Here is a 72,089-nt window from a genome sequence, read left to right as displayed (position 1 = left end):
TCTGTAAACTTGTTCAACTTAGGGTAATCTTGACACATTTATACTCATGCCACTCTATAACTTCGCACTTGAAGTTGAGGTTTCGACTGTAGTTTACGATGTCTAACTCTATAACTAGGACACTGGTCATATCAAGGGTTTCCTACTCAAGCTCCAACTACTAAGCTAGTTTTAACGGTTGAAAATAAACTTACAACAAGATTGTTAAGATTTCTACCCATCTCTTCTACCTCGGATTTAACTCTTAAGGTTCTCACAACGTATCAAACTGACAATAATACCTCTAAAGTGTGGAAGCGAAAACCGTGGCTACAAACTTTAGGTCATACGTACGATAAATCCTTTCATGAATATTGAGTTGTCGAGGAAACTTAGGCCGCTACTTGTCCTCATACAAGCACTCCTCTAAACTTAAAAATTATTTCAAATATTTTACTACTCCAATAAGGACCTACGCGGCTAAGATAGCACTCAACGGTTTACAGTGGTCAACTTCTCTATGAACTTATGGCTTACTCCTTACAAGGATCTCACCCGAAAACTTAAACTTACTTGAGTCATCTCCAACAAGAATTAAGGTTAATTCAAGGAATCCTAAAATAACTTTTTGGTTCGACTACTAGTTAAGGGAATTTTACCTTAATCTTAGGTTTCCTCTCATCTCAAAACAACTTCTGCCCAAGAAGGATTTGTAGTTATCTTTCTCCTAGACTAACGCCACTAATTTTCTACATGGTAGGAATAACACAATATGGTAATATGTGTTTTTAAAAAATAAAAATGATATTTTATTTATTTATTTGATAGGGAGTAAAAGAGAATTCATTTTTATAAAATAATAAAATAAATAAAATAGAGTAAATAATAGGCTCAAAGTACCCTAGCTATGAATAGAGACATATTAGGTTAGTTTTTACTTATGATATGTTTGTTGGCTCTCTCTCTCTCTTCCTCTCAAATTCATTCTCCTTACTTCCTCTTCCAAAATTCTTTGTTTTTTTCGTATACCCAATCATGTATCAATAAAAATATAATCCTAGAGTAGCTAATCGTTGGATCGTCCTGAAATTTTGACACCACCTTAAAAACTCATTTTCGCACATTCCCATCATTGGGATTTGCAAAATAATGTCTGTGATGATAGATATGCCCCTCACACTGAGATAGTAAAATTGAGGCTTTAATCATTTCTCCTTATCTCTAACGCTTGGAAACTCTTGCAAAGCAACTAGAGAAAAAGCTTGAAGAATCTTGGAAACTCTTGCAAAGCAACTGTATTGGAATTCTTCCTTTACGATCATAATCATGAGATTGTTATGTTTGACGGGTCAATTGATGCCCTGATGCGAATTGGTTGATAAAATTAAGTGTTCTTGGTGTTTTCATGTTTTTGAACCTATGCTTTTGATTCCTTTGATTTTGATATGATCATGTGAAATTGTTTGAGGGGTTTAATTGTATAAACATAAAATATTATATTATTACTATGTGATATGTATATGATGTATGAGGCATAATAACGTGTTGTCTTGGGATTATGGAAATGTGATGAACTGTGTGTAAGTGACAAATTGAGTATGTGTTAAATTGTGAGATCACACATGTATTGAGATGTTGTGTGCATTGATTTGTGAGCTATGAATTATACAATCACACAACTATAAGACCCTTTAAAGGTGATAAGTTAATGCACGGTGAGTTTTATGATGGCCTTCACTGTGGGAATCCAACGAGTCTAATCACTTTGAAGCACAACGAGTTAAAATGATTTTGATAACAATTAAGTAGTTGTGTGTATTGCATAATTCATAGGTAAAGTCTGTGTTTGTGCCATGCATATATGAATATTTTGTGATATGTATATGATTCATGAGGTGCGATAACATGTTGCTTGGGATTACAACATTGTGATTGGGATTGGATATATGTGATAAATTGAGTATGTGTTGAATTTTAAGATACATGTGTATTGAGATATTGTACGAACTAAGTTGTGAGCTATACATTGTATAATCACACAACTGTAAGACCCTTTAAGGGCGATGAGTTAATGCGCAACGAATAGTGTGATGAGATCCACTATGGGAACCCGACAAGTTTAATGTCTTTGAGGCACGACGACTTAAAGTTATTTTGAGAACACTTAAGGAGTTGTGTCTTTTGTATAGTTCATAGATAGAGTCTGCATGTTAAAATGTTTTCTAGGTTGGACCTGAATCAGGAGGGAGAGACCCTGACAGACTCTTCAAAGTATAAGTCTTGAGAGTAAATACACTCGGTTTGAATGTTTCTTCAAACTTTTGTTGATTTCATATGGTTGGAGCGTTCTTACAAAACAGAGTGAGAAAATTGTCGCAATGGACATAAACCTCACACTGTCACACACTCTTTCTTTTTGTTCAATTTCTTGTGACTTAATTAATAGATTCAATGTTATATTTTTAACCTTGTTGTGTATAGGTTAAAAAACATGATTGTAAATAAGGTATAGCTAACACATGAATTGGAATTACTCTCCTATATTTTAACATATAATTGCCGTAGTTATAGTCAAGAAGATAATATTTAGGTTGTGTTTTTAATTATTTATAATTAATCTTTAGTTGTAAAAAAAATTAAAAGTCTATTAAATATAAAAAATAACCAATGTCACTAATATTTGTATCTACAATTAGACGGGTATTGTATCAAACTTGAAAGCAGCATTCGAGAAAAAAAATCAGAGTTGTGACACTAATCTGTCTCCAAATTATAATTCACAAGGTATTTTTGGCATAACCTTCCTTCCCTTTTACCAATGATTTAGGAAAATGACTAGAAGCAACTTGAATTATTCTTTGTGTTGCTATGCTAAGTACTTCTAGATTTTCACTCCCCAATTTGGTCTCTAAGCAAATTTCTCGATAATATCTATAGATGAAATATTTGAGCAACTATTTTGGGCTATATATGGGTAGGAAAAGGAAGAGAGGGGAAGTTGGTGATGAAGATGAAGAGGAAGAGATAGTAAAGAGGAGAAAGACCTTTGGAAACGTCTCACTAATCTCGCATTCAATTCTTCACACTTCAGTAAGTTGAACAATTTTAGAAAATTTGTATCTTGGGTTCTGTTTAGTCGAGATGACTCGATTTCCCTTCTTAGTCTTGATTTCAAGCGCCATGGTTCGGTTGGGCCCAAACTCCTAAATAGGGTCATGAAATATGTTTCTATGCACAATGTTCAAAAGTTGACAATCGACACAAAGTTAAGTTTCAGAACCAAATTTGAGTTTCCCCCAACATCTTTGGCAGTTCTTAAGCTTTCCATTAACTACGATATTTAAATGAAAAAACTTCCAAAATCTCTGTAGTTGTCAGCATTAAATAGCTTGCATCTTAAGCATTTCACTTTCACACAATGAATGTGCTGAGTTGTTTTCAACTTGAAGCATGTTGAGTACTTTGGTCATTGGAAGTTGTTCTTTGCATAAGGATGCAAAACTACTCTGCATATCTAATTCCAACCTTACCAGTTTGACCATACTCAATCTCCTTGGAAGACAAGATTGTGATATTGCACTTTCTACTCCAAATCTTATTTCGCTCATGATCATAGGTTTTACTAACCGCCAACTCTCCTCCACATGCAATCTTTATTCTCTCGAAAAAGTACATCTTGAAGTGTTTGAGAACAATTACTTAGTTAATGTAAGTTGGCTGCAAGTGATATATAATGTAAAGACAATGACACTCTCTCCTAGTACCCTCGAAATTTTGCCAAGTGTAAGGTTCATGATATGTTTGTATTTTCTTTTTTAAATATATTTTTTTCTTGTAATTTTGCGTTTTTGTTTTTGCAAAAAAAAATATTTTAGTCCTTACCAAAATATGTTTGTTTTATTTTTTTTAAGTGTTTTAGATACTATTTTTTTACCATCGGTAGTGCAATCTAAAATATTTTAAGAACGAAAAACAAAACAAACATATTTTCTAAGAATTAAAATGAAAGAAAAAAATACTAAAACAAACAATGAAAAAAGCATAAAATTATAAAGATGAAAAATGTATTTAAGCCTTTTTTTTTTCAATACTCAATCTTGAATTCAAGAATATCCATTAAATTATGTCTATTCCAACTCACTCTTCTCTCAATTCCTTCTATAACTATACCACCTTGCTTTGTTGGATTGGAGTCACTGAAAAGTGAGAATGATTCTGGGCGCGAATGTATCTGATGAGGAAGTAAAGAGGACAATGCAATACTTAATTCAAAAGCCTCAACTCTTAAGGTACAAATTTTTTAAGAGTTACTCAATTTTCACTTCATTTGTGCTTCCTTGTGAGTGTAATGTTTGTACCATTCATTATGGATGTTTTCTTGTGTTCCATTGATTGAAGAAATATTCTAAATCTAAGAAATTATCACAGTAGAGAACAATCTAACTGAAACATAAAAAGTTGTTATCCTTTTGAGATTGAAGAATGATACTAAGTAAAATCTTTGTCTACAAAAAAATTGATGGTGCATTAAAAAACCAGTTCAACCAGTATGAAGAGTCTTTCCAATTATTGCTAGCCAAATGAATTTAAAAATGACCTTAAAACTAATTTTGACCAAAAGAAATGAGCAGCATGCAGCAACATAAAGTCATCAGATTTGACAGAAAAGCTGCTCCTTATATTACAACCAATAATTTTGGAAATATAAGATTAGTTCAGTGATTGGAGAAGGGTGAAAGGAGGATAGAGAAGTCTAGTTTGAATCTCCTCAATTGATATTTTTAAGAAAACTATAAAACTAATAAACTAACATTTTTCGGTAAAAATAAATAAAAAGAAACAACAACTAATAATTTTGAGATCAAGTCCTAAACATATATGTTTATTAAAATACTTAGAGAGAGAAATTTATACATTGTAATTTCAAATTTGTTCTCATATATACGTGACTTAATCTTTTTAAACATGCTTATAATTTAACTCCACTGTCACTCCATCAGCCATGTCTATAACACTAAGTCTTCAATCATCAAGTGGGGGAGGATGAGGGGAGAAAGGATAATGTATAGGGTTAGGCCCTGGTGCGGGGTAATCTTCTTCACTGATCTGCATCTTTCGGTTCCCTAAAAAAGAACACCCAAATCACTTTTATTACCTTGTGACTTATATAAGTATTAAAAAAATAACCAAAATAATTGAAGAGAAAGAATACAATGCTCTTAGTTTTCCATAAACATCTTTCCTAAAAGAAAAAATTCTACTTAAATATAATTGAAAGCAAAATATGAACACCTCTCTTAAATAGATATTTAAATTTTAATATATAGTTTTAATCTTTAGAATTCAACGAGTAATAACACAAAGATGTAGAGATTATTAACTTTAAGTTTTATGTTAAGTGTTAACCTTTACTTATTTAATCCACAAACATGACAGTTTGCAAATTATTAATGCTAACATGGTGCCCGGCAAGAACAACACAGTCCGCAAATTATTAATAACTTTTCCTTAAACATTGTGTATATTTTTAAAATAAATAAATCCTTTCAGGAAAATGTTATCAACACAAAATTTACTGTACTTTTTATTATTAACAGAAATAGTAAAAAGTAAAAAATTTCAAACAGTGAAATAGACATCATGTGATGAATCTCATGACAATTTTTATTAAGAATAAAAAATATATTTTAAATTATATTATAAGTACATTGCTAACGTTTAGAGCGATATGGAAATCTTAGTATTCAATGGCGAGAATATTTATTCAGCATTTGGAGCAAAAATTTCCTAATACACTCATGGTGGTATATTCACCATTAGGAAAAAACAAAGTGTTGATGATATATTTATAATTTATCAAAATAACTATTACTTTTTTTAAGAAAGAATAATTATTACTTAAAGTTTATGGAATATTAAAAAGTTAAGTAAAAAGGTTGGGTCTAACATTATATAGTTAGTATTTAGTTAATTTATTTAACAAGTTTTTTAATTATCTGTAAAAATTAAAGATACGTAGCATCGTATATACCAATTTGTATATTTTGTTCAATCAATTGAATGAGACTTTTTTATTATTTATTTAACAAGCCGGGGACATTAACATGTACTACAAGACATTTTGACTTAAAAATCTAAATATATTAAATGTGGAATTTAATTAAAATATAGTATATTTTTAAAAATAAATATAATAACTACTCACCTAGACGTGGTGGACGAGAAATGTGAGGATCGTATTTTGGATTGGCCCCTGGATAGTAATGTTCATCTATGTTGTGGTTGCTATTTAGGTCCCCTGTTTCAAATTAAAATCATTTCACCTAATGTTAGATTCTTAGAAAGAAAAGAAAAAAAGTCATTTTTACTTTTGTTGTGTAAATATTTAAAACAGAAAACATTTTAAAAATAAGATAGCAGGTTTATAAAATTAAAAAAAATGAAAACAAAAAATAAAAACAGAAGTAAACATACCTCTTAATTTATACTAATAAGGATTAGAAATAGTATGCCTAATCAACAAATGATTAGTATGAGTAGTAATGGGTCTATCCTAACTAATTATTCTATATGAAAAAAAAATAGTCTCGTTGAACCATCACTAATATTCTTTACCATTGTATGCATACTAAAAAAAATGCCCCACAATAGTAATAGAACATAGCAAAACGCAAAATTTGATCTTGATTCCCTTTTTCCTTTATCTCTGCAGCTGTAACATTCAATTTGAAATGTGGAAATAAATTATTACAATTATGAGAAAATTATTTCTTGTTAATCTTTAATTTAACTTGGAAGGATAACAAGCATCAGAAAACACGTTTTAAAAAGTTATGTATACTATAACGCCAATACATTTTTCATAAACAAAAGAAAAAAATAAACTAAAAACACGTTTTAAAAAGTTGTGTATACTATATTTTTTCAGTTGTTTATGTAAAGAACTAAACTCATCAAAGGTTGTTCCTTGCAGGTGACTGCAGAGGTGAGCAAAAGAAAGAGCAAGCACACCCGAGCGATGAAAGCCATCTCTCAAACTCTAGAAAGTCAAATTTTGTTGTATGACGGTAGAAGACAACAAAATTGTTCTACAATTTATAGAGTAAAAAATGAGTTATTGCATTTATTTTTTTATATTGTCATCAATGCTTCCATGAGTTTTAAGTATTTATAGCATTTATTTTTAATTTATTTTTTATACTGTCATCAATGCTTTCATTTCAAGTATTTATTGCATTTATTTTTTTATACTGTCATCAATGCTTTCATGAGTTTCATGTATTTATTGCATTTATTTTTTTTATTTATTTTTTACACTGTCATTAATGCTTTCATTTCAAGTATTTATTGCATTCATTTTTTTATACTGTCATCAATGCTTTCATGAGTTTCAAGTATTTATTAATGAAGCTTTTGTAGTCCATTTTTTGAATTCGGGATTTGTAACCCCTTTCTCCATTGATTAAATAGATTTTCTTTCGGTAGATAATGTAGTTGTTTCAGTATACCTAAAAGCTCTACATCATATTTCAGAGTTGATGTTAAAGATAATTTATAAATATCTTTGTTCCTTATTCTTTGAAGCACCTTTTAATTGTAACGAGATTCGACCAATATAAAGCGGACAATTACAATATCTCGGATGCGAATACCTATTGATATAGTGGGCTTAAAATGAGAATGAAGATTTCATATTTTCTCTTATATTCAATTAAAAAAATTAGTTCATTTAACATAATATTGTTAAATTACTCTCTACTCCTTTGAAAGGTGTAAGTATTGTAGTATGATTTTGCAGTCTCTCTCCCCCCTAAAAAATGCAAGTATAACAGTCTCTTCCTATGTAAAAATAGGCAAATTGCCCTAAAGGGGTTACTTTTTCAAACTTATTCGTAAAATGGTGATGTTTTTAAACATATTCCTGCATGGGTCTGTTTTCTACGTAAACTGCATGCAGGGAAGCAGGAAACCGCCAACCCCATTGGCGAGTTTGGGTTGGCATCGACACGTGGCACGGAATGCAGTGGTCTCGCCACTCGTATTGGCGATTTGACCATGCAGGGGAGTAGCCAGTTTGATCGGCGATTTCCACAGCTAGGGCATCAGCTTTTCCAGATTTTGGCAGCGCTTTTTTAGGGTTCAGAGGCAGCTTTTTCAGACCATGGGGATATAGCCAATGCTACTGGCGAGATGACAAAGATATAGCCAGTGCTACTGGCAAGATCACTGATATAGCTAGTGGTGCTGGCAAGATCAATATGCTTTAAATATGTGGGGACAACTCGTTTGATGTGTAATTTTCTGCCTTCTTTCTCATTCAAAACATGTTCTGAAACATGCTTTGCTTGCATTCATAAAACGTCACCATCAATTGGACCAGACTTAATTTGTATATTTGATGAACATGACGAGGAAGATGCCATTGATACTGCAAAATAAAATATAATACAAAAATTGACAATAAAATTTATACATTAAAAAAATTAAGTACACTTACAAAAAAATTAATTAAATATACGGGGCTTTTGCTCCTACGTATCCTCAATCGCGATGAGGAATTCAGACGAATGTAGTTCTTGTGAAAGCGGTGTGAGACTAAAATAGTCTCTACCGGAAGATGTTGACATCTCCAGAAAGGGTGCAGATGACCACATTGGTCTCTGCTTGTCAATTGGACTTGGGGTCTCCGAATGACAAGGTGCGGATAACCGTAAGGTGTCTCTACATGCCACCGGACTCTTGGGTCACGGTAACAAAAGGTGGGGTGGTCGACAAAAGCAGGGATTTTGCTCCTACATATCCTCAATTTGTGATGAGGAACTCAGACCTATGTAGTTCTTGACTTTGTGAGACTAAAATAGTCTTGGTGTTTTTTCACTAAAATGCGAACATGCTTTAGTAAAGAAACAAAACCTCCAACTGATCAGAGCAACATATGATTTTTTGATGAAAAACAATGTGTCTATTGGGGAAGGAGAGTATGCTGATGAAATTTTCTCATAATCATAAATGAGATTTTGGATGTTAGCGTTTCGTTTCTAAACGACCATTTAGAGGAAACACTGGGTCCAACAAAATAGAAGAAAATCACTCAAAGTGTATCAATCTCACACAGGTAAGTGTTTTATCCTAATTCTGAACCATAGATATGTCATGACTTGATTTTGCAAATCATTTCCTATCAAATCAAAGATTACATGTGTGATCATGGATCAATAGGACTTTTTCGGAGATGGTGTGTTTTTTTTTGTGGGAAATTTGGCTTTGAGTGTTTTGGCCTTTTCCTTTTCTATTTTTGTTTAGTGTGGGGCGAGAAAGTCGCTAGCGCATAGGATTTTGGTTGGCAATCAAAGGGAGGGGACCACTTTAAGTCGTGGTTTTCTTTCTTTTCTTGTTTACTTGTGACAATTCTGTATTGTTAAGATATTGTCTGGTCCAAAGACCTTTCTGTATATTTTGTTTTCTTCCGATCTTTGATCAGAAATTTTTATTTCTTTTTTTTTGCTTTCTTCCAATCTTGATTGGGAATTTTCTTCCTTTGCTTTCTTCCGATCTTTGATCGGGAACTTTCTTTTTTTTTTTTTGTTTTCTTCCGAGGGCATGGACATTCTCACCCTGGGTCAAGGTTTATGGTAAGTTGAGATTTTGGTTCAAGGCTTGTAGAACGGCTGGACATGATATATGTCAGGGTGTGGGTTTGGCCAACGGTTCAGGGATAAAGGGGATGTCCAACATTATTTTCATGACACACATGCAACAATGATGATTTGGAAATTTTATACAAAACTAGTCATGCACGCACCCATGTGGACACTCAAGCATCAAGTTTTTATGGTCACGTGACACTAGGGCTCAGGATTCATTTTCCCTATTAAGTCAACCCAGTGTTTCCAAAACATGTTTTTTTATCAATTCATGCATTCATCCGAGTCCATTTTGGGTGTTCGGGAAAATTTTCACAGCATTCACCCTTCAGGTGTATACACATTTTTTCAAAATAAAAACCTTTGTTTTGATCGGTGAATCTTTTTTCAAAGAAAAAAAAACCTTTGTTTTGATCGGTGAATCTTTTTTGATCGGTATACACACACACACACACACACACACACACACACACACACACATGTGTCCTACTATGACTTGAGAAACAAAAGGTGATCAAATAACAAGCAGAAATTTAAAGGGTACTAGGTTGCCTCCTAGTAGCGCTTCTTTAACGTCTTGAGCTGGATGCATGATGACTTGTTGGTCACGGACCTAGTACTTTTGCTTACCTTTGGCTTTGGACTTGGTCGCCTGCTGGTCGGCCACGGGTCGTAGGCCACGCTCCAGCCTTTGTAGATGAGCTGAGGGGCTCTGGAGGTGGCGGCAGTGCATCTATTGCCCACTGCCAGCCATCCCCAGGCTGCTGTGGTGTCTCGCCCTACGCCTGCCTGGGGGCCGCAGTACTTCTTGATGAAAGCCCGATTAATAGGGGGCCTGATGACCTTGTTGGGGGCGACAGGCACTCCGTAGAACTGACAGAGGCCCGTAATCAGAGCTGGAAACCCCAAGACCCTGTTGGACTTCTCCGGATCCACTGGGTGTCTTGCAGGCGCGATCCCTACAAACAGTAGATGACATCAGAAATCAGTTGAGCCATGTGCATACTTACCTATGTCACGATGGCATGACCTAGCTGGGGGGGACGGGCACCCTGTAGGACTGATGAAGGCCCGTAACCAGAGCTGGAAACCTCATGGCCCTGCTGGACTTCTCCAGGTCCACTAGGTGTCTTGTGGGCACGATCCCTGCAAATAGTGGATGGCATTAGAAATTAGTTAAGCCACGCGTATACTTACCTATGACATGACGAGACAGACCAACTGATACTTCCGCAGGGGGAGATCGGCATTGTGGTCGCTGAGCAGAATGTTGCTAAGTAGCAACGTCATCCATATCTATGTAAGAGTGGTCATGATGTTGTGCATGATCCACACTCGTCTCTTTGCAGCGGCACGGGTGAAATCTTGCCCCGATATGCATAGTAGCTGCGCGATAGCCTCCCTCTCTGGTTATGCTCGCACAGTTGGTCGCCCTCCGATATCAGGGGGTGGCCCAGGAACTGAAAAAAGCAAACTACTAGCCCCTCACCTGGGAGCGTAGGCCTCGATTAAGCATTAAGGGCAGAGGACCTTGAGTTCTCTTAAGGCGCAAATGTGGAGCCCCCTGAAGGCGAGGGCGTGCAGCCCTCTGAAGGTGAGGACGTGTAGTCCTCTAAAGGAGAGGGCGTGAAGCCCTCTAAAGGTAAGGATGTGTAGTCCTCTAAAGGCGAGGGCGTGCAGCCCTCTGATGGCGAGGACGTGTAGCCCTGTTCAGGTGAGGACGTGTAATCCTCTAAAGGTGACGACGTCTAGTCCTCTAAAGGCGAGGGCATTTAGCCCTCTGAAGGCGAGGATGTGTAGTCCTCTGAAGGCGAGGACGTGTAGCCCTCTAAAGGTGAGGGTGTGTAGCCCTCTGAAGGTGAGGGCGTGGAGCCCTCTGAAGGTGAAGGCGTGCAGCCCTCTGAAGGTGAGGACGTGTAGTTCTCTAAAGGCGAGGGTGTGAAGCCCTCTGAAGGTGAGGACGTGTAGCCCTCTGAAGGCGAGGGCGTGCAGCCCTCTGAAGGCGAGGACGTGTAGTCCTCTGAAGGTGAGGACATGTAGTCCTCTTAAGGCAAGGACGTGTAGTCCTCTTAAGGCGAGGGCGTGTAGCCCTCTGAAGGTGAGGGTACTAGTACCCAAGGGTCCACCCTTACGTGAAAGCAAGAGATTGACTCATTGAGAGGGCCGGTCATCCCAAATTCAAAAAGATTGGACATTAGATGTAGGAAATCTATGTAGTTAACATGATTTTTAGGGATCTAGATGCATGCAACCTTTGTCTTGAAATGCAGTAAATGTGGACTTCGTATGCAACAATGCAATAGAATGGAAAGTTGTACAATGTTCATGACGTTCTTTCCCTATTTTGTGATTTTGATTTGATTTGATTTTTTGGAAAACACAGATTGACTGTCCTTTTGAAAGAGGTGATAATTCATGCAACCTTATCCTATCTTTTGCAAATCTCTCCGGGAACTCCCTCAGAGTGTATGATCAGTTTGATTTAAACACTTGACCATTTTGGGGTGACAGCAATGGAGCCGTTTGACGCTTAATCAATCCATTGAAATCCTAGGGTTTGTCGCCCTCTTTTCATTTAAAAACATCGACGGGTGAGAACTTTTGATCTTCCCCTAGGTTCACTTGAGGTTTATGCATGGTGCCTTTCATTGCCCCAGTATAGGGCTTTGAGGTAACCATCGTTGTTTTGTTTCCACAACCTTGTAGCAAGGAAGAATGAAAGAAGCGGTTGATTCTTGCAAAAAGAATTTTCCAAGGATGAGAAATAGTTGAAAGTTTTTTTAGTTGACTGATTAAGTCAAATGACTCCTATTCTTGATAACTCACTTCTCTCTAAAAAAGACAAACTTTCCGGAATGATAAAATGAGGTCACATGAACATCTATATTTTACTTGAAAACTCAGTCAATCAAATGCTTTTTTTTTCTTGAACCTTTTTTTATGAACTTTTCTGCTTTACTCGTTGTTTACGACATCCTCACCAAATATGTAGCATGAGTAATTTCTGATTGAACGGTCTTGGAAGTCCAAACTCAGGAGCGCATGTCGCTTGAGCAAACAAACCAATGGCTTGCACCCACATTCCAGTGGAAGCAAAGATGTAATTACGAGAGGATGAGGGACAAAGATGTCAAATTTATCCATTTTATTTAGCATTGTAACTGTGGTTTACAATAATGGCATAAACTTGAAAATCCTGATGAGTCATTAGAGACATCTAACAACAGCTTTCAAAATTGCCCCATGTGTGGTGTCGCTTGTTAATGTTAGGATTCACAAGCGATTCTCCTCAAATTTCTGCCAGCCCGCATCAATTAGACTTTGCACCTTATGCTTCGAGGTCATACAGTACTCAATGGAATGTCCCAGAACTCCTCCATGATATGCACATGTTGCGTTCAAGTCGTATCCTTGGAAAAATGGAGGTTGAAGAAACCTAGCAAGGGTTATGGCTACCATTGCATTATCAAGTAGTTAAGGGAGTAAGTTAGCATAGGACACCAGAATTGGGGTGAATTCTACAGGCTTTTTACTGCAAAATTCCTTCCTTGGTTGGTGTTTTGGTTCGTGCTAAAGGTGGTGTTTAGCATTGGTTGTGTGGTAGGTGGGTTTTGTGGTTGATTTAGGGATGACCTTTATGGATAATTGGGTGGTGGGTAAGGAGAAGGGTTGTTATTGGCTGAGTAATGACATTGTTGGGTTGGTGGGAAACTTGGCCGTATAGGAATGACAGTCACAACATGAGTTTCTCCCTCATTCTCACCCTCTTCATTTGCCCCATTTTTTTTTTTTGCATTTACCAAAGCATGATGATCAGATTTGCCTCTTTTCAGACCCACTTTGATCATTTCGCTAGCGAAGACCAAATCCGCAAAGCTTGAAGGTGCATACCCCACCATTTTTTCATAGTAAAACACTGGTAATGTGTCTATTATTATTGTGATCATCTCTTTCTCTGTCATTGGAGGTGCCACTTGAGCTGCCAAGTCTCTCCACCTTTGGACATATTCTTTGAAAGATTCGTGCCCCTTTTTGCACATGTTCTGTAGTTGCATCCTATCTGGAGCCATATCAGAATTATACTGACACTGCCTAACAAAAGTAACCATTAGGTCCTTCCAAGAATGGACTCGGGAAGGTTCCAAGTTAGTGTACCAAGTAACAGCTACCCCAGCAAGACTTTCTTGGAAGAAATGTATCAACAATTTCCCATCTTTTGTGTATGCCCCCATCTTCTGACAATACATCTTTAGATGGTTCTTGGGGCAAGTAGTCCCCTTGTACTTGTCAAAGTCCGGCACCTTGAACTTGGGAGGGGTGATGATATTGGGTACTAGGAACAACTCTTCAAGGTTAGCAAAGGCATAATCTTCACCTCCTTCAATGGCCTTGAGCCTTTCCTCTAGATGATCCAAGTTCTCCCATTTCTTTCATAATATGAGGGATTTTACCTGCTGTGGAATGCAAGGGTTGTGGTTGGGGGAAAAATTGAGGGCCCTCCAAAGTGTTTTGCAGGAGTATACCACCAACTACTTGCCCTCTAGTGGCATATCCGAGGTAGGGCTCAAAGTCGGCTAAATTGTGGTGGGGAATTTCATGTGTCTCCCCCATGGTTTGAGAGACATGTGCATGATCAGTTTGGGGTTGTCGGCTCTCAATGAGTATGGGAGTGGAGTTATTGACATTCTCACTGGGAGTGTACGTCACATTGGGTGGTGTATAGTTGGGAGGCAAGCCATATGGTGGGAAGGCGTGCTTGTTTTGAATTTACACATAATAGGGGCCGCTCGTACTTCCCAAATCTTTTCCTACTATAGCTGAGGTTGGATGATTCAATTGGTTAAGGCCAGATGGGGGCATCGGGTTCACCTTAGCAACAGCGCTGGTAGCAGCAATTGCAACCGCATTGGCTTCCATTATCTTCTTCATGCTCATCATGGCCTCCATCATTGTGGCCATTTGCTCTTTCATGGCCTCCATGTCGGCCTTCATCTACTTTTGCACCTCCTCTACTTCACCCATTACTCTAGCTCTAGCACGGGTTTGGTAAGGGCGCCGTAAAACATGTTCTTTTCTTTTTTATAACAACGATTAAGTTCATTCATTTTTTTTCAAGGAAAGAATGCAATGATCAATGCAACCAATGGAAAGCATGGATGTATGCGAATGATGCACAGTTGAAGTATTGCGAATTTTTACGCAGGACATGGGGTTGAATCAATTTAGATTTTCAACATGGTCCATGACATCTTTGTCAAGGTGAAACTGGAAGTAACAAGGACATCAACAATCCTAAATGTGTTTGGCAGTAGACGAAGCAGCGATGTAACTTGATCCATCTTTTGCCCCAATTTTTGCAAGATGGTTACTTTCATGCTTCAACTTGACTTGATGAACCTTTTTGTAAAAGCAAGAGCTTGGTTTAACCCTATAATCCAAGGAATGGCAATTCTGATCACCAATACTTCGACAACATTTCATAGAGATGAACGACTCAGGAATACGTATGCTATGCATGGAAAATGTAATTATGAAATTGAGATGCCCGAAGAAACATCTTTTCTTAGTTAACCATGCATTAGGTACCATGTTCAATCATTTTGTTTTTAAGTGAAACGGGTTTATGATCCCCACATGGTTGGCTCATGGTACTGAACATATGAAACTAAGAATGCAACGTGAATTTTCATGCTTCCTTTTTTTGTTTTTGTTTTGCAGAGGAAAATGCAAGGATCATGCATGAGTAAACATGAAAACAAATGGTATGCAAAAAACATGTTAGATGCAGATACATGGTGATGAAGTGACTTATGCAAAATGCAATGCATGAATATGGTAAGTGACAAATGCAGGAACGATATGTCCATTACGATGCCATGGAGAGATGCTTATCGATGCATGATATGAATGCATTCACGGACACAAGAGCCCGGAAAATCCTCTCTTCTTACTTGCGCATTTGGGGGTGCAGTGCCCCATGTGTGCAGTTAAGAAGGTGATGTGGACCTTCTAGCTTCCCGTGACAAAAGATGAGACCAACATGCAATGCATTCGTGACGACATGATGCAGATGCGGAAAAGCGCAACATGGGGATGTACATAGCATGGCAATATCCACAGATAATCATACAGCAAAGGCGTACATGAAATTCAAGTTCTATGCATGACAGTGTTTAAAAGGCACGCAACGTGTTCGCTTCGTGCCCCTATTTTAGGGACCTAAACGGGAGGAACTAAAAGGCTTTTAGTGATAATTCCCAAGGTGGTCATATCTCTCTTGATGGTTTCTAGAGGTATCATCCCCTTCGAAAAAAACATATTGCGGCAGTAGGGACTACCAGCAACAATATGTTATCAAAGAGAAAAACTCTAGATAAGGATTCACTGTTATCAAGCAAGTCGGAGACCTAGCATGACCACAGATTCACCTCCACTCCTTATGTTCCCATGGACCCGGGTATAGGGCCCCTTTTCAACTCATCGTGTGTACAAATAGTGTTGGTGTTTGTGTGCATCAAATGAATAAATATCTATCTCATGCATACATTTCAAAAACACACTAAAAGCATCAAAGAGTTATATACAAGAACGTAAGAGAAATAAAAGGGAACCGACAAAAGAGAAAGTCATGATATTGCACGAGATTAGAAGGCCTAACTCTCTAAAAACAATCCCCAATGGAGTCACCAACTGTCACAACCTATCCTTCGGTGCGAGGGCGACGCGGGGCTCACGGGTGTGTCTTCCATGGGAGGAAAATGCGTGGAGTCGCCACCAACGTTTATTCGAGGAAAACGTCGGAAAAACTGGAAAGGTGTGGTCTACGAACTTTAAGTATGAAAGGTTCGGGAGTTGTTTTTACGAACGGGGAAGGTATTAGCACCCCACGCGTCCGTCACAAGGGACGACAGCCTTCAACCAAGTGTGCAATATCATGTCTTCGATTTGTTTTATTTTTCCTTTTTTACGTTTTTATGTCTTTTTATGCCTTTTGTATTTTTTTATCTTTTTGTGGTCGACAAGGGTGTTTCCCTCGCTCCTACGTATCCTCAATTGCGATGAGGAAATCAGACCTACGTAGTTCTTTGAGAACTAAACGTTGGTTAAGTTGTTTTGATCTTTTTCCGCAAGATCGATTTTAAACGAACAAAAGTCGTTTAAGGCGTTGGACCATTAAAGGATCTTTTGATTTTTGGAAATGAGAGAAACGTTAAGGCGTTGGACCATTAACGATCTCTTGGGGTGGTCGACAAAAGCGGGGCTTTTGCTCCTACGTATCCTCAATTGTGATGAGGAAATTAGACCTACGTAGTTCTTGCAAAAGTGGTAAAGTTACATGTTGATTTATGCTTTTGAACGGTCCATGTTAACCGAAAAAAGCAAAGAGGACCGTTTAAGGCGTTGGACCTTAAAACGGTTTTTAGTGATTTTTGCGGACAAAGCTTGATTTCTGAGTTGATTTTTGCCTTGGTTTCACTTTGATTATTAGTCAATTCATTCAAGGAAACTTTCAAAGAAAAAACGTCCGATTGATTTTTTTTATTATTTTATTCAAAGATATTTTGATTATTTTATTATTATTTTTTCAAGATATTTTGATTATTTTATTATTTTTTTTCAAGATATTTTAATTATTTTATTATTATTTTGCCTTTTTTTGGTTTAACCATGGTTACAGCGTGAACGATCGGTTAGATTTTGTTTTAACAATGATAAAACGAGATTACAACACAAATGATCAGTTGAAATTTATTTTATCATTTATTAGGTGAGAAAACAACTTAAATAAACGATAAAAAGCTCTTTAAAGCAGAAGAAAAGAAAACTGAAAGTAAGCGAAATTAAAGTGAAAGTGATCGAGGCCGTACCCGAATCAAATAAACATGAAAATGCAGTAACTAGGAAGTGATCCTAGGTCGTTTCCCAACGAGCAGTGACAAACCAAATGTTCATAATATACTTGCAGTAACAGTAACGATGGGGGGGGGGGGGTTTGGTTGTTTGGTAATTAAAGAGCAGAACAAATAAAATGGAATACGAAACTACTAATATTAAAAACGGGTTGTTTCCTCTGATTCAGAAGCCACTCTCTTATCCTGGGTTATGGAGAATTCGTCCCAACAGTCAACCACTTAATCCAACCCTATTTCAATTTACTAAGCGAAAATCAACTTAGGGTTTTCAATACGTGATTAGGCACCACATACACCAGTTAGCCCTTCGTCCATTAAGCATGAACGCAAGTTAGGCTCAGAGGCAATTAATCGAACACGAAGCGTGCACTGATTAATATTCACGAAATTGGGATAACTGGTGAAGGGAAAACTGCCAGGAAACCACATTACAAATGCAACCTCAAAGAGAGTTGGGCTTCGTCCTCAAAAGGAAACAACACCAGAAAATCTAGCCTTCCATGGATTCAAACAGAAAACGCAAATGAAACATGAAGCAGAAACGTAAATGAACAAGAACGTAAATGAACAGAAACGTAAATGAATAGAAACGTAAATGAAAGCAGAAGAAGAAGCAAGAATGAACTCGTAATTAGAAGCAGAAAACGGAAATTTGCATTAAGAACGAAAACTGTAGCAAGGGAACAGAAAAACATGAAAACCTAAAACCAAAGCTCTGAATAATGAAAATAGCATAACAGAATAGAATGCCCTGCACGAATCCCAAGGCAGCTATTTAAAAAGAGTCACTCAAAGTCACTGGGCCCTATTACAATACTCTGGCCCAAAACGAAATAAACACTGAACAACATAAAATAAAATTGTGAAATTTCCTAATTAGAAATTAACTAAGGTAAGCGCTTCTTTATTTGCCCTCTTCAAGTCCACAACCAAAATCCGGATTAAGCCCAATGTTTCATTAATTCCTGAAATTAGATTAAAAACATCAAATTAGCTAAATGAGCCCAAATAATAAAACTGCCTAATTAATTGACAATTAAGACCAATCAATAATTAAAATGGTGCAAAAAGGGTTTAGAAAATAGAAGAAAATGATGGCACATCAAAACCCCCCATACTTAGCCTTTTGCACTCCTGGGCAAAATGAAACAAAGGACAAAATCCAAGGATGTGAAAGGGAGACAAACAAAAACATTCACATATTTCTCAATGAACATCAAGGAATGAAAGGAATGGGTAACATCTAACATAAGGAGATCCAAAAAGTCAAGACATTCATGAAAATCATCCAAGCAACCCAATCATGGCAAAATAGTTAATCAGCTCAAGAATGAAAAGTGATAAAGCCTCACAAGATATACACTCTATCTCTCAAGTGTCTAGGCTACTATTTACCCTCAAAGCACCCATGAAAGCAAACACCACATAAACTTGGCAAGATTCTAAAATTGACAATCAACCCATAAACACAAGCACATGAGGATCAAAAGGTCTTTTAAGGTTGTAATGGGGCCAAGGACAAGGTATGGAGAAATATGGAATAAGTGGCTAAATCCCAAAGGAATAGAGGAGCAAAGGGGAATAAGTGCATATTAAAAAAAATAAGAAAATATAAAGAAGTAAAGATAAAAATTAAACATGAAGAGTAGAACCAAGAGTTTCATCATTCTTGTGCCATTTAAGATCTTATTCACTCAACTTTATTGCTTTTTTTTTTTAATTTTTTTTCGATTTTTTTTTTTTTTTTTTTTTTTTACTCTTTGGCCTTTGAGAGACAATATTTCATTCAGCATGTCCAACATTTAACCAATATACAATGTACATCAAGTATGGCCCAAAATACATCATGAAGCATAGCCAACAAAACAAGTTGTCCAATGAAACAAAAACCCCCCACACTTATTCCCAAAACAATTCCAAAGCTCCAAAATTCCTTAAGGATATGGTAATATCATGGTTTTTCACTTAAGGCTTGTAGTGAGCTTCAAAACAAGGAAAGGGAAACAAGGCTCAAAAGGGCTATCAAAGGAATTAATTCAAGGTAAGTCCATTTGGCTAGAAGCTTATAAGAACAAAATTGCCTTAATCATTTCCAAATATGCATGTGAATTAGGACGCATCAACAAGAATCAAGCCAAGGCTATTGTGCAAGCAATCAATGGGGCAAAACACACCAAATGATTATAATGATGGATGGCTCAAATTCTCACAAAGGTAAAATCATCACTTTCAAATTGAGCTTTCAAAACTATCATGACATGTAGAAAAGAATCAAGGATTTCAAGTCACAAAATGTCAAGAACTTTTATTTTCAAAACAATTACCCATTTCTTGAACATATCCTATAATTCAAAGAAAAACATGCAAAGTCGTACGTGCACATGAAATTGACCCAAAATATTAAACTGAAAATCCGACGAAACTAACAACATTAACAAATTAACACAACTAACAAATTAACAAAACCAACAAAACTAGCAAAACTAAAGAACACTCCCCCCCCCCCCCCATACTTAAACAACACATTGTCCTCAATGTAGCACAATTAAAAGATTAAAAACAATTAAATCATCAAAGAGAATCGGACAAGTGTAATAAAAGCAAAGAAGGAGATAGGAAAAGAAAAACTCCCTAAGTCATGGTGGAGGAAGAGTAGGGTGGAGTAAGGAAGTCTCTTCCACCACTACGTCCACTAAAGAAGGGTTCGTGAGGAATGGCTTAAGTCGATGTCCATTGACCTTGAAGCTCTTGTTTGTGGAGTCGCTTTTGATCTCAATTGTACCATAAGGAAAAACATTAGTAACAACAAAAGGACCAATCCACTTAGACCTCAACTTACCACTCATAAGTCCAAGCCTAGAATTATACAATAACACTTTTTGCCCAACCACGAAGTCTTTTTTAACTATCATGCTATCATGGAACTTCTTGGTCTTTTCTTTGTAGAATTTGGCATTCTCGTAGGCTTCTAGGCGGATTTCATCTAACTCACTCAGTTGCAACTTCCTTTCCTCGCCAGCTTGATCCATAGAGAAGTTGCAAGTCTTCACTGCCCAGTATGCTTTGTGCTCAATTTCCACTGGAAGATGACATGTCTTTCCAAAGACAACCCGATAAGGAGACATTCATATGGGTGCTTTGTAGGCAGTCCGATGTGCCCAGAGAGCATCATCAAGCCTAGTACTCCAATCTTTCCTGCTTGGCTGCACAATCTTCTCTAGAATTCTCTTGATTTCCCTGTTAGAAATTTCTGCCTGTCCATTAGTCTGGGGGTGGTATGGTGTGGATACCCTGTGTACCACCCCGTACTTTTTAAGCAGGGCATGCATTGTCCTGTTGCAAAAATGGGTTCCTTGATCACTAACAATTGCTTTAGGTACTCCAAACCTGCAAAACAGATTAGACCTGACAAAGTCTGCGACAACTTTAGCATCATTAGTTCTAGTGGGCTTGGCTTCCACCCATTTTGAAACATAATCAACTGCAAGGAGAATATAAACATAACCAAAAGAGACAGGAAAAGGACCCATGAAATCTATACCCCAGACATCAAACACCTCACAGAATAGCATAGGTTGCTGAGGCATTTGTTGTCGCCATGTAAGTGTATTTCCTGCTCTCTGACACTGCTCACAAGTGCTGCAGATCTTCCACGCATCTTTAAAGATGGTGGGCCAATAAAAACCACAATCAAGCACTTTGCGAGCTGTCCTTTGAACACCTAGATGACCTCCCGGTGCGGAAGAATGACAGAACTGCAGGACTGAGTCAGTCTCATGATCTGGAATGCACCGTCTAATGACCTGATCACTGCACAATTTCCACAAGTAGGGGTCATCCCAAATAAAATGCTTAGCATCACTTTTAATCTTATCTTTTTGGGCCTTAGATGCTAAGGGAGGAAAAACAGAGGCAACTAAATAATTGACAATGTTAGCAAACCAGGGAGTAGAAAGAGAGTCAGAAATACTATACAATATATACAAATGATCATCCGGGAAATCATCCCGAATAGGTGAATCTACATCAGAGACACGTTCGATCCGACTCAAATGATCAGCAACTAGATTTTGTGCTCCTCTCCTATCACGGATCTCCAAGTCAAATTCTTGGAGCCAGAGCATCCATCGGATCAACCTAGGCTTAGAATCAGCCTTCTTCAACAAGTACTTTAGAGCTGCATGGTCAGTATAAACAATAATGTGAGTACCAAGCAAATAAGATCGAAATTTTTCAAGAGCAAAAACTATGGCTAGAAGCTCTTTCTCAGTAGTAGTATAATTTGCTTGGGCAGCATCTAAAGTCCTAGAAGCATAATATATCACCCTGGACAATTTATCAATTTTCTGAGCAAGGACAGCCCCCAATGCATAATTTGATGCATCACACATAAGCTCAAAAGGGGCTGTCCAATCAGGTGCCTGGATGATGGAGGTGGTAGTCAACGCTCTTTTGAGGCAATCAAAAGCCTCTTTGCATCTGTCATTAAAGTCAAACTCCACCTCCTTTTGCAACAAGTTGGACAGTGGAAGGGCTACTTTGCTAAAATCCCTTATAAAGCGCCTGTAGAATCCTGCATGACCAAGAAAAGATCGCACCTCTCGCACACAAGAGGGGTAAGGCAATTGTGAAATAACAGAAATTTTTGCAAGATCTACTTCAATACCCTTATTGGAAATAATGTGGCCTAAAACTATACCTTGCTCAACCATAAAATGACATTTTTCAAAATTTAGAACAAGGTTAGTTTCAATGCATCTATTCAAAACTTTTTCCAAACTATTCAAACAACCATCAAAAGAGGATCCATATACAGTGAAATCATCCATAAACACCTCTATGCAATTTTCTAAAAAATCACTGAAAATACTAATCATGCACCGCTGGAAGGTACCAGGGGCATTGCACAGGCCGAAAGGCATCCTCCTATAAGCAAAAGTGCCGAAGGGGCAGGTGAATGTGGTCTTTTCCTGATCCTCAGGAGCAATAGTAATTTGCATATAACCAGAAAAACCATCAAGGAAACAGTAGTGGGATTTACCTGCCAGGCGTTCAAGCATCTGGTCAATGAATGGCAGGGGAATATGGTCCTTTTTGGTAACCTGGTTCAGCCTCCTATAGTCAATGCAGACTCTCCAACTGTTCTGCACCCGAGTAGGAATCAGCTCCTCCTTCTCATTTCTGATCACTGTGAGGCCAGTCTTTTTCGGGACTACCTGGACGGGACTCACCCATTGGCTGTCGGAGATAGGATAAATGATTCCAGCTTGCAAAAGCTTGGTTATCTCCTTCTTCACTACATCAAGAATCACCGGGTTGAGTCTTCTCTGTGGCTGTGTTACTGGTTTAGCTCCATCCTCTAAATTTATTCGATGCATACATGTGGATGGGCTAATACCAGGAATGTCCGCCAGGGTCCAGCCTATAGCCTTCTTATGCTTCTTGAGAACTGACAACAACTTCTCCTCTTGCTCATCAGCAAGGGAGGCAGATATAATCACTGGAAAACTCTTGCTATCATCCAAGTAAGCGTATTTTAAATTTGATGGCAGAGGCTTCAATTCTGGTGTGGTCGGCTGGACAGTGGTAGAAGGAGATGGTTTCTCAGCCTTTACCTCATAAAGAAAGTCAGAGGTATGTGTACTTCCTGAAACATGGTTAGTCCTATCTGACTCTATAAAATCAATCTCAAGAGGTAAAACACCACCACCAGGCATGCAATCAATATCACTCTCAGATTCACTCTCAGCATCAAATTCAGACATAATGCATGAAGAGTAAGAGGCATGCAGATTAGAATAAAGATCAGTCATGTATTCATCAACAACATGGTCAATTATTTCAGCACGAAATACAGAAAGATCTTCAGATGGGTATTTCATAGCATCCAGAATATTAAAATGAACAGTTATATCACCAAACTCCATGGACAGTGTGCCTGCATAAACATCTATCTTAGTTCTAGCAGTTTTCATAAAGGGTCTGCCTAGAATGATGGGAACTGATCCTTGAGAAAATCCATCTTCCATATTCAAGATATAAAAATCAACAGGGAAAATCAGTTCACCAACTCTAACTAAGACATCTTCTATGAATCCAACAGGATAGGCAACACTTCTATTAGCTAAATGAATTACCACATCAGTTGAATGCAAGGGACCTAGAGATAGAGAATTAAAAATTGACAGAGGCATAACACTAACAGAGGCTCCTAAATCTAGCATGGCATTGTCAAACTTACTATTCCCTATAATACAAGGTATGCTGAATGTACCTGGATCTTTGCATTTTTCAGGAATTTGAGGAACAGATTTACCAATCAATGCGGAGACATTTCTGCCCATGCTAATTCGTTCACTTCCTTTAAGCTTCCGCTTATTAGTGCACAGCTCCTTCAAGAATTTGGCATATCTTGGAATTTGCTTTATTGCATCCAACAGAGGTATGTTTACCTCTACTTTTCTAAATGTTTCCAAGATCTCTTTCTCTGCCTCTTCCATTTTTTTGTTGGAAACTGCTCTTGGAGGGAATGGAAGAGGGGGAATGTGCTGCTTCTGAAAATCAGAATTACCTGTGGAAGAAGATTCACCTGCACAGAAATTGTTAGGTAGATTTTTGTCATCACCTTTTTCTGGAATAGAGTGAAGTTTGGCAGTTTCATTTGCAGATGAGGAAGGTGCTACGGGTTGAGGTCCTTGACACTGCTTTCCCGACCTCAATGAAATGGCACTGACATTTTTGGGATTTTGGACAGCTTGAGAAGGCAGCTTGTCAGAATTCTGGGACTGTTGTTGATTCAATTGAGTAGCCAATTGTCCCATCTGATTGGTTAAGCTCTGAATGGAGGCTCTGGTCTCTTGCTGAAACTGCATGTTCTGCATAGTCATTTGCCTCACAAGTTCTTCGAGGGAAGGTTGTGGAGGGGCCTCAACTGTTGGCTGTTTCTGGGGTTGTTGTTGTTGTTGGATTGGTGGAGGAATGTATGGTCTGCTTGGGCCAGCAGCATTTTGGAAGGAAGGAGCAGGCTGTTGTTGTTGTTGCTGAGGGCTGGACCATCTGAGGTTAGGGTGATTCCTCCATCCAGGGTTGTATCTGTTGCTGGAAAGGTCATAATTGCTCTGCTGTGGTTGATTTTGCTGTTGAGGTTGAGGAGGTCTATTGTAAATATTTGCAGCATAAGCTTCAGGCTGCTCAATTGCTCCAGGTTGCTGCATGGAAGGGCAAAGGTCTGTATGGTGGTCAGCAGAGGAGCACAAACCACAAACCCTTGCGACAGGTACAGATTTCTGATTCAAGGCCAGCTGGGTTACCAAGTTGACCAACGCATCCAGTTTGCCTTCAAGCTTCTTAGTTTCAGATGATGCAGATGGGTTTGTAGCTACCTCATGCACTCCTCTAATGACTATGGCATCATTTCTGGCACTAAACTGCTGGGAGTTGGAGGCCATCTTCTCAATTAAATTTCTGGCTTCAGCAGGAGTCATGTCTCCAAGGGCTCCACCACTGGCAGCATCTATCATACTTCTCTCCATATTACTGAGTCCTTCATAAAAGTATTGGAGAAGAAGCTGTTCTGAAATCTGATGGTGGGGGCAACTGGCACATAGTTTCTTAAATCTCTCTCAGTACTCATACAGGCTCTCTCCACTGAGTTGTCTAATACCTGAAATATCCTTCCTGATGGCTGTGGTCCTGGAAGCAGGGAAAATTTTTTCTAAGAATACTCTCTTAAGGTCATCCCAGCTCGTGATGGACCTTGGAGCAAGGTAATACAGCCAGTCCTTTGCCACTCCCTCTAATGAATGAGGAAAAGCCTTCAGAAATATGTGATCCTCTTGGACATCTTGGGGTTTCATGGTGGAGCAGACAATGTGAAATTCTTTCAAATGTTTGTGCGGGTCTTCACCTGCAAGGCCATGAAACTTTGGAAGCAAATGAATCAGTTCAGTTTTAAGAACATATGGGACATCCTCATCAGGGTATTGGATGCACAAGCTTTCATAGGTGAAATCAGGTGCAGCCATTTCCCTTAGAGTCCTCTCACGAGGTGGAGGTTGTGCCATGTTCTCAGAATGTGCAAAATCAGAATGCTCAGAATCAGAATGCTCAAAATTATAATGCTCAAGTTCAGGATGTTCAAAATCACCAATAACAGAATGCACAGATTCACCAGTTATGGAATGCTCAGAATGATCAAAAGGTATAAAATGATGCCTAACTAATCTATGAAATGTCCTATCTATCTCAGGATCAAAGGGTTGTAAGTCAGATGGTTTGCCTCTAGTCATACACTACATTCAGCATGCACACAACTAGTTGCCTTGTCATGTAAATAAAGGTGTAGGTTTGAACTACAGCTACCCTCAAATGATATCCAAATGACTTGAAATTTTGTGAGCAACCTTATAAAATGATGAGAAGATAGCACAAAAAATTTCAGACAAAAATTCAAAGTCTAACTATGAAAGCTAAAATTGGTAGGTTAAGAAAAATAAGTGAATAAAACTTGAAAAATAAAAAACTTTTGACAGAATCGCTTTTTTTGGACGATGGAGTGCCATGGCGTAGGAAATTTTTTTCTACCCCAAATGCATATATAATAATTGCGATTCTGATCACCGGAGCAAAAGTTATGGCCGTTTGAAGTTTTGACAAACACAAAATTTGCTAGTTTTTTGGAACTTTCAAATCTGACCAAACTAAAGGCTCTAGCTATTTTTCCCACACTATATGGATTAAAAGAAGTTACCACAAAAAAATTCAGCCAAAAATAACAACCCTAGCTACTAAAACAAAAAATCCCAATTAATTCAGCATGGGTGGTCGCTAAAATCCGTCTCTAATTGATTTCTACTACTACTCTGTTTTTCCGCAAGCTGATTTCTACTACTACTCTGTTTTCAAGCACAATCTTCATAGCAAAACACCCAAGACTGAAACACGGAAAACGCTTAATGGTAAAACTGAAACAGAACACACATTAAACAAAATACCAGGACACTAATCAACACTAACACACATACTAACACAATACTAACAATTAAAACACGAAAGGATTAAACACACAACACTAGCTAGCTATTATGAACCTTTGGACACTGCTCCCCGGCAACGGCGCCAAATTTGATCGAGGCCGTACCCGAATCAAATAAACATGAAAATGCAGTAACTAGGAAGTGATCCTAGGTCGTTTCCCAACGAGCAGTGACAAACCAAATGTTCATAATATACTTGCAGTAACAGTAACGATGGGGGGGGGGGGTTTGGTTGTTTGGTAATTAAAGAGCAGAACAAATAAAATGAAATACGAAACTACTAATATTAAAAACGGATTGTTTCCTCTGATTCAGAAGCCACTCTCTTATCCTGGGTTATGGAGAATTCGTCCCAACAGTCAACCACTTAATCCAACCCTATTTCAATTTACTAAGCGAAAATCAACTTAGGGTTTTCAATACGTGATTAGGCACCACATACACCAGTTAGCCCTTCGTCCATTAAGCATGAACGCAAGTTAGGCTCAGAGGCAATTAATCGAACACGAAGCGTGCACTGATTAATATTCACGAAATTGGGATAACTGGTGAAGGGAAAACTGCCAGGAAACCACATTACAAATGCAACCTCAAAGAGAGTTGGGCTTCGTCCTCAAAAGGAAACAACACCAGAAAATCTAGCCTTCCATGGATTCAAACAGAAAACGCAAATGAAACATGAAGCAGAAACGTAAATGAACAAGAACGTAAATGAACAGAAACGTAAATGAATAGAAACGTAAATGAAAGCAGAAGAAGAAGCAAGAATGAACTCGTAATTAGAAGCAGAAAACGGAAATTTGCATTAAGAACGAAAACTGTAGCAAGGGAACAGAAAAACGTGAAAACCTAAAACCAAAGCTCTGAATAATGAAAATAGCATAACAGAATAGAATGCCCTGCACGAATCCCAAGGCAGCTATTTAAAAAGAGTCACTCAAAGTCACTGGGCCCTATTACAATACTCTGGCCCAAAACGAAATAAACACTGAACAACATAAAATAAAATTGTGAAATTTCCTAATTAGAAATTAACTAAGGTAAGCGCTTCTTTATTTGCCCTCTTCAAGTCCACAACCAAAATCCGGATTAAGCCCAATGTTTCATTAATTCCTGAAATTAGATTAAAAACATCAAATTAGCTAAATGAGCCCAAATAATAAAACTGCCTAATTAATTGACAATTAAGACCAATCAATAATTAAAATGGTGCAAAAAGGGTTTAGAAAATAGAAGAAAATGATGGCACATCAGAAAGTACAAAAAACGAAGAATGAATTGAAAGATTCGATTTCGGGAACTTACCGGTTGAAGACTGACGAACGAACGAAGAACGGTGAAGAACGATGAAGAACAATGAAGAATTTCCACATAATCGCTTACGGAAGCGTTATGGAAGCACCTCGGCTTGGATTTTCTTCACGAAAACACATTTTTTCACCCAAAACAGTCGAAATGCATAGCGAAGGGGTGATGAATATTTTTGAAACAGCCCCCCTCCCCTATTTATAGGGAAAAAGGGAGGTGCATGCCGCCCAGAGGCTTCTTGAGGAAGCTTTCTAAGCGCACCCGAATTACTAAGTTCACCCCCCTTTTCGTACTTTACAGAAAATTTACGGAAGCCTTACAGAAGTGTTTCAAATTTGATTTTCATTTTTTTTCTCTTCCCTTTCACCAATGTTAAGTGAAATATGCTTACCCAAGGTTTTCGGAAATTTTACGGAAGCATTACGGAAGCCACGGAAGCCCCGGAAACCATTTTTCAAAAACGTGGAGGAGCTTGCCGTCCAGCTGCTTCCTCCTTAAGCAACCCAACTTCCAAAATGTTCCGGAAGGGCCTAGATTTGAATTTCTATTTACACCCCTATCTTGATAAGTTCACGCCCCCCCCCCCCCATTTTTGTGTTTTTGGCTGTTTTCTTTCTGAAATCTCACGAAACTTTACGGATTCCGTAATGACATCCATTTTTTTTTTTGGAATGTTGTGAAACTTTACGGATTACGTAACAATGCTCTTTTTGACTTCTGGAATGTTGCGGAACTTTACAGGTTGTGAAACAATGCTTCTTTTTTACTTCTAGAATGTCGCAGAACTTTACAGATTACCTAACGATGGGTGTTAAGTACCTCGAGGCGGTCAAGCGAAGGTTGCATGCCACCAAACAATGGTCCCCGAACGAAATTAGGGTATGACACTAACATACCATCTATATAACACAAATCATACCATACAAACCTAAAAAATCTAAACAAAACAATAATAACATACCAACTAAAATTAACGTAAATAATAACATACAAATTTAAAAAACCTCAACAAAATCATATTAACAAATCAACTAAAACTAACGTACCGTATAACACAAATAATACCATACAAACCTAAAAAATCTAAACCAAATAATAATAACATACCAACTAAAATTAACGTAACATATATATAACACAAATAATAACATACAAATTTAAAAAATCTCAACAAAATTATATTAACAAATCAACTAAACTTACAACAAGATTGTTAAGAATTCTACCCATCTCTTCTACCTCGGATTTAACTCTTAAGGTTCTCACAACGTATCAAACTAACAGTAATACCTCTAAAGTGTGGAAGCGAAAACCGTGGCTACAAACTTTAGGTCATACGTACGATAAATCCTTTCATGAATATTGAGTTATCGAGGAAACTTAGGCCGCTACTTGTCCTCATACAAGCACTCCTCTAAACTTAAAAATTATTTCAAATATTTTACTACTCCAATAAGGACCTACGCGGCTAGGACAGCACTCAACGGTTTACAGTGGTCGACTTCTCTATGAACTTATGGCTTACTCCTTACAAGGATCTCACCCGAAAACTTAAACTTACTTGAGTCATCTCCAACAAGAATTAAGGTTAATTCAAGGAATCCTAAAATAACTTTTTGGTTCGATTACTAGTTAAGGGAATTTTACCTTAATCTTAGGTTTCCTCTCATCTCAAAACAACTTCTGCCCAAGAAGGACTTGTAGTTATCTTTCACCTAGACTAACGCCACTAATTTTCTACATGGTAGGAATAAAACAATCTGGTAATATGTGTTTTTAAAAAATAAAAATGATATTTTATTTATTTATTTGATAGGGAGTAAAATAGAATTCATTTTTATAAAATAATTAAATAAAGAAAATAGAGTAAATAATAGGCTCAAAGTACCCTAGTTATGAATAGAGACATATTAGGTTAGTTTTTACATTTATGATATGTTTGTTGGCTCCCTCTCTCTTCCTCTCAAATTCGTTCTCCTTACTTCCTCTCCCAAAATTCTCTTTTTTTTCATAAACCCAAACATGTATCAGTAAAAATACAATCTTAGAGTATCTAATTGTTGGATCGGCCTGAAATTTTGACACCACCTTAAAAACTCATTTTCGCAATTTCCCATCATTGGGATTTGCAAAATAATGTCTGTGATGAGAGATATGCCCCTCACACTGAGATAGTAAAATTGAGGCTTTAATCATTTCTCCTTATCTCTAACGCTTGGAAACTCTAGCAAAACAACTAGAAAAAAAGCTTGAAGAATCTTAGGGAACTAGTAGAGATGCCTCTATCGTTGTAGGACTACACACATGAGTTTAGCGGTAAGGGATGAGTTTATCTCATTTGGGATTAGAATGAACATGTGTATAGATCCTTACAGGATCACTTTGAGGTTTATTTTGGGATGCTTACTGTATTGTAATTCTTCCTTTACGATTATAATCATGAGATTGTTATGTTTGACGGGCCAATTGATGCCCTAATGCGAATTGGTTGATAAAATTAAGTGTTCTTGGTGTTTTCATGTTTTTGAACCTATGCTTTTGATTCCTTTTATTTTGATATGATTATGTGAAATTGTTTGAGGGGTTTAATTGTATGAACATAAAATATTAATATTATTACTGTGTGATATGTATATGATGTATGAGGAGTAATAACGTGTTGTCTTGGGATTATGGAAATGTGATGAACTATGTGTAAGTGACAAGTTGAGTATGTGTTAAATTGTGAGATCACACGTGTATTGAGATGTTGTGTGCATTGATTTGTGAGCTATGAATTATACAATCACACAACTATAAGACCCTTTAAAGGCGATAAGTTAATCCACGATGAGTTTTATGATGGCCTTCACTATGGGAATCCGACGAGTCTAATCACTTTGAAGCACAACGAGTTAAAATGATTTTGATAACAATTAAGTAGTTTTGTGTATTGCATAATTCATATGTAAAGTCTGTGTTTGTGTCATGCATATATGAATATTCTGTTATATGTATATGATTCATGTGGTGTGATAACATGTTGCTTGGGATTACAACATTGTGATTGGGATTGGATATATGTGATAAATTGAGTATGTGTTGAATTGTAAGATACATGTGTATTGAGATATTGTACGTACTGAGTTGTGAGCTATACATTGTATAATCACACAATTGTAAGACCCTTTAAGGGCGATGTGTTAATGCGCAACGAATAGTGTGATGAGATCCACTATGGGAACCCGACAAGTTTAGTGTCTTTGAGGCACGACAACTTAAAGTTATTTTGAGAACACTTAAGGAGTTGTGTCTTTTGTATAGTTCATAGATAGAGTCTGCATGTTAAAATGTTTTCTAGGTTGGACCTGAATCAGGAGGGAGAGACCCTGACAGACTCTTCGGAGTATAAGTCTCGAGGGTAAATACACTCAGTTTGAATGTTTCTTCAAACTTATGTTGATTTCATATGGTTGGAGCGTTCTTACAAAACAGAGTGAGAAAATTGTCGCAATGGACATAAACCTCACATTGTCACACACTCTTTCTTTCTATTCAAGTTCTTGTGACTTAATTAACAGATTCAATGTTATATTTTTAACCTTGTTGTGTATAGGTTAAAAAGCATGATTGTAAATAAGGTATAGCTAATACACGAATTGGAATTACTCTCCTATATTTTAACATATAATTGTCGTAGTTATAGTCAAGAAGATAATATTCAGGTTGTGTTGTTAATTATTTATAATTAATCTTTAGTTGTAAAAAAAATTAAAAGTCTATTAAATATAACAAATAACCAATGTCACTAATATTTGTATCTAGATTAGATGGGTATTGTACCAAACTTGAAAGCAGCATTCGAGAAAAAAAATCAGAGTTGTGACACTAATCTGTCTCCAAATCACAATTTACAAGGTATTTTTGGCATAACCTTCCTTCCCTTTTACCAATGATTTAGGGAAATGACTAGAAGCAACTTGAATTATTCTTTGTGTTGCTATGCTAAGTACTTCTAGATTTTCACTCCCCAATTTGGTCTCTAAGCAAATTTCTCAATAATATCTATAGATGAAATATTTTAGAAACTATTTTGGGCTATATATGGGTAGGAAAAGGAAGAGAGGGGAAGTTGGTGATGAAGATGAAGAGGAAGAGATAGTAAAGAGGAGAAAGACCTTTGGAAACGTCTCACTAATCTTGCATTCAATTCTTCACACTTTAGTAAGCTGAACAAATTTAGAAAATTTGTATCTTGGGTTCTGTTCAGTCGAGATGACTCGATTTCCCTTCTTAGTCTTGATTTCAAGCGCCATGGTTTGGTTGAGCCCAAACTCCTAAATAGGGTCATGAAATATGCTTCTATGCACAATGTTCAAAAGTTGACAATCAACACAAAGTTAAGTTTCAGAACCAAATTTGAGTTTCCCCCAACATCTTTGGCAGTTTTTAAGCTTTCCATTAACTGCGATGTTTAAATGAAAAACTTCCAAAATCTCTGCGGTTGTCAGCATTAAAAAGCTTGCATCTTGAGCATTTCACCTTCACACAATGAATGCGCTGAGCTGTTTTCAACTTGTAGCATGTTGAGTACTTTGGTCATTGGAAGTTGTTCTTTGCATACGGATGCAAAACTACTCTGCATATCTAATTCCAACCTTACCAGTTTGACCATACTCAATCTCCTTGGAAGACAAGATTGTGATATTGCACTTTCTACTCCAAATCTTATTTCGCTCATGATCATAGGTTTTACTAACCGCCAACTCTCCTCCACATGCAATCTTTCTTTTCTCGAAAAAGTACATCTTGAAGTGTTTGAGAACAGTTACTTAGTTAATGTAAGCTGGCTACAAGTGATATATAATGTAAAGACAATGACACTCTCTCCTAGTACACACGGAATTTTGCTAAGAGTAAGGTTCATGATATGTCTGTATTTTCTATTTTAAATATATTTTTCTTGTAATTTTGCGTTTTTGTTCTTGCAAAAAAAATTATTTTAGTCCTTACTAAAATATGTTTGTTTTTTAAAGCGTTTTAGATACTATTTTTTTACCGTTGATAGTGCAATCTAAAATATTTTAAGAATTAAAAAAAAAACAAACATATTTTCTAAGAATTAAAATGAAAGAAAAAAAATACTGAAACAAACAACGAAAAAAGCATAAAATTATAAAGATGAAAAATGTATTTAAGCTCTTTTTTTTTCAATACTCAGTCTTGAATTCAAGAATATCCATTAAATTATGTCTATTCCAACTCATTCTTCTCCCAAATCCTTCTATAACTATACCACCTTGGTTTGTTGGATTGGAGTCACTGAAAGTGAGAATGATTCCGGGCGCGAATGTATCTGATGAGGAAGTAAAGAGGACAATGCAGTACTTAATTCAAACCTCTCCACAGGACATAGTTGATATCATAAATTATCGAAAGTGATATCAAAAGCCTTAACTCTTAAGATACAAAATTTTTAAGAGTTACTCAATTTTCACTTCATTTGTGCTTCCTTGTGAGTGTAATGTTTGTACCATTCATTATGGATGTTTTCTTGTGTTCCATTGATTGAAGAAATATTCTAAATCTAAGAAATTATCACTGTGGAGAACAATCTGACTGAAACATAAAAAGTTGTTATTCTTTTGAGATTGAAGAATGATACTAAGTAAAATCTTTGTCTACAACAAAATTGATGGTGCATAAAAAAACCAATTCAACCTGTATGAAGAGTCTTTCCAATTATTGCTAGCCAAATGAATTTAAAAATGACCTTAAAACTAATTTTGATCAAAAGAAATGAGCCACAGGCAGCAACATAAAGCCATCAGATTTAACAGAAAAGCAGCTCCTTATATTACAACCAATAATTTTGGAGATATAAGATTAGTTCGACGATTGGAGAAGGGTGAAAGGAGGAGAGAGAAGTCGCTAGTTTGAATCTCCTCAGTTGATATTTTTAATAAAACTATAAAACTAATAAACTAACACTTTTCGGTAAAAATAAATAAAAAGAAACAACAACTAATAATTTTGAGATCAAGTCCTAAACATATATGTTTATTAAAATACTTAGAGAGAGACATTTATACATTTTAATTTCAAATTTGTTCTCATATATATGTAACTTAATCTTTTTAAACATGCTTATAATTTAACTCCACTGTCACTCCATCAGCCATGTCTATAACACTAAGTCTTCAATCATCAAGTGGGGGAGGATGAGGGGAGAAAGGATAATGTATAGGGTTTGGTCCTGGTCCGAGATAATCTTCTTCATTGATCTGCATCTTTCGGTTCCCTAAAAAAGAACACCCAAATCACTTTTATTACCTTGTGACTTATATAAGTATTAAAAAAATAACCAAAATAATTGAAGAGAAAGAATACAATGCTCTTAGTTTTCTATAAACATCTTTCCTAAAAGAAAAAATTCTACTTAAATATAATTGAAAGCAAAATATGAACACCTCTCTTAAATAGATATTTAAATTTTAATATATAGTTTTAATCTTTAGAATTCAACGAGTAATAACACAAAGATGTAGAGATTATTAACCTTAAGTTTTATGTTAAGTGTTAACCTTTACTTATTTAATCCACAAACATGACAGTTTGCAAATTATTAATGCTAACATGGTGGCCGGGAAGAACAACACAATCCACAAATTATTAATAACTTTTCCTTAAACATTGTGTATATTTATAAAATAAATAAATCCTTTCAGGAAAATGTTATCAACACAAAATTTACTGTACTTTTTATTATTAACAGAAATAGTAAAAAGTAAAAAATTTCAAACAGTGACATAGACATCATGTGATGAATCTCATGAGAATTTTTATTAAGAATAAAAAATTTATTTTAAATTATATTATAAGTACATTGCTAACGTTTAGAGCGATATGGAAATCTTAGTATTCATGAGCGAGAATATTTATTCAGCATTTGGAGCAAAAATTTCTAATACACTCATGGTGGTATATTCACCATTAGAAAAAAACAAAGTGTTGATGATATATTTATAATTTATCAAAATAACTATTACTTTTTTTAAGAAAGAATAAGTATTACTTAAAGTTTATGGAATATTAAAAAGTTAAGTAAAAAGGTTGGGTCTAACATTATATAGTTAGTATTTAGTTAATTTATCTAACAAGTTTCTTAATTATCTGTAAAAATTAAAGATACGTAGCATCGTATATACCAATTTGTATATTTTGTTCAATCAATTGAATGAGACTTTTTTATTATTTATTTAACAAGCCGGGAACATTAACATGTACTATGAGACATTTTGACTTAAAAATCTAAATATATTAAATGTGGAATTTAATTAAAATATAGTATATTTTTAAAAATAAATATAATAACTACTCACCTGGACGTGGTGGACGAGAAATGCGAGGATCGTATTTTGGATTGGCCCCTGGATAGTGATGTTCGTCTATGTTGTGGTTGCTATTTAGGTCCCCTGTTTCAAATTAAAATCATTTCACCTAACGTTAGATTCTTAGAAAGAAAAGAGAAAAAGTCATTTTCACTTTTGTTGTGTAAATATTTAAAACAGAAAACATTTTAAAAATAAGATAGCAGGTTTATAAAGTTAAAAAAAAATGAAAACAAAAAATAAAAACAGAAGTAAACATACCTGTTAATTTATACTAATAACGATTAGAAATAGTATGCCTAATCAACAAATGATTAGTATGAGTAGTAATGGGTCTATCCTAACTAATTATTATATATGAAAAAAAAAATAGTCTCGTTGAACCATCACTAATATTCTTTACCATTGTATGCATACTAAAAAAAATGCCCCACAACAGTAATAGAACATAGCAAAACGCAAAATTTGATCTTGATTCCCTTTTTCCTTTATCTCTGCAGCAGTAACATTCAATTTGAAATGTGGAAATAAATTATTACAATTATGAGAAAATTATTTCTTGTTAATATTTAATTTAACTTGGAAGGATAACAAGCATCAGAAAACACGTTTTAAAAAGTTATGTATACTATAACGCCAATACATTTTTCATAAACAAAAGAAAAGAATAAACTAAAAACACATTTTAAAAAGTTGTGTATACTATATTTTTTCAGTTGTTTATGTAAAGAACTAAACTCATCAAAGGTTGTTCCTTGCAGGTGACTACAGAGGTGAGCAAAAGAAAGAGCAAGCACACCCGAGCGATGAAAGCCATCTCTCAAACTCTAAAAAAGTCAAATTTTGTTGTATGACGGTAGAAGACAACAAAATTGTTCTACAATTTATAGAGTAAAAAATGAGTTATTGCATTTATTTTTTTATATTGTCATCGATGCTTCCATGAGTTTTAAGTATTTATTGCATTTATTTTTTTATTTATTTTTTATGTTGTCATCAATGCTTTCATTTCAAGTATTTATTGCATTTATTTTTTTTATACTGTCATCAATGCTTTCATGAGTTTCAAGTATTTATTGCATTTATTTTTTTATTTATTTTTTACACTGTCATTAATGCTTTCATTTCAAATATTTAATGCATTCATTTTTTTATACTGTCATCAATGCTTTCATGAGTTTCAAGTATTTAATAATGAAGCTTTTGTAGTCCATTTTCTGAATTCGGGATTTGTAACCCCTTTCTCCATTGATTAAATAGATTTTCTTTCGGTAGATAACGTATTTGTTTCACTACACCTAAAAGCTCTACATCATATTTAAGAGTTGATGTTAAAGATAATTTATAAATATCTTTGTTCCTTATTCTTTGAAGCACCTTTTAATTGTAACGAGATTTGACCAATATAAAGCGAACAATTACAATATCTCGAATGCGAATACCTAATGATATAGTGGGCTTAATATGAGAATGAAGATTTCAATATTTTCTCTTATATTCAATTAAAAAAATTAGTTCATTTAACATAATATTGTTAAATTACTCTCTACTCTTTTGAAAGGTGTAAGTATTGTAGTATGATTTTGCAGTCTCTCTCCCCCTCTAAAAATTGCAAGTATTACAGTCTCTTCCTATGTAAAAATAAGCAAATTGCCCTAAAGGGGCTACTTTTTCAAACTTATTCGTAAAATGGTGATGTTTTTAAACATATTCCGGCATGGGTCTGTTTTCTACGTAAAATGCATGCAGGGAAGAAGGAAACCGCCAGCCCCATTGGCGAGTTTGGGTTGGCATCGACATGTGGCACGGAGTGCAGTGGTCTCGCCACTCGTATTGGCGATTTGACCATGCAAGGGAGTAGCCAGTTTGATCGGTGATTTCCACAGCTAGGGCATCAGCTTTTCCAGATTTTGGCAGTGCTTTTTTAGGGTTCAGAGGCAGCTTTTTCAGACCATGGGGATATAGCCAATGCTACTGGCGAGATGACAAAGATATAGCCAGTGCTACTGGCAAGATCACTGATATAGCTAGTGGTGCTGGCAAGATCATTATGCTTTAAATATGTGGGGACAACTCGTTTGATGTGTAATTTTCTGTCTTCTTTCCCATTCAAAACATGTTCTGAAACATGCTTAGCTTGCATTCATAAAACGTCACCATCAATTGGACCAGACTTAATTTGTATATTTGATGAACATGACGAGGAAGATGCCATTGATACTGCAAAATAAAATATAATACAAAAATTGACAATAAAATTTATACATTAAAAAAATTAAGTACACTTACAAAAAATTAATTAAATATATGGAGCTTTTGCTCCTACGTATCCTCAATCGCGATGAGGAATTTAGACCAAAGTAGTTCTTGTGAAAGCGGTGTGAGACTAAAATAGTCTCTACCGGAAGATGTTGACATCTCCAGAAAGGGTGCAGATGACCACATTGGTCTCTGCTTGTCAAGTGGACTTGGGGTCTCCGAATGACATGGTGCAGATAACCGTAAAGTGTCTCTACACGCCACCGGATTCTTGGGTCACGGTAACGAAAGGTGGGGTGGTCGACAAAAGCAGGGATTTTGCTCCTACGTATCCTCAATTTGTGATGAGGAACTCAGACCTACGTAGTTCTTGACTTTGTGAGACTAAAATAGTCTTGGTGTTTTTTCACTAAAATGCGAACATGCTTTAGTAAAGGGTGTTTCCCTCGCTCCTACGTATCCTCAATTGCGATGAGGAAATCAGACCTACGTAGTTCTTTGAGAACTAAACGTTGGTTAAGTTGTTTTGATCTTTTTCCGCAAGATTGATTTTAAACGAACAAAAGTCGTTTAAGGCGTTGGACCATTAAAGGATCTTTTGATTTTTGGAAATGAGAGAAACGGTAAGGCGTTGGACCAATAACGATCTCTTGGGGTGGTCGACAAAAGCGGGGCTTTTGCTTCTACGTATCATCAATTGTGATGAGAAAATCAGACCTACGTAATTCTTGCAAAAGTGGTAAAGTTACATGTTGATTTATGCTTTTGAACGGTCCATGTTAACCGAAAAAAGCAAAGAGGACTGTTTAAGGCGTTGGACCTTAAAACGGTTTTTAGTGATTTTTGCGGACAAAACTTGATTTGTGAGTTGATTTTTGCATTGGTTTCACTTTGATTATTAGTCAATTCATTCAAGGAAACTTTCAAAGAAAAAACATTCGATTGATTTTTTTTATTATTTTATTCAGAGATATTTTGATTATTTTATTATTATTTTTTCAAGATATTTTAATTATTTTATTATTATTTTGCCTTTTTTTGGTTTAACCGTGGTTACAGCGTGAACGATCGGTTAGATTTTGTTTTAACAGTGATTAAACGATATTACAACACAAATGATCAGTTGAAATTTATTTTATCATTTATTAGGTGAGAAAACAACTTAAATAAACGATAAAAAGCTCTTTAAAGCAGAAGAAAAGAAAATTGAAAGTAAGCGAAATTAAAGTGAAAGTACACAGAACGAAGAATGAATTGACAGATTTGATTTCGGGAACTTACCGGTTCAAGACTCAAGAATGAACGAAGAACGGTGAAGAACGATGAAGAACAATGAAGAATTTCCACAGAATCGCTTACGGAAGCGTTATGGAAGCACCTCGGCTTGGATTTTCTTCACGAAAATACATTTTTTCACCCAAAACAGCCGAAATGCATAGCCAAGGGGTGATGAATATTTTTGAAACAGACCCCCTCCCCTATTTATAAGGAAAAAGGGAGGTGCTTGCCGCCCAGAGGCTTCTTGAGGAAGCTTTCTAAGTGCACCCGAATTACTAAGTTCACCCCCCTTTTCGTACTTTACAGAAAATTTACGGAAGCCTTACAGAAGTGTTTCAGATTTGATTTTCATTTTTTTTCTCTTCCCTTTCACCAATGTTAAGTGAAATATGCTTACCCAAGGTTTTCGGAAATTTTACGGAAGCATTACGGAAGCCACGGAAGCCACGGAAACCATTTTTCAAAAACGTGGAGGAGCTTGCCGCCCAGCTGCTTCCTCCTTAAGCAACCCAACTTCCAAAATGTTCCGGAAGGGCCTAGATTTGAATTTCTATTTACACCCCTATCTTGATAAGTTCACGCCCCCCCCCCCCCCCCATTTTTGTGTTTTTGGCTGTTTTCTTTCTGAAATCTCATGAAACTTTACGGATTCCGTAATGACATCCATTTTCTTTTTGGAATGTTGTGAAACTTTACGGATTACGTAACAATGCTCTTTTTGACTTCTGGAATGTTGCGGAACTTTACAGGTTGTGAAACAATGCTTCTTTTTTACTTCTAGAATGTCGCAGAACTTTACGGATTACCTAACGATGGGTGTTAAGTACCTCGAGGCGGTCAAGCGAAGGTTGCATGCCACCAAACAATGGTCCCCGGACGAAATTAGGGTATGACACTAACATACCATATATATAACACAAATAATACCATACAAACCTAAAAAATCTAAACCAAACAATAATAACATACCAACTAAAATTTAAGTAACATATATATAACACAAATAATAACATACGAATTTAAAAAACCTCAACAAAATCATATTAGCAAATCAACTAAAACTAACGTACCGTATAACACAAATAATACCATACAAACCTAAACAATCTAAACCAAATAATAATTACATACCAACTAAAATTAACGTAACATATATATAACACAAATAATAACATACAAATTTAAAAAATCTCAACAAAATCATATTAACAAATCAACTAAACTTACAACAAGATTGTTAAGAATTCTACCCATCTCTTCTACCTCGGATTTAACTCTTAAGGTTCTCACAACGTATCAAACTAACAGTAATACCTCTAAAGTGTGGAAGTGAAAACCGTGGCTACAAACTTTAGGTCATACGTACGATAAATCCTTTCATGAATATTGAGTTATCGAGGAAACTTAGGCCGCTACTTGTCCTCATACAAGCACTCCTCTAAACTTAAAAATTATTTCAAATATTTTACTACTCCAATAAGGACCTACGCGGCTAGGACAGCACTCAACGGTTTACAGTGGTCGACTTCTCTATGAACTTATGGCTTACTCCTTACAAGGATCTCACCCGAAAACTTAAACTTACTTGAGTCATCTCCAACAAGAATTAAGGTTAATTCAAGGAATCCAAAAATAACTTTTTGGTTCGATTACTAGTTAAGGGAATTTTACCTTAATCTTAGGTTTCCTCTCATCTCAAAACAACTTCTGCCCAAGAAGGACTTGTAGTTATCTTTCACCTAGACTAACGCCACTAATTTTCTACATGGTAGGAATAACACAATCTGGTAATATGTGTTTTTAAAAAATAAAAATGATATTTTATTTATTTATTTGATAGGGAGTAAAATAGAATTCATTTTTATAAAATAATTAAATAAAGAAAATAGAGTAAATAATAGGCTTAAAGTACCCTAGCTATGAATAGAGACATATTAGGTTAGTTTTTACATTTATGATATGTTTGTTGGCTCTCTCTCTCTCTTCCTCTCAAATTCGTTCTCCTTACTTCCTCTCCCAAAATTCTCTTTTTTTTCATATACCCAAACATGTATCAGTAAAAATACAATCTTAGAGTATCTAATTGTTGGATCGGCCTGAAATTTTGACACCACCTTAAATACTCATTTTCGCACATTCCCATCATTGGGATTTGCAAAATAATGTCTGTGATGAGAGATATGCCCCTCACACTGAGATAGTAAAATTGAGGCTTTAATCATTTCTCCTTATCTCTAACGCTTGGAAACTCTTGCAAAACAACTAGAAAAAAAGCTTGAAGAATCTTAGGGAATTAGTAGAGATGCCTCTATCGTTGTAGGACTACACACATGAGTTTAGAGGTAAGGGATGAGTTTATCTCATTTGGGATTAGAATGAACATGTGTATAGATCCTTACAGGATCACTTTGAGGTTTATTTTGGGATGCTTACTGTATTGTAATTCTTCCTTTACGATCATAATCATGAGATTGTTATGTTTGATGGGCCAATTGATGCCCTAATGCGAATTGGTTGATAAAATTAAGTGTTCTTGGTGTTTTCATGTTTTTGAACCTATGTTTTTGATTCCTTTGATTTTGATATGATTATGTGAAATTGTTTGAGGGGTTTAATTGTATGAACATAAAATATTAATATTATTATTGTGTGATATGTATATGATGTATGAGGAGTAATAACGTGTTGTCTTGGGATTATGGAAATGTGATGAACTATGTGTAAGTGACAAGTTGAGTATGTGTTAAATTGTGAGATCACACGTGTATTGAGATGTTGTGTGCATTGATTTGTGAGCTACGAATTATAAAATCACACAACTATAAGACCCTTTAAAGGCGATAAGTTAATGCACGATGAGTTTTATGATGGCCTTCACTATGGGAATCCGACGAGTCTAATCACTTTGAAGCACAACGAGTTAAAATGATTTTGATAACAATTAAGTAGTTTTGTGTATTGCATAATTCATATGTAAAGTCTGTGTTTGTGTCATGCATATATGAATATTCTGTGATATGTATATGATTCATGTGGTGTGATAACATGTTGCTTGGGATTACAACATTGTGATTGGGATTGGATATATGTGATAAATTGAGTATGTGTTGAATTGTAAGATACATGTGTATTGAGATATTGTACGTACTGAGTTGTGAGCTATACATTGTATAATCACACAATTGTAAGACCCTTTAAGGGCGATGTGTTAATGCGCAACGAATAGTGTGATGAGATCCACTATGGGAACCCGACAAGTTTAGTGTCTTTGAGGCACGACAACTTAAAGTTATTTTGAGAACACTTAAGGAGTTGTGTCTTTTGTATAGTTCATAGATAGAGTCTGCATGTTAAAATGTTTTCTAGGTTGGACCTGAATCAGGAGGGAGAGACCCTGACAGACTCTTCGGAGTATAAGTCTCGAGGGTAAATACACTCAGTTTGAATGTTTCTTCAAACTTATGTTGATTTCATATGGTTGGAGCATTCTTACAAAACAGAGTAAGAAAATTGTCGCAATGGACATAAACCTCACATTGTCACACACTCTTTCTTTCTATTCAAGTTCTTGTGACTTAATTAACAGATTCAATGTTATATTTTTAACCTTGTTGTGTATAGGTTAAAAAGCATGATTGTAAATAAGGTATAGCTAACACACGAATTGGAATTACTCTCCTATATTTTAACATATAATTGTCGTAGTTATAGTCAAGAAGATAATATTCAGGTTGTGTTGTTAATTATTTATAATTAATCTTTAGTTGTAAAAAAAATTAAAAGTCTATTAAATATAACAAATAACCAATGTCACTAATATTTGTATCTAGATTAGATGGGTATTGTACCAAACTTGAAAGCAGCATTCGAGAAAAAAAATCAGAGTTGTGACACTAATCTGTCTCCAAATCACAATTTACAAGGTATTTTTGGCATAACCTTCCTTCCCTTTTACCAATGATTTAGGAAAATGACTAGAAGCAACTTGAATTATTCTTTGTGTTGCTATGCTAAGTACTTCTAGATTTTCACTCCCCAATTTGGTCTCTAAGCAAATTTCTCAATAATATCTATAGATGGAATATTTTAGAAACTATTTTGGGCTATATATGGGTAGGAAAAGGAAGAGAGGGGAAGTTGGTGATGAAGATGAAGAGGAAGAGATAGTAAAGAGGAGAAAGACCTTTGGAAACGTCTCACTAATCTTGCATTCAATTCTTCACACTTTAGTAAGCTGAACAAATTTAGAAAATTTGTATCTTGGGTTCTGTTCAGTCGAGATGACTCGATTTCCCTTCTTAGTCTTGATTTCAAGCGCCATGGTTTGGTTGAGCCCAAACTCCTAAATAGGGTCATGAAATATGCTTCTATGCACAATGTTCAAAAGTTGACAATCAACACAAAGTTAAGTTTCAGAACCAAATTTGAGTTTCCCCCAACATCTTTGGCAGTTCTTAAGCTTTCCATTAACTGCGATGTTTAAATGAAAAAACTTCCAAAATCTCTGCAGTTGTCAGCATTAAAAAGCTTGCATCTTGAGCATTTCACTTTCACACAATGAATGTGCTGAGCTGTTTTCAACTTGTAGCATGTTGAGTACTTTGGTCATTGGAAGTTGTTCTTTGCATACGGATGCAAAACTACTCTGCATATCTAATTCCAACCTTACCAGTTTGACCATACTCAATCTCCTTGGAAGACAAGATTGTGATATTGCACTTTCTACTCCAAATCTTATTTCCCTCATGATCATAGGTTTTACTAACCGCCAACTCTCCTCCACATGCAATCTTTCTTTTCTCGAAAAAGTACATCTTGAAGTGTTTGAGAACAGATACTTAGTTAATGTAAGCTGGCTGCAAGTGATATATAATGTAAAGACAATGACACTATCTCCTAGTACACTCGGAATTTTGCTAAGAGTAAGGTTCATGATATGTCTGTATTTTCTTTTTTAAATATATTTTTTTCTTGTAATTTCGCGTTTTTGTTCTTGCAAAAAAAAATTATTTTAGTCATTACTAAAATATGTTTGTTTTTTAAAGCGTTTTGGATACTAATTTTTTACCGTTGATAGTGCAATCTAAAATATTTTAAGAATGAAAAACAAAACAAACATATTTTCTAAGAATTAAAATGAAAGAAAAAAAATACTGAAACAAACAATGAAAAAAGCATAAAATTATAAAGATGAAAAATGTATTTAAGCTCTTTTTTTTTCAATACTCAGTCTTGAATTCAAGAATATCCATTAAATTATGTCTATTCCAACTCATTCTTCTCCTAATTCCTTCTATAACTATACCACCTTGCTTTGTTGGATTGGAGTCACTGAAAGTGAGAATGATTCCGGGCGCGAATGTATCTGATGAGGAAGTAAAGAGGACAATGCAGTACTTAATTCAAACCTCTCCACAGGACATAGTTGATATCATAAATTACCGAAAGTGATATCAAAAGCCTTAACTCTTAAGATACAAATTTTTAAGAGTTACTCAATTTTCACTTCATTTGTGCTTCCTTGTGAGTGTAATGTTTGTACCATTCATTATGGATGTTTTCTTGTGTTCCATTGATTGAAGAAATATTCTAAATCTAAGAAATTATCATTGTGGAGAACAATCTGACTGAAACATAAAAAGTTGTTATTCTTTTGAGATTGAAGAATGATACTAAGTAAAATCCTTGTCTACAACAAAATTGATGGTGCATAAAAAAACCAGTTCAACATGTATGAAGAGTCTTTCCAATTATTGCTAGCCAAATGAATTTAAAAATGACCTTAAAACTAATTTTGACCAAAAGAAATGAGCCGCAGGCAGCAACATAAAGCCATCAGATTTAACAGAAGAGCAGCTCCTTATATTACAACCAATAATTTTGGAGATATAAGATTAGTTCAATGATTGGAGAAGGGTGAAAGGAGGAGAGAGAAGTCGCTAGTTTGAATCTCCTCAATTGATATTTTTAATAAAACTATAAAACTAATAAACTAACACTTTTCAGTAAAAATAAATAAAAAGAAACAACAACTAATAATTTTGAGATCAAGTCCTAAACATATATGTTTATTAAAATACTTAGAGAGAGAAATTTATACATTTTAATTTCAAATTTGTTCTCATATATACGTGACTTAATCTTTTTAAACATGCTTATAATTTAACTCCACTGTCACTCCATCAGCCATGTCTATAACACTAAGTCTTCAATCATCAAGTGGGGGAGGATGAGGGGAGAAAGGATAATGTATAGGGTTAGGTCCTGGTCCGAGATAATCTTCTTCATTGATCTGCATCTTTCGGTTCCCTAAAAAAGAACACCCAAATCACTTTTATTACCTTGTGACTTATATAAGTATTAAAAAAATAACCAAAATAATTGAAGAGAAAGAATACAATGCTCTTAGTTTTCTATAAACATCTTTCCTAAAAGAAAAAATTCTACTTAAATATAATTGAAAGCAAAATATGAACATCTCTCTTAAATAGATATTTTAATTTTAATATATAGTTTTAATCTTTAGAATTCAACGAGTAATAACACAAAGATGTAGAGATTATTAACCTTAAGTTTTATGTTAAGTGTTAACCTTTACTTATTTAATCCACAAACATGACAGTTTGCAAATTATTAATGCTAACATGGTAGCCGGGAAGAACAACACAGTCCGCAAATTATTAATAACTTTTCCTTAAATAGTGTGTATATTTTTAAAATAAATAAATCCTTTCAGGAAAATGTTATCAACACAAAATTTACTGTACTTTTTATTATTAACAGAAATAGTAAAAAGTAAAAAATTTCAAACAGTGACATAGACATCACGTGATGAATCTCATGAGAATTTTTATTCAGAATAAAAAATATATTTAAAATTATATTATAAGTACATTGCTAATGTTTAGAGCAATATGGAAATCATAGTATTCATGAGCGAGAATATTTATTCAGCATTTGGAGCAAAAATTTCCTAATACACTCATGGTGGTATTTTCACCATTAGAAAAAAACAAAGTGTTGATGATATATTTATAATTTATCAAAATAACTATTACTTTTTTTAAGAACGAATAAGTATTACTTAAAGTTTATGGAATATTAAAAAGTTAAGTAAAAAGGGTTGGGTCTAACATTATATAGTTAGTATTCAGTTAATTTATTTAAGAAGTTTTTTAGTTATCTGTAAAAATTAAAGATAAGTAGCATCGTATATACCAATTTGTATATCTTGTTTAATCAATTGAATGAGACTTTTTTATTATTTATTTAACAAGCCGGGAACATTAACATGTACTATAAGACATTTTGACTTAAAAATCTAAATATATTAAATGTGGAATTTAATTAAAATATAGTATATTTTTAAAAATAAATATAATAACTACTCACCTGGACGTGGTGGACGAGAAATGCGAGGATCGTATTTTGGATTGGCCCCTGGATAGTGATAATCATCTATGTTGTGGTTGCTATTTAGGTCCCCTGTTCCAAATTAAAATCATTTCACCTAATGTTAGATTCTTAGAAAGAAAAGAAAAAAAAGTCATTTTCACTTTTGCCGTGTAAATATTTAAAACAGAAAACATTTTAAAAATAAGATAGCAGGTTTATAAAATTAAAAAAATGAAAACAAAAAATAAAAACAGAAGTAAACATACCTCTTAATTTATACTAATAAGGATTAGAAATCGTATGCCTAATCAACAAATGGTTAGTATGAGTAGTAATGGGTCTATCCTAACTCATTATTATATATGAAAAAAAAAAAATAGTGTCGTTGAACCATCACTAATATTCTTTACCATTGTATGCATACTAAAAAAATGCCTAACAACTGTAATAGAACATAGCAAAATGCAAAATTTGATCTTGATTCCCTTTTTCCTTTATCTCTGCAGCAGTAACATTCAATTTGAAATGTGGAAATAAATTATTACAATTATGAGAAAATTATTTCTTGTAAATCTTTAATTTAACTTGGAAGGATATTAAGCATCAGAAAACACATAACGCCAATACATTTTTCATAAATAAAAGAAAAGAATAAACTAAAAACACGTTTTAAAAAGTTATGTATACTATATTTTTTCAATTGTTTATGTAAAGCACTAAACTCATCAGAGGTTGTTCCTTGCAGGTGACTGCAGAGGTGAGCAAAAGAAAGAGCAAGCACATCCGAGCGATAAAAGCCATCTCTCAAACTCTAGAAAGTCAAATTTTGTTGTATGACTGTAGAAGACAACAAAATTGTTCTACAATTTATAGAGTAAAAAATGAGTTATTGCATTTATTTTTTTATACTGTCATCAATGCTTCCATGAGTTTTTAGTATTTATTGTATTTATTTTTTTTATTTATTTTTTTATACTGTGATCAATGCTTTCATTTCAAGTATTTATTGCATTTATTTTTTTATACTGTCATCAATGCTTTCATGAGTTTCAAGTATTTATTGCATTTATTTTTTTATACTGTCATCAATGCTTTCATTTCAAGTATTTATTGCATTCATTTTTTTATACTATCATCAATGCTTTCATGAGTTTCAAGTATTTATTAATGAAGCTTTTGTAGTACATTTTTTGAATTTGGGATTTGTAACCCCTTTCTCCATTGATTAAATAGATTTTCTTTCAGTAGATAATGGATTTGTTTAAGTATACCTAAAAGCTCTACATCATATTTAAGAGTTGATGTTAAAGATAATTTATAAATATCTTTATTCCTTATTCTTTGAAGCACCTTTTAATTGTAACGAGATTCGATCAATATAAAGCAGACAATTACAATATCTCGGATGCGAATACCTAATGATATAGTGGGCTTAATATGAGAATGAAGATTTCAATATTTTCTCTTATATTCAATTAAAAAAATTAGTTCATTTAACATAATATTGTTAAATTACTCTCTACTCCTTTGAAAGGTGTAAGTATTGTAGTATGATTTTGCAGTCTCTCTCCCCCCTAAAAAATGCAATTATTATAGTCCCTTCCTATGTAAAAATAGGCAAATTTCCCTAAAGGGGCTACTTTTTCAAACTTATTCGTAAAATGATGATGTTTTTAAACATATTCTGGCATGGGTCTGTTGTCTACGTAAAATGAATGCAGGGAAGAAGGAAACCGTCAGCCCCATTGGTGAGTTTGGGCTGGCATCGACACGTGGCGCGGAGTGCAGTGGTCTCGCCACTCGTATTGGCGATTTGACCATGCAGGGGAGTAGCCAGTTTGACCGCCGATTTCCATAACTAGGGCATCAGCTTTTCCAGATTTTGGCAGCGCTTTTTAGGGTTCAGAGGCAACTTTTTCAGACCATGGGGATATAGTCAGTGCTACTTGTAAGATGACAAAGATATAGCCAATGCTACTGGCGAGATCACTGATATAGCTAGTGGTGCTGGCAAGATCGATATGCTTTAAATATGTGGGGACAGTTCGTCTAATGTGTAATTTTCTATCTTCTTTCTCATTCAAAACATGTTCTGAAACATGCTTAGCTTGCATTCATAAAACGTCACTATCAATTGAACCAGACTTAATTTGTATATTTGATGAACATGACGAGGAAGATGTCATTGATACTGCAAAATAAAATATAATACAATAAATTGACAATAAAATTTATACATTAAAAAAATTGAGTACACTTACAAAAATTTAATTAAATATACATACCAAATAATTAAAATTTGAATAAATAACAGAATACATATATTTGAATAACAAAATATATGATACAAATAATAAAATTTAAATATACTCTCCAAATAAAATAAAATACATGCAAAACTTAAAATACTAACTAAAATACTCTACAAATAACAAAATTTAAATTTAAAATACATAGATAAATTTAAATAAATGACCAAATTTGTTTTTCAATTAACAAAATTTAAATTAAATAACATATATTATACAAATAAATTAAAATAAATCAAAAAATTACTATGGAAACAAAAATTTAAACAATATATATATATGTAATAAATAACGTATCATATATTTCAATAAAAACTTAAAATAAGTAAACTAAATAATATTAACATTCTAACTAAACCTAACATACCATATATATAACACAAATAATACCATACAAACCTAAAAAATCTAAACCAAATAATAACAACATACTAACTAAAATTAACGTAACATATATATAACACAAATAATAACCTACAAATTTAAAAAACCTCAACAAAATCATATTAACAAATCAACTAAAACTAATGTACCGTATAACACAAATAATACCATAAAAACATAAAAAAATCTAAACCAAATAATAATAACATACCAACTAAAATTAACGTAACATATATATAACACAAATAATAACATACAAATTTAAAAAACCTCAACAAAATCATATTAACAAATCAATTAAACTTACAACTAGAGCTGTCAAAACGGGTCAGTCTGGCCCACGTGGGCTGGCCCGCAACGGGTTGAGCTAAAAGTGGACTAGCCCAGCTCAGCCCACTTTTGTGTGGGCTAACAAAATGCCAGCCCGGCCCGGCCCACCACAGGTTGGTGGGTTATGCGGGCTGGCCCACTTTTCTGCCTTTTTTTGTAAAAAAAATAAATTATTCCAAACAACTTAAAATAAAATCCAATATAAAAATCAAACTAAATCAAATCCAAACATTCAATATTAAAGTGATTGAAGTCTTCAAAATAAACATTCAACATTAAGATAATTGAAATTTAAATATCATCAAAAATAAACTTCTAAACTATTGAAATTAAACATTAGAGTCATGGACTGTGAAATCCAAAACAACTTCCTCTTCTTTCTCAACATCACCATTAATTTCATCTACAAAGACAAGAAAAAAATAAACAATATCATTAATAAGTCAAATAAATAAAACAACACACCAATAACAAATTAAAAATTATGAAAAAAGAAATGTAAATTACCAATATCTTCAAAACCATTTATCCAATTAACAAATTAACACTTGCTAATTCAATTGGGCTTTGCTATTGTTTGGACTTGCTCTATTCCTGAATGTGTGAATTGTCAATTGAGTTGCTAGCTACAAAATAAAAATTTGATTTCTTAACAATTATAAATTTATAATAATAATAAAATAATATATTATTTAAATTTGGTGGGTTGACGGGCTGGCCCACCAACCCACGGGTTGAGCCCACCTAACCCACGGGCTAAGTGAGTTAGGCTGAAAAGTTATCGGTATCGATTTTTTTTTAAAAAAAATTGAGCCCGACCCATCTCTAGCCCGCAATGGGCCGGGCTGGCCCACGAGCCGGAACTCATTTTGACAGCTCTACTTGCAACAATATTGTTAAGAATTCTACCCATCTCTTCTACCTCGGATTTAACTCTTAAGGTTCTCACAACGACTTGCAGCCTGCAACCCTGCAAACCTCCCCCTAGCTTGGAACTCGCCAGTCAAACTAACTACTCTCCCTTGCATGGCCAAATTGTCAATGGGGCTGGTGACACAAGTGAAACTCGCCAGTGGCAGTGGCGTCTTCGCCACGTGTCACAGCCTGGGGAATATCCTTTAGGGTAATTTGTCGTAAAAACACACCCACACACGCAACATGCACACGCCCATGACACCCCCCCCCCCCCCCACACACACACACAAAATTAATTGATTACTTTATGCTTTGTGAACATATAATACGTTAAGTAAAATATTTTTTAATTATAATTAAATTTAGCATAATTCATAATATTTTTAAAATTAATAATTAAAGATAATATTAACACACACACACACATTACATAATATTATAATATGTATTTAAATGATATTAAAAATTATTTTACACACATAATCTTTTTTTTCTTATATAAATACCACATTAATAACATTAATCAAATACTGTTTTAATACTTGTATTTAATTCTATTTTAGTTATATACACATTATTTTTATTACTTTAAATATTTTTTTGAAAATAATAATTAAAATTAAATACATAAGTATTAAATTTTTAATTATTATATTTTATTTAATAATAGATTTTAATATATATAGATACATTTAAAAAAATTTATATATTTAATATGCTCATATCATAATTAAACATATTAAATTCAATAAATACATTATTTGAAAATATTATTTAAATAACTACAATTATATTTAAGAAATATAATTATTAATATATTTGTTATTAAATACTAATACAAAAATAAATTATTTTTATTGATAATTAATTAATATTATAATAAAAATATCAGTTTATTTCTATATTTGATTTAATAACATTAATACTTATATTTAGTTCTATTTTTCTTATATATATAGTAAAAGTGAATTAAATACAAGGTATTTTAAAGTATACACAGATATTTTTCTTACATTAAGCTAAAATAATATCACACCAATTGATTTATGTGCTCAACGGTAAATATATTTTGCTTAATAAACATTTAAAAACATGAAATAATAAAATAGCATAAATTTAAGGTCCTAATTTGTTATTTATTTTTATAAATTATGTAGCTCTCTTAAAAAATCATCTTTTCGTTTTCCTCTCAAAAACCGCCTTCCCAAGCATCTTAAAAATCAAAAGATAAAATTTATTTTGAGAGTTCAAAAACGTATAAATTATTTCAACCTCCATTCCATTTTGCAATTCCTATACAAAATCTCTTCCTATTTGGAAAACCTATACAAAACGGTAACAACCCCAATTATCTTAGCTTTGGTATCATAACATGGTATGAATATTAACTAAGCGTTTTTAATTTTTCAAAAACATTTTCTTTAAGAAAAAATAAAACTTAAGAAGAGCCCTTTAATTATACCCCGTTGCCTCAAAGGCAAATGGACAATTGCTCCTCAACAAGCACAAAAGCTAGTCGAATTTCAATGTTAACATTTGATCAGGCCATTGATTTTAATAATCCAAAACCAGCAACAAATACAATGGCCTTCTTGTAGTTCAAGTTGATACTTCCATAATGGCTAATTCTTTTACCAGTAGCAAACTAGTCAAGCATTTATTATATCATGATTCATAATTGTACCATAAAAAAGTTTACAAGCTCAAGGTTTCACATCCGGTTCTTATATCCGAACAATACACATACAAAAAGTTTTAGAGAAATACGCATGCCTCAGTAATCTACCTTCATCATCTCTTCTTAAAACCATACTTTTTGCGTTCATAAAATAAATCAGTTTTGGCACTCCCTAAATTAACAATTTTGGGGCAACCATCTCTATCTTTCTCCTGCTGTGTGCATTCCTTGCAGTAGTAGGCATCAGATATTCCAACTCCTCCGCATATGACACATCGACCCTGAAATGATCCATAGTTGCATTCATCACAAACTCGGACAAGCGTACAAGGACGCACATAAGAGTCACAGATCACACACTTGCCGTCACATTTCTCGCACAGTCGTCCAATGGCAATCCCTGGCTGCTTCCGGCACATAATCAAATCAGGATGATGCTTGGCCATATTTTCTACAACCTGCTAGATGCTGAACATACATATATAACCAGTAAGTACTGTCTACATTTGAAAGTTGAACAAAATATAAAGTAAATCAGTAAGTTAGTCACTCGTATGCTAGGCCGTGTGGGAAATAAGTAACGGACAGGAGAGAGATTTAGGTTGTAAAAACCTTGCTAGTGTGGCAAGGAGGGAAAGGGAAACAGTTAGACACAAGGATTAAGGGAGAGAAAGATAGGGGAGATGGAGGAAGGACACCTTTTCTGACATTTTCTTTCTTTTTCTACATTTCATTTTCATACTAAAATAGAGGTCTGCTCTCTGATTTTCACTATAACTTCTATAGAGAATTCCAGTTCCTAGTACAGTAAACCATTGATTCTAGCAAATCAAAATATAGCACAAAACTACACAAAATATTGGATAGCTTCATTGTATGCTTAAACTTAAATGCAAATAAGCAAAATGCCCAAATCATAAAAAATAACAGAACGTTCAATTTTTCAGTTGATGCCATGCTGCATAATAAAGTTGCATCTTACAATGCTTTAAAAGACAATAATTGATAATTGATAAAGAAGCGGGTTAAAAAGATACAAATGCCTCAAAACCACTACCCCTCTCCACATTTAGCCATTAACAGGGCACTGTTAACTACTTAGTCTACCATTCATGCAGCTGTAATTTCTACAGCATGATCCCAAAACAAATGCAACACAGGTTTATAGCTAAATTAATTGCAATCAAATCTTCACCTTATAGAACTTATTCATCCTACTAAACTTTCCCATATGGTAAAACACTTTGGTATAGGTCTACAGGCAAAACTAAGAAATCTATAAAAAAGCAACTCATAAGATTAAAAGGAAATAACAGCAGCAAGTTCCATAGACCTAAGAGGATGAAAAATTAAGACTCTTACAAGGATGTAGAAAAGAAACAGCGAAACAAGTTTATCTTGTGCCACATCAATTCAACAATACTGATTTGGAAAAGAAAATTTGAAAATGTAGGAACTTACTAATCACCAGTTCAACTTAGAGCCGCTGTCCTAGCAAGAAAAAATTTAGCCAACTTCGCTCAACGCATCAACCCATCAAGGGAATGGGTTGGCACACACCATAATAAATCAAAGCAGAACATTTAAATTTAAAGTATAAAAAACAGAAACATAATAGACTTAGAAAAACAAAATATAACACTTTTGAACAGTGAACTGAAGTGAAGAGGAAGCTTTAAATCACCTTAAGAAAGGAAGCCAGAAAATATTAAAGTATCAGCAGGTCCCAAACCAAAATAAAGTTCCAAAGAATTCATAGTTCAATATGCCAAACTCCAATTTAATTTGTGATAATTATATATCCATCTGGTTAATATATCACTGTTCAAGTGTTCATACGTATTAATATCAGAAATTTACTTGTGTTGGTATGAACTACACTTAAAAAACCTAAGATCAGGTAAGGATCCCCTTAACTGCGACAACGGAATACCTATGCATTATTTTGGTATTGTGGTAATAATCACTGAAAAAGGATTCACAAAATGAATGGAGAAAAGTGTGTATACTACATATGCAGTTCATACATTTCTACACAGGAAAATGACCACTAAGAATTTCAATACTGGACAGATTCTAGGGTTACGTTTCGTTTCTTCCTCTGTACTATTAAGTATACGATAAAAGAAGAAGATAAAAGAAATGAAAATAAGTTCGGAGAAGAAAATCACGACGATTGAGAGAGAGAGAGAGAAAGAAGAAGAAGAAGAAGATGAAGAAACGGGGTGAGCTAACCTGTGCCGAGAAGAGGAAGGGTAAAACGGTGTCGTTTCACCTGAACACGGAACAACGAGGGTTGTGTTGCGGTGAAAGCGAAAGAGAGAGAAGAAAGGGAGAGAAAGGAATGGAACTTCACAGAACAATCCAGAACCAAAAAAATGCCCAAGCCCAACACACAAAAATTAACTATTTTTTTTTTATATTGGAAATTTAGGAAGAAGGGAAAAGTCTTTAGACTCTAACCATGTGTTTGGATGAAAAATTTAAATTTTTTTAAGAAATTCAAATACACAATATTTTGATTGTCTTGATTTAAATTCTTTTCATTTTATAAATATTTTATTTGGATGAGATAATTCAATTTCTTGTATTTTAATTTCCTTGTTTGGACAAAATAATTTAATTTCAATGAAATTCAAATTTTCATTTTTAAATATTTGTTTAAAAATTAAAATTTTTATATTTAATGAAAATAAACATGAGTCATTTTTTAAATAGTTAAATATTCAAAATAAATTTAATGTTATACAATATATAATAATAAATTTTCTTAATATTTAATAATTAAATAATCAAAATAATTTTAATGCTAAACAATTTTAAATCTTACACAATATTTTTGTAGTAACACACAAAAAAACTTGGATTAAACAATCCTACAAAATTAAAAGATGAATGATATGTAATTCCTCATTTTTGTTAAAAAATTAATTACCTAGTCTCGCAATAATTTTAAAAAATATATTAAAATTAAATAATTATATAATTTAAGGACAGTTATCTCATACAAAATTTAAATGATATTAATTTCATTGTTTGTAAAGAAAGAAAATTCAAATGGCTAATAATACACCAACGTATAAACATGAATCAACACAAACATTACAAGGTCCTAACTAATCAAGTTTCAAACAAAGATCTTAAACAAGAATTACAAGTTCCAAATTAAGATCAACTAATTGAGTACATAACAATCCTAATAACTAAAAGAAATTAAAAAACAATGTTCTTCATTCCTTAATCTTCATTCATCATCAAGTGTAAAGGTCGAGGAGCTTGAATAATTAACATCCAATGCTGCCATTTAAGAAAGAAGAAACAAGATAATATAAGTCACAAAAGAAAAGATAAATAACTATAGTGATATTATTGGCAAGAAACGCATAACTGACATAAGATACTATTTGATTTGTTGAAGTCAAGACAAAGGATTTTTAGAATGTTATTGTATCATCTAAAAATAAGTTACTATTGTGAACAGGGATGTACCAAATACTAGCTGTGTTTCTTCAACTTCAGTTCAACACGAACCAAGATTGAAAAGTTGCAATATGATAAGCTTTGTTCTTATTTATTTCTATAACTAACAATAACATAACAAATTATTTCATTTAAACACTTCCAAATTTTATAGTATACAATTGGAAACTTACAATGTTAGATCATAGATGCATCAACAACTTTTCTTTTTTTGTTCCCCTTTGATTTCCCCTAAACTCTGTGATATGAGTATGCAGTATGAAAAGGTTCATCCACTTGATTATCAAAATGTGATGCATACAATGGAACATGAGTCATAACAATTCATGGATATTGCTAAATATGAAGGTCACAATCAAGGCAAAGAGGACCAACCAATGTCAAGCATCAAATGCTTCAAAAAGATGATGATAGAAGCACACTCTAAAACACCAGTATCAGTGGATGCATGCTATAAGGATTTTAGAGACAGAAAGGACTTGGTAACTATTCAAAAGATTTCTTGTTGACATAACCCCCTTAAAATATATGTCTATTGGTCAAATTTTGATCTTATAAGCAAGACAACTATACATGAATCTGAAAGTGGATGCTAAGTTGTTAACTCAATCTGTTCATTTTCAGGAAAATATGGATGACAGAAAATTTTATATACAAACCACAATAACCAAAGCAGATGATCTACCACCAGAAATCTACAACTGGTTTGGCTCCTAAACAGTCTTATCAACTGCATTTTCTTTGTTTTACTCAAAATCCATCTCTAATGTAATCCTACAGAAGCTAATTCTACACTATAGTTTATAATTGTCTCATGGAATTTCTTATAATTGACCTTCACAGGAAGCTACAACAACACTCTGGTTTGCCTAAAGCTCATCAACATCCAATGCAAGAATAGTTGGACAAAAGAAACATAATTAAGCTTGATTCTAGCTTATTCAACAAGTCCATAGAAGATTTTACCTTATCTATCTCAAAATACAGAGATAAAACTGGAAATACTCTCTTAAATTGTCATGTAGAGGATGAATTAAACGAGGATGCATCACCCTTCTCTGTTCTGCAAAGAATGCCCTCTCTCAAGCACATACTCAATTCTTTGATCCTGCAATCCCTGGATGGTCTAGGTAACACTAGCTAGCTAGCCAAGGCTACACAAATGGGCGCCTTATCTCGAAATATGAATGCTCAGCACATGAGCAAAGTCCTCCCTCCATAGATGCTAAAGCAAATCGGAGGCACAGGTGGGTTACAAAGCTTGATGAATAAATACAGTGAAGAAACCAAAGTTCTTATAGAAGAATAAACACAAGCACCTATAGTGCAGGATCTGTTCCTAACAAATTTGCAAAAATACCCAAGGTACAAATTAACGAAATCAAACAATGAGCAACGAAATCAAACAATGAGTACCCACAATACAAAACCAATGAAATTAAACAACTAAATAAAAGATAAATCACAAATTAACGAAAAAAATGAACACACCGTGGCACAACGAGAGTGTGGGTCAAAATCGCAAAGGGAACTTACTTGTGACAAAGCGCTACGTGTGGTGCGTGAGAGTGGCTGAGAGGGAAAGAGCTACGAAGAGAGCTAGTGTGCTGGGAGGGAGAGAGAGCGCTAGCGTCGTGTGCGTGAGAGTGGCTGAGAGAGAGAACAGATTGGCTAAGAGGGAGAGAGAGCTTGTGAGGCGTGAGAGTGACTGAGAGAGAGGGAGAGCGTCTGCATCAAAGCCTAGGGAATTTTAATTCCTCTGATTTTTGTGAGAATTTGAAATTCTGTCAATTTAGTCTATTAGAATGCTATAAGAAAATGATGACATTTTAATTACTTCTAACATATCCTATCCAAACAGATTATTTTATAACAAAGCATTTTAATATCCCAGATAAAATACTTTACCCACTTTAATTGCACCATCCAAACACACTCAGAGAATTTTATACGTACAAAGAGCTATTTATATTTATCTTAGCCCCAAAAGAACTAGTGGAAATTTGAACTTGTGATGACTCTCTAATATAAATTAGAATATTCATATTTTATAATTATTATATTTTTTTCATTTCACAATCAAAATTAGATTTTGTTATACTAAATTTTTATACTAACCAATTGATTAGCCTAAAAATATATTTTATTGATTGATTAACATGCTTATACACTGACGGTCTAAAATAATTTTATATTGTGATTCAATCATAAATCATATTTAAATTACTTATCTTCAAAGTCAATAAATTTTTCATTTATGATTGGTTTGATTGGATAATTGTATATAACTTTTTATAATGTATAATCATTATTCTCATATATCTATATATTATATAAAACACGTAGTTCTCATAAAAAGATGTCTCATTTTTTTCAAAATTTAAAATTACAATAACAAAGAAAGGAGAATGTTTTTTTTATTCATGTCAATTATATTAATATATACAATTTATTTAATTAAAAATAATAACAACATCTAAATGTACATTTATGATAATTTTGTATAAAGAAATTAAACATTAAATTTTTAATTACATTTAATTATTTAATATATTATTAGATATATATCATATATTATAATTATAAATTACAATATATATATATATTATAAAACACAGTTAGCACAGGTGTCACATTCTGGTAAAAGGATGTCCTATTTTTTTTCTCAAAATTTAAAATTGCAATTAAATATGTAGGTGAATATTTTTTATTCATGTCAATTATATTGAAATATATATCATTTATTTAATTAAAAATAATAATAACATTTACATGAGCTTTGATGTGGGATGCTCAGACTGATTGTTAAATTAATGAATATGAAACTGTTCTTGAATACAACATATTTTTCTAAACCATCAAGTGCATTTTAAAGTTTGACAAAAAAAAATGAAAACACAAATTGCTCCTAAATTTAAATTACAAAATAAATATTAGATAACTATATATAAATAAAACATAAATTGTTACATTAAAATTATATAATGAATAACCATTTGTTCTAGTCCTCATAATCCTATCAAAATAATTAATCAAGAGATCAAAGGAGAAATTCAAAACTTAATATTCTCAGTGTTATATCTAATTGTCAATTCTGCTAAAATCCAATTTATTTGAAAAATATATTATATTAATAAAATTTATTGAGGGATTAGGATTCCATCCAGTGGAAATTTAACTCAAAAAGATTTATTCTCGTAACTTACATACTATGTTTCTTATAAACATTTACTTATATATTAATACACATAATTAATACATTTAAGTAAAATTAATTTTCATGCTTATGATATATATATCAAGAAAAAAAATCATATTTTTTAAAAATACAAAAAAAAACATACTGAAGTTTATTTTATAAATGAAATATTGATTTCCAAATGAAATGTAAGTACAAATGAAAAAAAATGCAAATCTTATAAATCAAAGCTTATTGATACCTTTTTTTTTTGCCAAAACCCCATGATATAAAAGGGTAACATTAAATCTGGGCTATATTCATTTATGATGAGTAAACACACAAATATTTTCATGAGACATAAAAATAGTAAAATACTTTTATAAGACCCAACTTAAACTAGAGAGTTGTTATGGGATTTTCTAAAATTAATCTATTTTTGTTTTATTATGTGACAAGTGAAAGTGAAATGCGCAGGTATATTTCAACTTATGCTAATTTACATTGATATATCCATTTCTTTTTTGTAATAACTCTTGTTTCTCTTTTGAGCTTCCAAATATTGAAAACTATGCTCAAATTTTATAAAGCTTAAATTCCCTCAAAGTCAAGATAGTTATTATCTCCACTTAGTAGAAAGTACTGAAAATCTTCTTATCTCCGTGGATTTTTAGAGGTGTCATAGCTAAGTCATAAGGTCATTCAATGTCCTTTAGAATTTGTAGTGCAAAAAGGCTCCAATTTGTCAAACATATTATGATACCACCATATCTTTAAGGATGATTTACACAAAGTGTCTTTCTCATACTTCTTTCCCATGCATGTTAAAGGAAAAATCCTATAAATTTCTAAAACCAACAGCATTAAAAAAAAAAAAAAAAGAACCATACATTATAGCAAAAGGATGGTCACAATGATATTTGAAAAATAACTAAACAATTCTAGAACACTTAAATAAACCACTTAATTTTTACTGACATCTTCAGGTTTAAATTTCTTGAGCACCGCTAAATTCTATTGTAAGTTTTATTATTACAATTTTATAGAAAACAAAAATCATCGTTACCTCAACACTCTAAAAATAGTAATTGTACAATATATTGTTTATTCACTTATTCACATTAATCTTGGTATTAAATAAAAAGCCAGAATTGAAGAGAAAAGAAATTCAATCGCAACTACATCAAAGATAGGATGGACAATAAAATAACTTGAATCACAATGTATGAGTCTATGAATACTTAAATAAGTTTAGTCTTTTGGTAAATTGTCATGGTCTACCTCTGAATTATACAAACTCATGTGATTGTTGCTCATCTCATGCAAAAAAAGGAACATATTCTAATTCTTTGAAATTTTTCCCCTATGTTCACCAATTGTTTGACCAAAGATTATGTAACCAATAACTTCAAATTGGACAAAGATCTCACCCCTTACCCCGTATGTAACATCACCTTAGTTCTTGTTCAAAAAAAAAAAAAACAACAATGTTGAAATTTTAATGACGGTTTGTTTAAACTTTTTCTCACATTTATAGCTTCTAGATAACTTACCAAACATGCTGCAAGAAAATTCAGAATTAGGTGTAATAAGTTTGAAAGATATCTTTCTAAGGGAAACAAAAATTATAAGTAGAACAGTTATAAGACAAATGGGTTTTAATAAATAAATAAAAAAGGAAATTTTTTCCAACCCAAAAGCATGAAATGAACCTTTTATGCTGAAAGTATACTTGTCTTGCAATAATTAATAACAATCTATCTAACAATAGAACAAAGGACATCAAAATGAGATTTTTCATGTGAAAAGTAGCATTTTTTTTATAAAAAAAACGTACTGTCTTCATGGCTTTTTGATGTCATTGTTGTAACAATAGTTTATGACAAACCCAAAAAATTATTGGCTGAGTCGCGGACAATGTTGTTTTCTTTAAGACGTTTTGTGGCACTGTCAAAAATTGTGCAAGCAGACTATCAACCACGAAGTCCCCAGGATAAAACAGCCCAGATCACTGTATAAGATTCCCACTGCACTGAGTGAACCTTTCTAGAATTACACCCTCTTGTATGACTTGAAAAGTCACTCTAAAACCACCCGAAAATATGACTTGAAAAGTCACTATTATAGCCAACCGAAAATATGACTTAAAAAGTCACTCTTATAGCTGACTGAAAATATGACTTAAAAAGTCACTCTTATAGCCAACCAAAAATATGACTTAAAAAGTCACTCTTATAGCCAACCGAAATTATGACTTAAAAAGTCACTCTTATAGCCAACCGAAATTATAGAGCGACAGAAAGAAAGAGGGAGAAGTTTACCGGAAATGCATAAGCTGAAAAATGGGAGGGAGAAAGAAAAGTTGAGGAAATGCTTCTCAACTGGGACAAGGAAAAATGAAGAAATGAGCTCTCTATATATAGGGAGTGAAACACTATTCAAGTGTTTATCCTGAGCGATGTGGGACTTGAAGCCTTTTTTTTTTCTTTTTTTTCCTTTTTTTTTCAAACTTTCATCCTTTGTTCTAGCAATCCCCCACTTGAAATTTGAAAAGAAGATTTTCGAGGATTTCATAAAATTGTGCATAAAAAAAGGTGTCATACAACTTGAACCTTTGCATAGTGAGTAAGATTTAGATTTTACTAGAGTGACTCGAAGTCTTGAACTCTATCTCTGACATCAAACCACACATAACCTTTTCATAGGTGTATTTTATAAAGCCCGTGCGTTAAAGACCATGCACGTCTATCCCGGTATAGTGAACGCTCTAGAAATTTTTGCCCAAAATTTCATATGAAGCGGCCCCCACTTCAACATTCACATAGGTGAGTCTATCAAGAGTACTCTTGTAGCCTAGGTACTCCACTCAACATAGAGTATAGATCTCATTAAAAATTATGAATTTTTTCCATAACTCATCCTCTTGTTACTTCAGGAATCATGCTGCTTTCACTTATAACAACATGTTCATCTCATATCACTTCATAACTTGTTATTACCCATTGAACCTAGTTCTTGGGATCTCCAGTCATTTAGGTTGGGTTACCATCATGAATGATCATCGCAGTAAGGGCAATAGTCCCATTCTTTTAGAAGTGTTATGGACTTTCTCTCTAGCTAATCCTTTCGTCAAAGGGATCTGCTAAATTATCATCAGTGCGTACGTCATCCACTCTAACAGCTCTTGTTGAGAGTAATTCTCTAACAGTGCTATGCTTACGACGTATCTGTCGTTTCTTACCATTGTAATAACGATTCTCAATTTTTGCAATAGTCGTGGTACTATCGCAATGGATCAACACAGCTGGTATCGGTTTTTCCCATAAAGGAATCTCTGCAAGTAAGCTTCTTAGCCAACTTGCTTCCTCACTAGCAGTTGCTAGTGCTATCATCTCAGATTCCATAGTGGACTGAGCTGAGATAGTCTGTTTCTTTGACTTCCAAGAAACAGCCCCACCAGCTATGCTAAATATATAGCCGCTGGTTGCTTTGGAATAATCTAAAAGAGTGTTCCAATCTACATCGTTGTATCCTTCAAGTACAACGGGAAACCTTTTATAATGTAATCCAAGGTTTATGGTTCTTTTAAGGTACCTCATTACCCTTTCAATAGCGTGCCAGTGCTCCATACTAGGTCTACTGGTAAACCTGCATAATAATCCCACAACATAGGCTATGTCGGGTCTAGTACAATCAGTGGCATACCTAAGGCTGCCAATGATACTTGCGTACTCAATTTGTTGTATACCTTCACCAGTGTTCTTAAATAGTTTTACACTTGGATCATATGGTGTACTAGCAGGTTTACAGTCAAAGTAGTCATATTTCTTTAAGATCTTCTCAATGTAATGAGATTGATCCAGAGAAATTCCCTCTTTTGACCTAGTAATCTTAATACCAAGGATTACACTTACTTCTCCGAGGTCTTTCATATCAAAGTTGTTACACAACAATGATTTCACATCGTTCACTACATGAATATTTGAACCAAATATGAGAAGGTCATCAACATATACACATATGATAGTGCAAATATTATTTACAGATTTGTAGTAAATGCATTTGTCACTTTCATTCACCTTAAACCCATTCGAGACTATTAAGTTATCAAACTTTTCATGCCACTGCTTAGGTGCTTGTTTTAGACCATACAAAGATTTATCTAACTTGTAGACTTTATCTTCTTGTCCATGAATCACAAACCCTTCAGGTTGTTCCATATAGATTTCCTCTTCCAATTCACCATTTAAAAAAGCAGTTTTAACATCCATTTGGTGTACCACTAGACTGTGAATAGCAACAAGAGATATTAGCACCTGAATAGATGTTATTCTAGTGACTGGTGAAAAGGTGTCGAAGAAATCCACATTCTCTCTTTGCCTAAAACCCTTGGCTACAAGGCGAGCCTTGTATTTATCCACAGTACCATCAGGTTTTAGTTTCTTTTTCAAGATCCATTTACAACCAATTGGTTTGCAACCAGAAGGCAAGTCTACTAAATGCCATGTCTTGTTAGATTCTAAAGAATCCATCTCATCATTAATGGCTTTTTGCCACAAGTCAGCATCCAAAGAAGACAAAGCTTCTTAGAGGTTTGATGGATCCTCCTCTAATGTATAGGCCATATAATCCGGCCCATAATCTTTAGCAATTCTTGCTCTCTTACCTTTTCGAGGCTCTATATCTGGTTCTGGTTGTGCAAGATTTTCACTACTAATAGCAGGAAGATAACTGGATGAAGTACCCCCACTATCCCTTAATTTAAAAGGAAATTTATTTTCATAAAAATCAGCATCATTTGACTCTATGATCACTTTTGCGTTTAGGTCATAAAACCTATACACTTTGCTATTAATAGCATAACCAATGAACACACATTCATAGGCTCTACTTGCAAGTTTAACCCTCTTAGGGTCTGGGATCCTTACATAGGCCAGACATCCCCAAGTTCTCAAATAAGACAAATTTGGTTGTATTTTCTTTAATATCTCATAGGGAGATGTCTTGCTTTTTGATTTGGGGATTTTATTTAACACATAACAAACAGTTAACAAAATTTCGCTCCACCAAAAAGATGTTGCACTAGAACTCAACATAGTAGCTACAACTAATTATGTAAAAGTTCTATTCTTTCTTTCAGCTTTACCGTTCATTTCAGGTGAATATGGAGCAGTCGTCTCATGTATGATTCCATGCAAATTATAAAACCCATTAAACAAACTGGAATCATACTCCATGCCTCTATCACTTCGAAGTTTCTTAATTTTCTTATTGAATTGATTTTCAATTTCTGTTACAAATAACTTAAACATGTTAAGCGCTTCACTTTTATTTTTCATAAGATATACATATGTATAATCAGAGCAGTCATCAATAAAAGTGATAAAATATCGTTTTCCATTTCTGGTCAACGTTCCATCAAATTCACATATATCAGAATGTATTAAATCCAATGGCTCAGTTTCTTTAACTACTGATTTATGTGATTTCTTAGTTATTTTAGATTGACTGCAAAAAACACATTTTTCAAAGTGATTTGAAGATAGTTTTGGAATAAAACCTAAGTTACTCATGTTAGATATACAACGACTATTTATATGACAAAGTCTAGAATGCCAGATATTAAAATCACACAACATGTAAGCAGAAGGAGAAACTTTATTAATATCAAGATTCAATTTGAACATGCCATCAGTGGCGTACCCTTTCCCTACAAATACCCCATTCTTGGTCAAAGTAAATAAATCTGCACCTATGGTCTGAGTAAACCCAACCTTGTTTAAAAGAAAACCAGAAACCAGATTCTTTCTCATCTCTGGAGTATGCATCACATCTTTGAGAATCAAAGTCTTTCCAGAGGTAAACTTCAGTTCAACATCTCCAGTTCCAGCAACAGTAGTGGTGTGGGAATCACCCAGCAACACTTCTTATTTTCAACATTCGTGTATGTTTTAAACATAGCACGATCATAGCAAACATGGCGGGAGGCGCCAGTGTTTACCCACCATCCATCTGATCCTCCAATCATATTGATCTTAGTTATCACAACTATGTATGGCTCTTGAGTCATGTTAGCCTGGGGAGCACCTGTCATTGAAGGATTTCTACATTTACATGCCATATGTCCCGGTTTGCCACAATTGTAGCAGAGGAATGACTCACCGGGATTATTCTTAGCAAGTGGATGTCGTCTAGCATGTTGGACCCTTAGGGGGTTTTTGTTGCGGTTGGAGGTATTGCTCACATTGCGGTTCTGATTCTTAAAGTTTTTGCCAATAGGCTTCAGAACTGCACCTGTGTTCTTCCTTTTAGTGTTGTTGTGAGACACAACCAACACTTCATCTTTCTGATCTTGTTTGCGTGCCTCTTCCTCAATGCGCAGACGTGTGATCAGAGACTCCAAAGAGAATTCTTTGGTCTTGTGTCTGAGAAGGTTTTTGAAATCCTTCCAGCCAGGAGGCAGTTTTTCTATGATGACAGCAACCTGAAATTGCTCATCCAATGCCATACCCTCTGATATGATATCATGAGCAATTTTCTGTATCTCATGGGATTGAGACTCTACTGATTTATCATCAGTCATTTAATACTTGAGGTAGCGGCTAACAGCATACTTTTTAGTCCCAGCTTCCTCAGTATCATACTTCTTTTCCAAAGCCAGCCAAACTAATTTGGCAGACTTATATGGGCTATAATAATCATAGAGATCATCAGCTAACCCATTCAGAATGAAATTCTTGCATAGGTAATCATTTTCATTCCAAAGAGCTAATTCCATAGTCATTTTATCCTTCACTTCCTTCTCAGCATCCTCAGGTACCACCTGAATATCAGTGTTCAAAACATAGACAACTTTTCTCATAGTTAAAGAAAACATAATCTTTTGTTGCCAACGTTTGAAATGATACCCTTCAAACCTAAAAGGTTTGTTGAGGTCATTGTTGTTCGAGCCAGTAATATCTACGATAGCCATAGCAGAACCAAAAACGTCTTAAAATTTTTGTAACAATAGTTTATGGCAAATCGAAAAAATTATTGGCTGAGTCGCGGACAATGTCGCTTTCTTTAAGACGTTTCGTGGCACTGCCAAAAATTGTGCAAGCAGACTATCAACCACGAAGTCCCCAGGATAAAATAGTCCAGATCACTGTATAAGATTCCCATTGCACTGAGAGAACCTTTTTAGAATTACACCCTCTTGTATGACTTGAAAAGTCACTCTAAAGCCAACCGAAAATATGACTTGAAAAGTCACTATTATAGCCAACCGAAAATATGACTTAAAAAATCACTCTTATAGCCGATCGAAAATATGACTTAAAAAGTCACTCTTATAACCAACCAAAAATATGACTTAAAAAGTCACTCTTATAGCCAACCGAAATTATGACTTAAAAAGTCACTCTTATAGCCAACCGAAATTATAGAGCGACAGAAAGAAAGAGGGAGAAGTTTGCCGGAAATGCATCAGCTGAAAAATGGGAGGGAGAAAGAAAAGTTGAGGAAATGCTTCTCAAATGGGACAAGGAAAAATGAAGAAATGAGCTCTCTATATATAGGGAGTGAAACACTATTCAAGTGTTTATCTTGAGCGATGTGGGACTTGAAGCCTTTTTTTTCTTCTTTTTTTTCCTTTTTTTTTCAAACTTTCATCCTTTGTTCTAACAACCATTATTAGACAATAAAGAAGAAAGAAAGGAAAATGTGGATCTCCGCAAGTTCACACTGGTTTGATTGTCCTTGGATATCCCTTCTTCAATATCACCCATGGTGGAACCAACAATAAAGACAACACAAATTAGAATAAATAGAAGAAAGATGACACAGACCTTATTCGTAGTTTTTTTGCATTATCGTTTTTGCCAATTTTCTTTTGGTTTGGATCTTGGTGAATTTTGGTGGATAAAACTTCTATTTGAGTTTCTGATATTCTTGTTTTGCTATTTATTTTTTTTAAATAGAAAGTTATCCATGTTTTGCATTCTAGAGGAGAAAATGTCTCGTATATATGGTGTTATTATAATTGTAGGATGCTTCTCAAGATTTGTCTGGAGAGTGAAGCATAACTTGATTATTGATATTAAGGAATAAGATCACATTCAACACATTAAACAATAGGGATTTTGCAAATGCTAAATTTTGGCAGGTCCAAAAGTCAGCAAGGGCAACCAAAGCTACAACAATAGGAGGTGTGATTCTGTTCACTGAATTTGATCATGAGTGGCAGTATGATCAACTTTCTTTTTTTTTCCTTGAATGAATCTTGGTTGCTTAAAGTATTAATCAATTTGAAAATGGGGTTGGAAAGCTTTACCTTTTGTAACACTTGACTATAGGATAGACTGGGTGCAGGTATATGAATTGACACATAAGGTGTTTCTGAATTTATTAATTGTCAGTGTCCTGTAATTTTTTTCATGTTTGTTTTTATTTTTTTCCCATTTATCGTATAATTGGTGTTTGAAAATGTAGTTTCTGTTTTTCTGTCCTTTAGGCATGGATTATGCATATTCATAAAAGAAGGGCAATTTTGTTGGGAAAGTATTTCTTGCTACCGCATTAACAACACTATGCATAATAATTATCAAGCGATCTCCATCTTTGAATTCCCCTACTCCGGTAATCCCTATACCATTGATACCATTAAAATGCCATTACCATTACCATGGTCAACCTACATATGCTAGTGCATGGGTTATGTTTGTTGAATGACTTGGATCTATAGATTAGATTATATTGTGTATTGTAGTTGATGTTATAGTACATTTGTACCTAACAATTAGACTTGGGAGAAGTAGGCATTTACACTTATGAATACAAATTTTCTCTTGACAACTATAATCTTTCATATTTTATTTCATTCTTGATTTGTGTGTTCATAAAAGATAAAATGAGACTTTAGACATTTATTAGGCCATATTGAGATTTGAGTGACCTATTGCATAGTAGTTTTCCGTTATAATTCTCTTCTTTCTCTTGCTCAATCTTCTTATGCATTTAAGTCAATTGAGGTCACTCATGTTTTAGTAACAAAGGGTGTAGGATATATCGATTCACATGCTACTCTATGACTTCTGAAGAAGAATTATCGTGTCACCATAGTAGTATGTCAATTCATAAAAAGATGATTTTTTGTTAAAGCTAAATGCACTGATCAGTGTGGTTGCTACATTTCTCATAACATTTTTTTTTTCTGGCAGGACAATCTGTCACAAGAAAATTTGGGGGTCATCAAGGTTCTTCAAGACTTATTTCCAAAACCTAAAAGACTTTAATTTATTTATGCTGACTTAGGATATCCACAATTTGTATGCTTACACTCTCAATTACAAGAAATACTTTGGCGTCACTTTTTTATTTATTTTTATTTTATTGGCATATGTGGGAAAGGTCCATAAAAGATTGTTTATTCAACTCGTTATCAGGTTAATAAAATATTTTTGAAGAACAAATTTGATGTCGTGACACACTTTTTAATTATATTTAAATAACTTTTTAATTTAATGTATATATTTATAAATTTTTAATTATATTCAAATAAAGATAAAATAATTTTAGGTTTATATTTTACTTTTAATATATTATAAATAGTATTTTTGTTTCTAAATAGAAATATTGTATTTTAAATAATTAATTTATAAATGATAAACTCCAATAAATTTTTGATTTGTTTAGAGACTTTCTAAGATGATTCTTTCAAAAAATCATCTTAGAAATGTCAATTTTTAAAACAAAAAAATTTATTCTAAGACGATTTCAAAGATAACCAACGTAAAAATTGAGATTTTAAGACGATTTTAAAAACCGTTCGAAAAGTGTTGATTTTTTTTATTGCGGCTTCAAAGACAATTTTTGAACCATCATGAAATGTACTAGAGAACTGATGTGGAAAATGCTTTTTCTACTAATTTTTTGAACTAAAGGAGTTGAAATTCAATTCTTTATTTTTGCACATGTGTTGTCTCTCTCTTTTGTTCCCAAATTGGTTTTTATCTTATAAATTAGGTTATTTCGTGTTTTTATTCATTGAAAAAATATTTTGAAAATATATGTAAACTTTTAATTTTAATTAATTTCTTAGATATATAAGCACATGAGAAACAATATTTTTCTCCCTTTTTTTTAAATAAATATCACAAATTAATAATGAAACAATTATCCTACTTAATTTTTTTTGTAATTATACATTAACCCACTTGTTGGTTTAGTGAATGTTGTTCTTCGAAATTTAAGAGTCTTCTTAATTTGAATATATTATCACTACAATATTATGATATTTTTATGCCAATAAAATAAAAAAAGAGATAAGTATTTTTAATGAGTTAGTTGTTGTCTTGTCAATGAAAAGCTAAAATAATTTTTATAAAAATATATTTATCTCTTATTATTTTATCTTACTTTTATTTTTTTAAAAATAAATAAAAAATATTGTCACTACTAGAAAATATACTTTTTACATCGGTTATTTAGGACTTTCAATATCGGTTATTAACCGATGTTGAAAGTATTAACGTTAACATCAATTTTTGAAAATTGATATTAACGTAAAAATGATAATATTGGTTATTTAAATAACCAATGTTATATAATAAGAATTACACAAAAAAAGATATCAATGTTCATACCAGAGTTAACAGTTAACATCAGTTTTTGTATAAAATCGATGTTAACTTCCAACGTTAATATCAATTTTCTACAAAAATCGATGTTAACTAATACATTAACATCAGTTTTTGTACAAAACTGATGTTAACTTCCAAAAACCGAGGTTAACATCGGTTTTTCCAAAAACCGATGTTAACGTTTTGGAAGTTAACATCGATTTTTGTTGAAAATCGATGTTAACGTTAATAGTTAATATCGGTTTTTGGAAAAATCGATGTTGTTTGCGTAGGTTAGCATTAATTTTTTTTAAAAATCGATGTTGTTAGGATTTTTTTTAGTACGTTGTTTGTTTTTTCAATAAACCCAAAAATTAACCTACAAATTTGAAATCAGACCACACAACACAACATATATCATTTGCATTCTGTTTTGAAACAGTTTTTAGCAGAAAGCTAGCTAGCTAGTAAACTATCAATTGTAAAAAATCAATTGATAACTATCAATAAAGAATTTATTAATAACTATGAATAAATAATATTCAATGTTAAAAGGTTGCATCAATTGTAAAAAATGTAAAGCAAGCTAGTAACTAATTAAGTAAACTAAAATGACAAAGTTGCCTAACATCCTAACTAAAATTACAAGCTAGTAAACTAAGTTTCATTTCTAACTTTGAGATAATAGTTTGCCCATTGGATGCGAAGCGCCTTTAATGTGTCTGATTCCAATGGTCTAACATCATTAAAATACTACATGATAAAATAAAACATAAGTTAATAATATAATACCAATGGTAACAAAATCAAATTTGTTTGAAATAAATAATTATTGTTTTCCAATTATTCCTGAAACTTCCTTTTTGTCTAGTATTTCAGACTGCTAAGTTTGCCTAAAATAGCTCCAAATTTCATGATCTACTTAACAAGTTAGGAATGGAAGACATCTATTCCTCGGCTTGAGGGGGGTGTTGAGCCGTAAATATTATGTACTAAATGTAAATACTAAACAATATAGCAAAAATCTGTTAATTATTTGCACCATATTACAGATCAAAGATCATTAGAAAATATACAATCTGTGGAACATGGTCAGTTATTTGCACCAAAACTCTACCCCATATCAAACTCTACATGTCAGCATATCTACCATGAGCAATACAATCAATGGCTTATTGTTATGCTCCATGTAAACTTATAAGATGAATTTAACAAAAATAGATAAAATCACAAGAAAAAATTAAATATTTCCTTCAATCACAAAAAATTTAAACACCAGTTATCCAGATCTGGAGTATATTTTACTAATAACAAATTGCACATGTACGCCTCAGTTATGAAAATCACTTACCAATCGTCCACCTACAATTATGGCTGAAATGGCAACCACTGCGTTAACAACAGCCAGACCTAGAGCTTCAGCAATGGCTTGGAAACCAACCTGAAAATAGAGATTGGTATTTCACAAAAAGACAACATAGATAATGATGAGAATGAAAGAAGTAAGGTGAAGTCATTTCCTTCCAACCAAACCTTTAACACGAACTACCTTTAATTAGAAAGACTGAACTATGTGTTTTGTCCTTTTAATAAGAAAGAATGAACTGTGGATTGGGTTTCAGATTCAATTTTAAAAATCAACTCAATCCAATCCAAATCAAACTTATATGTGCATATATACTTTTTCAGACAAATTATATCTCCATTTTCTCTCTACTCTATATCTTTGTAATCATTTTTCTACAGAATCAAGTGAAAAACACTACTATTCTTTCTACTTTCTATGGTATCCATGTAGAATACTTGATTGTATAGGGGTGCAAACATGTTTATATGCTGACAAAATAGCATAGTTTTGCCACTATAGGACATGCAGTTAAGGTTATCCAGATTCTACAAGGTAAAGGAAATATGGAATGTTGAAGTAAATGCCTCACATAAGACAAAGTTTAGCCAACTACATATCGCAAGTATAGAACAAACCCATGCTATACTACCATATGTTTAGTGAAATGTTACAGAAGAAAAAAATAATTTTACCTGCAATGTTCCTTCTGTGGATGAAAGAAATAGCAAGTACAACTCCTAAAGCTACATCAACGAAGCTTCATCAACAACAACACAAATAATAATCACTAAGAACAAAGGGGTAACTGCCAATAGGTTAACTCACCTCTGATATAGTGCAAATCAAAAGGCCTGAACCTAGTCTCAGGGTATCTGAAGCTTCAAACAGTCAAACTATAGCTTTCCTATATAGAGCAAATGTAGGTTGCGACCAACTAAGGGAAGTTAAAAGCTCAGTTTAAGGGAAGTTATAACTAAGAAAAGTTAACAAAATTAGCACAACCAAAACTTACCTGGTGATTGCGAGTACAAAGATGAGCAAAGACTGTTTTCGTGCCAATGGAATGCCTGCAAGGAAACCAATGAAGCTTGTTCAAAGACAAAGGCAGTGGCCTGAGGGTGGGGTGAGCAACGAAGGTCGTTCAAGGAAACCAACAAAACTTACCAAAACATGAGGATGGGGTGAGCGTCATAGTTACAACGGTGACCTGAGGGTGGCTATGCGAGACTCAGCGTCGGGGGTTAGGGACAATGGCAGTGACGACGATGGCCTGAGGGTGCCTTTGCGAGAGTGAGCATGGGGGGGTCAGGGAGAAGCAAGAGTTTGCAAGAGACTGATGAGCGCGAGAAGAGAAGGCTTTTCAGTTTTAAGTCTAAGTAAAAACACAACATAAAAAAAACTGATGTTGACATAGAATCGTTAACATCGGTTTTTAAAAAAACCGATGTTAACATAGAATCGTTAACATCGATTTTGACAAAACCGATGTTACCTACGTAATGGTAACATCGATTTTGACAAAACCGATGTTAACGAGCCTATGTTAACATCGGTTTTTTAAAAACCAATGTTAATAAACTGGTCTTAATTACAAGTATGCCACCGCGTTTGTGTTAGCATCGGTTTTGTTGAAAACCGATGTTAACCTAGTGATGTTAAATGTATAATTTTTAGTAGTGTACTCT

At 33.9% G+C, this 72,089-nt stretch overlaps 4 protein-coding genes and 1 non-coding gene across 6 annotated transcripts; 1 reads left to right on the top strand and 4 right to left on the bottom strand.

Annotated features, from left to right (window-relative positions):
* Positions 1-4,897: 4,897 nt before the first annotated feature.
* On the bottom strand, positions 4,898-7,087 carry LOC114373778. Its single transcript, XM_028331319.1, has 3 exons — positions 6,930-7,087; positions 6,185-6,277; positions 4,898-5,102 (listed from the first exon to the last, which is right to left on the bottom strand). Exons 1-3 carry the CDS (start codon positions 7,006-7,008, stop codon positions 5,002-5,004), a joined length of 273 nt encoding a protein of 90 aa, XP_028187120.1. The 5' UTR covers positions 7,009-7,087; the 3' UTR covers positions 4,898-5,001.
* Positions 7,088-25,114: 18,027 nt separating this feature from the next.
* On the top strand, positions 25,115-25,221 carry LOC114377700. The gene has a single exon (XR_003659139.1). It is a non-coding gene; the product is annotated as a small nucleolar RNA R71 (small nucleolar RNA).
* Positions 25,222-33,889: 8,668 nt separating this feature from the next.
* On the bottom strand, positions 33,890-36,126 carry LOC114373769. Its single transcript, XM_028331304.1, has 3 exons — positions 35,988-36,126; positions 35,241-35,333; positions 33,890-34,159 (listed from the first exon to the last, which is right to left on the bottom strand). The coding sequence occupies exons 1-3, from the start codon at positions 36,064-36,066 to the stop codon at positions 34,059-34,061; spliced, it is 273 nt and encodes a 90-aa protein (XP_028187105.1). The 5' UTR covers positions 36,067-36,126; the 3' UTR covers positions 33,890-34,058.
* Positions 36,127-44,825: 8,699 nt separating this feature from the next.
* LOC114373513 lies at positions 44,826-47,042 on the bottom strand. The gene is made up of 3 exons (XM_028330991.1): positions 46,904-47,042; positions 46,179-46,271; positions 44,826-45,095 (listed from the first exon to the last, which is right to left on the bottom strand). Exons 1-3 carry the CDS (start codon positions 46,980-46,982, stop codon positions 44,995-44,997), a joined length of 273 nt encoding a protein of 90 aa, XP_028186792.1. The 5' UTR covers positions 46,983-47,042; the 3' UTR covers positions 44,826-44,994.
* Positions 47,043-51,748: 4,706 nt separating this feature from the next.
* LOC114373277 (PHD finger-like domain-containing protein 5B) lies at positions 51,749-56,980 on the bottom strand. 2 transcript variants are annotated; one of them, XM_028330778.1, is made up of 2 exons: positions 56,814-56,980; positions 51,749-52,265 (listed from the first exon to the last, which is right to left on the bottom strand). In XM_028330778.1, the coding sequence occupies exon 2, from the start codon at positions 52,241-52,243 to the stop codon at positions 51,911-51,913; it is 333 nt and encodes a 110-aa protein (XP_028186579.1). In that variant the 5' UTR covers positions 52,244-52,265; positions 56,814-56,980; the 3' UTR covers positions 51,749-51,910. The 2 variants fall into 2 exon arrangements, with proteins under 2 accessions (XP_028186579.1, XP_028186578.1); XM_028330777.1 differs by lacking the exon at positions 56,814-56,980 and adding an exon at positions 54,033-54,194.
* Between the last annotated feature and the right edge of the window lie 15,109 nt (positions 56,981-72,089).

This window comes from Glycine soja, chromosome 11, assembly GCF_004193775.1.
Source record: "Glycine soja cultivar W05 chromosome 11, ASM419377v2, whole genome shotgun sequence".
NCBI classification, from domain to species: domain Eukaryota; kingdom Viridiplantae; phylum Streptophyta; class Magnoliopsida; order Fabales; family Fabaceae; genus Glycine; species Glycine soja.
Note: the sequence above shows the minus strand (reverse complement) of the source record. Positions and strands in the feature narration are given on the sequence as shown.

Excerpts from the sequence above, each read along its gene's own strand:
- LOC114373513 (XM_028330991.1), bottom strand. The coding sequence starts at position 46,982 with ATGGCTTTTATCGCTCGGATGTGCTTGCTCTTTCTTTTGCTCACCTCT. Across the intron at positions 46,272-46,903 it reads CAAGGAACAACCTCTGATGA|GGGACCTAAATAGCAACCAC; the intron begins GTTTAGTGCTTT and ends AATTTGGAACAG. Across the intron at positions 45,096-46,178 it reads TTCTCGTCCACCACGTCCAG|GGAACCGAAAGATGCAGATC; the intron begins GTGAGTAGTTAT and ends GTTCTTTTTTAG.
- LOC114373769 (XM_028331304.1), bottom strand. The coding sequence starts at position 36,066 with ATGGCTTTCATCGCTCGGGTGTGCTTGCTCTTTCTTTTGCTCACCTCT. Across the intron at positions 35,334-35,987 it reads CAAGGAACAACCTTTGATGA|GGGACCTAAATAGCAACCAC; the intron begins GTTTAGTTCTTT and ends AATTTGAAACAG. Across the intron at positions 34,160-35,240 it reads TTCTCGTCCACCACGTCCAG|GGAACCGAAAGATGCAGATC; the intron begins GTGAGTAGTTAT and ends GTTCTTTTTTAG.
- LOC114373277 (XM_028330778.1), bottom strand. The coding sequence starts at position 52,243 with ATGGCCAAGCATCATCCTGATTTGATTATGTGCCGGAAGCAGCCAGGG.
- LOC114373778 (XM_028331319.1), bottom strand. The coding sequence starts at position 7,008 with ATGGCTTTCATCGCTCGGGTGTGCTTGCTCTTTCTTTTGCTCACCTCT. Across the intron at positions 6,278-6,929 it reads CAAGGAACAACCTTTGATGA|GGGACCTAAATAGCAACCAC; the intron begins GTTTAGTTCTTT and ends AATTTGAAACAG. Across the intron at positions 5,103-6,184 it reads TTCTCGTCCACCACGTCTAG|GGAACCGAAAGATGCAGATC; the intron begins GTGAGTAGTTAT and ends GTTCTTTTTTAG.